The sequence below is a fragment of the Oncorhynchus gorbuscha genome, linkage group LG25 (genome assembly GCF_021184085.1).
Source record: "Oncorhynchus gorbuscha isolate QuinsamMale2020 ecotype Even-year linkage group LG25, OgorEven_v1.0, whole genome shotgun sequence".
In the NCBI taxonomy this organism is placed as follows: domain Eukaryota; kingdom Metazoa; phylum Chordata; class Actinopteri; order Salmoniformes; family Salmonidae; genus Oncorhynchus; species Oncorhynchus gorbuscha.
This window is the reverse complement of record NC_060197.1, coordinates 24,448,290-24,516,109: the sequence shown is the minus strand read 5'-3', so window position 1 is coordinate 24,516,109 and position 67,820 is coordinate 24,448,290. Positions and strand designations below refer to the sequence as shown.

The 67,820-nt window shown below is 42.0% G+C and overlaps 3 protein-coding genes across 8 annotated transcripts in view; 1 reads left to right on the top strand and 2 right to left on the bottom strand.

Annotated features, from left to right (window-relative positions):
- The first annotated feature begins 7,086 nt into the window (after nt 1-7,086).
- LOC124014481 (NACHT, LRR and PYD domains-containing protein 1 homolog) lies at nt 7,087-15,661 on the top strand. 2 transcript variants are annotated; one of them, XM_046329544.1, is made up of 9 exons: nt 7,087-7,139; nt 7,334-7,416; nt 13,064-13,101; nt 13,244-13,308; nt 13,444-13,664; nt 13,782-14,041; nt 14,417-14,542; nt 14,683-14,815; nt 15,101-15,661. In XM_046329544.1, the coding sequence occupies exons 2-9, from the start codon at nt 7,395-7,397 to the stop codon at nt 15,277-15,279; spliced, it is 1,044 nt and encodes a 347-aa protein (XP_046185500.1). In that variant the 5' UTR covers nt 7,087-7,139; nt 7,334-7,394; the 3' UTR covers nt 15,280-15,661. The 2 variants fall into 2 exon arrangements, with proteins under 2 accessions (XP_046185500.1, XP_046185499.1); XM_046329543.1 differs by lacking the exon at nt 7,087-7,139 and having other exon boundaries at nt 7,149-7,416.
- A 4,103-nt stretch (nt 15,662-19,764) lies between these two features.
- LOC124014009 (E3 ubiquitin/ISG15 ligase TRIM25-like) lies at nt 19,765-53,791 on the bottom strand. 4 transcript variants are annotated; one of them, XM_046328641.1, is made up of 10 exons: nt 53,609-53,762; nt 48,922-49,197; nt 42,870-43,067; nt 41,564-41,782; nt 38,522-38,617; nt 37,983-38,216; nt 35,812-35,834; nt 32,839-32,984; nt 23,701-23,850; nt 19,765-20,003 (listed from the first exon to the last, which is right to left on the bottom strand). In XM_046328641.1, the coding sequence occupies exons 2-10, from the start codon at nt 49,177-49,179 to the stop codon at nt 19,990-19,992; spliced, it is 1,338 nt and encodes a 445-aa protein (XP_046184597.1). In that variant the 5' UTR covers nt 49,180-49,197; nt 53,609-53,762; the 3' UTR covers nt 19,765-19,989. The 4 variants fall into 4 exon arrangements, with proteins under 4 accessions (XP_046184597.1, XP_046184596.1, XP_046184595.1 ...); XM_046328640.1 differs by lacking the exon at nt 19,765-20,003 and having other exon boundaries at nt 22,912-23,850; nt 53,735-53,791; XM_046328639.1 differs by lacking the exon at nt 19,765-20,003 and having other exon boundaries at nt 22,912-23,850; nt 53,712-53,764.
- A 9,882-nt stretch (nt 53,792-63,673) lies between these two features.
- Nucleotides 63,674-67,820, bottom strand: part of LOC124014242 (FACT complex subunit SPT16) — a 26,177-nt gene continuing 22,030 nt past the window's right edge. Inside the window, exons 20-24 of one of the 2 annotated variants that reach the window (XM_046329048.1) lie at nt 67,132-67,301; nt 66,660-66,789; nt 65,156-65,279; nt 64,944-65,018; nt 63,674-64,623 (exon numbers count right to left, since the gene is read on the bottom strand). In XM_046329048.1, coding sequence (XP_046185004.1) covers nt 64,511-64,623; nt 64,944-65,018; nt 65,156-65,279; nt 66,660-66,789; nt 67,132-67,301 — 612 coding nt within the window. In that variant the 3' untranslated portion in view covers nt 63,674-64,510. Of the gene's footprint in view, nt 64,624-64,943; nt 65,019-65,149; nt 65,280-66,659; nt 66,790-67,131; nt 67,302-67,820 lie in introns of both variants that reach the window. The other variant, XM_046329047.1, reaches the window with a different exon arrangement.

Below are 67,820 nucleotides of genomic sequence, written 5' to 3'. Positions count from 1 at the left end.
TCTTTGATGTTTCATAATGTTCAATTGTTTCAACTGATTGTCGTATATTATCTCCAATATATCATCCATGTAGAAAACCTGTATGATCAGGATGAACAATATCTCAAATCAAATCAAAGTTTATTTGTCACGTGCGCCAAATACATCAGGTTACAGTGAAATGCTTACTTACAGGATCAAACCAATGGTGCGGAAAAAAAGCTGTGTGCGTGTGTAGGTAAGTAAAGAAATAAAACAACCGTAAAAAGGCATTTGAAAAAAAGAGTAGCAAGGCTACATACAGACACCTGTTAGTCAGGCTTATTGAGGTAGTATGTACATGCAGGTATCGTTAAAGTGACTATGCATATATGATGAAGAGAGAGTAGCAGAAATGTAAAAAGAGGGGTTGGCGGGTGGTGGGACACAATGCAGATAGCCCGGTTAGCCAATGTGCGGGAGCACTGGTTGATCTGGCCAATTTAGGTAGTATGTACATGAATTTATAGTTAAAGTGACTATGCATATAAGATAAGCAGAGAGTAGCAGCAGCGTAAAAGAAGGGTTGGGGGGCACACAATGCAAATAGTCCAGGTAACCATTTGGTTACCTGTTCAGGAGTCTTATGGCTTGGGGGTAAAAACTGTGAGAAGCCTTTTTATCCTAGACTTGGCACTCTGGTACCGCTTGCCATGCGGTAGTGGAGAGAACAGTCTATGACTGGGGTGGCTGGGGTCTTTTTTAATTTATTTTTATTTTTAGGGCCTTCCTATGACACCGCCTGGTGTAGAGGTCCTGGATGGTAGGCAGCTTTGCCCCAGTGATGTACTGGGCCGTATGTACTACACTGAAGTGCCTTGTGGTCGGAGGCCGAGCAATTGCTGTACCAGGCAGTGATGCAACCGGTCAGAACGCTCTCAATGTTGTAGCTGTAGAACCTTTTGAGGATCTCAGGACCCATGCCAAATATATTTTGTTTCCTGAGGGGGAATAGGCTTTGTTGTGCCCTCTTCACGACTGTCTTGGTGTGTTTGGACCAATCTAGTTTGTTGTTGATGTGGACACAAAGGAATTTGAAGCTCTCAACCTGCTCCACGACAGCCCCGTCAATGAGAATAGGGACGTGCTCAGTGCTCCTTTTTCTGTTGTCCACAATCATCTCCTTAGTCTTGGTTACGTTGAGGGATGGGTTGTTATTCTGGCACCACCCGGCCAGGTCTCTGACCTCCTCCCTATAGGCTGTCTCGTCGTTGTTGGTGATCAGGCCTACCATTGTTGTGTCGTCAGCAAACTTAATGATGGTGTTGGAGTCGTGCCTGGCCATGCAGTCGTGGGTGAACAGGGAATACAGGAGGGGACTGAGCACGCACCCCTGGGGAGCTCTAGTGTTGAGGATCAGCGTGGCAGATGTGTTGCTACCTACCCTCACCACCTGGGGGCGGCCTGTCAGGAAGTCTAGGATCCAGTTGCAGAGTGAGGTGTTTAGTCCCAGGATCGTTAGCTTGGTGATGAGCTTTGAGGGTACTATGGTGTTGAACGCTGAGCTGTAGTCAATGAACAGCATTCTCACATAGGTGTTCCTTTTGTCCAGGTGGTAAAGGGCAGTGTGAAGTGCAATAGAGATTGCATCATCTGTGGATCTGTTTGGGTGGTATGCAAATTGGAGTGGGTCTAGGGTTTCTGGGACAATGGTGTTGATGTGAGCCATTATCAGCCTTTCAAAGCACTTCATGGCTGCGGACGTGAGTGCTACGGGTCTGTAGTCATTTTGGCAGGTTGCCTTTGTGTTCTTGGGCACAGGGACTATGGTCGTCTGCTTGAAGCATGTTGGTATTACAGACTCAAATCAGGAGCATGTTGAAAATGTCAGTGAAGACACCTGCCAGTTGGTCAGCACATGCCTGGAGCACACGTTCTGGTAATCCTTCTGGCCCCGCAGCCTTGTGTATGTTGACCTGTTTAAAGGTCTTACTCACGTCGGCTACAGAGAGCGTGATCACACAGTCGTCCGGAACAGCTGATGCTCTCATGCATGCCTCAGTGTTGCTTGCCTCGAAGCGAGCATAGAAGTGATTTAGCTCATCTGGTAGACTCGTGTCACTGGGCAGCTCACGGCTGTGCTTCCCTTTGTAGTCTGTAATAGTTTGCAAGCCCTGCCACATCCGACGAGCGCCGGAGCCAGTGTAGTATGATTCTGTATTGACGCTTTGCCTGTTTGATGGTTCGTCGCAGGGCATAGCGGGATTTCTTTGTAAGCTTCCGGGTTAGAGTCCCACACCTTGAAAGCGGCAGCTCTACCCTTTAGCTCAGTGCGAATGTTGCCTGTAATCCATGGCTTCTGGTTGGGGTATGTACGTAGAGTCACTGTGGGGACGACGTCCTCAATGCACTTATTGATAAAGCCAGTGACTGATGTGGTGTATTCCTTCAACGTCATCGGAAGAATCCCGGAACATGTTCCTGGCTGTGATAGCAAAGCAGTCCTGTAGTTTAGCATCTGCTTCATCTGACCATTTTTTTATAGACCGATCTGGTAAAACCTTTTTGATTCTATGTGCTATGCATTTCGCCAGGATTTTTGCATGACAACATTGAAGTGTAAGAGGCCTCCTGTTTTTTAAATGGAAAGGAAATATGGGCAGTCCCATGATGACACAATTCAATACTGCCATCTGCCACATTCAAAGCCCTGTATGTCTATTGCATATCTTTGAGGGTGCTTTTTAAATGAACTAACCAAATAGCATGGAAAACCGAAGAGAAAAACAAACAATAATAGATCATATTAATAGAAATAATAACAGCACAATCTTTTAAATGCATGCTAATATTTAGAAAGTCCTAGCAAGGCTATAAGCATATCAACCCAGCCTGCTCAGTTCATTGGATCCAATTGTTTGAAAAATGAAGAGAAAACTACCTATATATTTCGCAAGGCTAGATCTTTATGTCCATTACATTTAAGACATAATTCATTATTCCAATTATAACAATATTATCAGTCATACTTCTGCACTTTAGATCAAGTAATTCGGCTTTCATTGTTTTATCATACAGTAGCCTCTCTGTAGTGTATTTTAGGGAGTCCACGGTAGTTTTCAATATCTTATTTCCGCTCATATTTCTTCCATAATTTTATTACTGTAATATATTCCTGTTTTTAGGGCCTCAACCTCCCCCAGTAGCACAAGCAATAGATCCCTTTTTTAAAAAACTCCTCAGTCATGCTTGTAAGCAATGCTTATCTTCTTGAGACCTGGTTACAAATAAATGTACCCCTCCGATGTTACATTTGGAATTTTAGATGGCATCCTCCCTTCAGTTTCACTCAAGGAAAGATCTTGTTCTCTAAGATGTATCTGATTCTTTTTCAAGCAGATCAAAATGATGATCAATAAATAGTTCCAAGGTTCTCTATATTATCTGGAATGTTTGTTTCTCAGTTATCAGCTAATCCTCCATTTTTATGATTAATGGGACAAGCTGTGCCTACCACGCTGCCACCTGCCACGTCATCAACTACCTCAACCATTTGTGTGCCATAATTATTTGATCAAACAGTTCGCTCAGTGTATACAGTTGATTTGATTAAAACACATAAGATTGTCTACATGTGGAAAAATACACGTTTTTCAATTCCAACCTACTGATTGGTCGAAGGGAACATGCAATTCTCGATCTACCAAAACATTTTTATTCAGGGACAGCCCTAGTTCCTACAACAATTGCAGAACTGATCATGTCAAAAGAGGTACTCAACCTTCAAAAGAGGTACTCATAACAATGAAACCACTTAAACTTGAATAACATTTCCATTGACAAATATGACATATTTTAGATCATGCCACCAAATATGCTAATGAGCCCCTGCCAGCACATTGCCCCACCTACATTTCAAAGTGCAGTAAAGATTGTACCCAACGCTGCATTCATAAGTGGGAAGTGGGAATTTACCACATATTACTGGGAAAAATCCACTTGAACGGCCCTCTATCGGGTAATTGACTTTGATGTCACCTACTAAGGAAATTACCTTGATAACAGTATTTCCAACAGTTAAATGAAACAAAACATTATTTATAAAAAATCTATTCATATGGTTTAAAAAAACAACAACTATCCATTGTTATCAAGCATGATAGCTGTACTTTTAGTTTATGGTTGATGCAGCTTATTGTCCATTAGCCAATTGGCATTTCCCAACGATTTCAAAGCACGTGAATGCATCCAACTGGTAGTTACGACAACACAATTGGTAAATTCCCACCTCCCACATTGCTTCAAACTCAGCTTTACATGTAATATTGGGTAGAAAATTGTACCATTATACTAGATTATCCATCCAATGTACTCTAAAAGGTACTGACTAGTACCATGTGAGTTCCAATGTGTACATCGCATGATACCTTGTGTACCTTTGACCTTTTTGTAAACCAGGGAACAACACTGTACCGTAACCATACCCTTAGTTTTGAGTGTGTGGAAGATATGTTCCTGGTAACAAATAACCGTCTGATGGCACAACTGAGACATTGATGCACTCCAGAACAAAAGTTTGCTAGTTCAAATTCTGAGAGCCTTTATGCACACTTATGGGCTAGATTCTATTAGATCCACTCTAGCGGACAGCCGTAATTAAATGCAATTGCAAGTGACGCATGCCAAGTAAATTTGTAGAATGTGCCTAAAAGTATCCAAGTTTATTGCGATTGACAGTAAATATATAGCAAAACACTAATATAGCATCCAATTACTGTAGAAATGTACTGTGTGATGACTGTAAAATAGACCACATAATTAACGTCAATGGCTTACAGTGTGGTTTCGTGTTATCACATGTTGAAAATCCCATGATTTCCCAACTGTTTTTGGAACACTTCATATGCGACATTTCACATGTGATGACATGTTTTCAGATACGTAATTCCATGTGTTATTTCTGTTCAGCTAGAATATGAACCCCACCTGGGATTTGAACTGCACAACCTCTAGATTTGAGGTACGCTGATCTTTCTGCTGCGCCACGAAATTTGAAGCATTCATCTAAACATTAATTACCGATAATACATCTCTGCACTTAGGACAATAGGGCCTTCAGCACCTTATCATCACATGTGAAGTGTTCTAAAAACACATGGTTTTACATGACTTCACTTGTGAAAATCACTTGTGAAACTTCATGTGAAATATCATCACATGAAGAGTTCCAAAAACACATGATTTCACATTTGAAAGTCCACATCACATGGTAAGTGTTCCATAAACACATGATTTCACATATGCAAAACGTGGAAATGTTACTTGTGAAATCATGTGGTTTTTCCGTGAGGGAATGTTGAGTTTAGAATATCATAAACTAAATTAGCCTAGTTCATATTGTTGTTATAGTTATCCTGCATCCAAACTTTAGCAGCACAATTTAAACATGCATTCCGTGGCCAGTTTATTAGGTGCAACCATCTAGTACCGGGTTGGACCCCCTGTTTAGCTCCAGAACCGTCTGAATTCTTCAGGGCTTTCTACAAGGTGTCGGAAACGTTCCACAGGGGTGTTGGTCCATGCTGATGCTATGGCATCACGCAGTTGCTGCAGATTGGAATGGCGGTATATTCATGCTGTGAACAGCTCGTTCAATCTCATCCCAAAGATTATCTATTGGATTGAGGTCTGGGGACTGCAGAGGCCACTCAAGTAAACTGAACTTGCTGTCATGTTCCAGGCAATATTTTTTCCACTTCTCAGTTGTCCAGTGTTGGTGATCGCGTGTCCACTGGAGCAGCTTCTTCTTGTTTTTAGCTGATAGGAGTGGAACCCGGTGGGGTCGTCTGCTGCAATAGCCCATCTGTGACAAGGATCGGCGAGTAGTGCGTTCCGAGATGCCGTTCTGCACATCACTCTTGTACTGCGCCATTATTTGTCTGTTTGTGGCTCGCCTGTTAGCTTGCATGATTCTTGCCATTCTCCTTCGACCTCTCTCATCAATGAGTTGTTTTCACCCACAGGACTGCCACTGACTGGTTGTTTTTTGTGTGTCACACCATTCACAGTAAACCATATACACTGTCGTGTGGGTAAAGCTCAGGAGGGCAGCCGTTTCATATTGGATCTGGCGCGTCTGGCACCGACGATCACACCACGCTCAGAGTTGCTTAGGTCACTCGTTTTGCCGACTAACGTTCAATCGAACAGTAACTGAATGCATCGCTGCTTGTCGCCCTGCTTTATATAGCAAGTCATGGCCACGTGACTCGCCGTCTTGTAGGAGCGATCCATTTTTGAGAATGGGGTGTACCAAATAAACTGTCCGTGTGTGTAATATATGTTTAGTTAATACAATTATTGAATTTGTGACTTAAGATTTCATCACATGAAAAAGTAGTTAGGCTTGTGCACTGTCCCATTTTTACTTCAGACTGGCACTTTGTGGCCCTGATCCAGAGAGTGTGCCAAGCCCATCTTGGAGAAACTTCTGGCGAAGAGAGCTGTCACTGTCGAGGGCTTACAGTGCTGGCCGAAAGCACCAGACAGGACCAGATGAGGGAGCTCTACATGGGACCTCTGAATGCAAGCTGCACCAGAGGCATGCACCCTATGGGCAGGATGCCTCTGTGTGGGTGTCACTGAGTAGGATGATACACCATTTCATGGGTGCACAATCCATAGGTACGGTTGTAGGGCTACAGTGCAATAAGAATGTCAATACGGATAAAAGGCTGACTGGGGAGGTGATTTCCCACAGTCAAGTCTCGCAATAAGAGCTTTGATGCTAATATTTGTATAAACTCTTCAGAATTGTGTTCTGTGGGTGTCACTGCGTAGGCTGATACCCCATATCATGTGTGCACAATTCATAGGTAAGGCTGTTGGGTGCATATAAGTATGCCCCCAATGCAATTCTGAAGTCTTAATATATCCACAGTGCGGTGTAGCTTTCTTGGGGGTCAAATTAGATCATTATTGTCTTTTGTTGAATTGATATAACATTCCAACCATATGTAGCATTATCTAGTCCAAATGACACGATTCCACTATTTGTATTGATTTGCATTAGTTTCATTTCGGAACTTTTATCTTGAAGGCCAACCGTTGATTCCACTACTGTGGCTAATCGCTATTGTGGCTCAATTCACATCGGTAGGACGTTCCAGCCTTCTCACTAGGTACGTACTTTCTCACATCCGGGAAAGAATCTTCTATTTTTCATTCTCTTCATTTTCTGAGAGAGGGTTATTTGTTATTGTATATGCATTTAGTGGATGTTACAGGGAGAAAATAACACCGGTTGAGATATGTCAAAATAAGGCTGCATTTGGAGAAAGTAAACTAGCACTCGACGTCCTGTTGTGAATTACAGTTGAACCAGACAGAAGCAGGCAGCCGACGTCATTATCCATTTGAACTGTATCGGACCGAAAATGGCCACGTTAAAACAACAAGGTGAGTGTTATGCCGAAACCCTTCTGTGAGGTAGGCCTACTCTTGTTATTTCATTGTAGGGCGACTGTATGTGCATTAAAAAAGTGTGCGCATAAATAAATACACCAGGCACAGACAGAAGAGCCTTGCTTTCTTCCTATGTTCCTGCCTTGAAGGGAGTTTTTGTAGCCAAGTAACTTGCTTCCGCACTAGCATTGCTTGCTCTTTGGAGTTTTAGATGTGTAGCCTATCTGTAAAGCACTTTATGCCAACTGCTGATGTAAAAAGGGCTTTTATAAAGTACATTTGATGTACTATGTAAAGAACTGAGTACAAACATGAATTTCCACAAAGGTGGTTGACTTCCCAGAAGTGTGTCTAAAGCTATGTGAAGATAAATCAAATCACAGTTTATTGGTCACATATACATGTTTAAATTAAGAAATAAATGTTTAGATGAGCAATGTCAGGAGTCCGGAGTGTGTGTGTGTGTGTGTGTGTGTGTGTGTGTGTGTGTGTGTGTGTGTGTGTGTGTGTGTGTGTGTGTGTGTGTGTGTGTGTGTGTGTGTGTGTGTGTAATGATATATATATATGCGTATATAAGTGCGTTCTTATAATATATATATGTATATATGTGTGTTGAACACCCCTTCAAATTAGTGGATTCAGCTATTTCAGCCACACCCATTGCTGACAGATGTATAAAATCAAGCACACAGCAATACAATCTCCATAGACAAACATTGGCAGTAGAATGGCTTTTCTGAAGAGCTCGGTGACTTTCAACTTTGCACTGTCATTAGGATGCCACCTTTCCAACAAGTCAGTTTGTCAAATGTCTGCCTTGCTAGAGCTGCCCCGTTCAACTGTAAGTGATGTTACTGTGAAGTGGAAACTGTTATGTGTAAGGCTTGGATGCCACCTGCTGGTATGGTGCTTAACCGTTCGGTTATAGACCGGATACCATTGTTCTATGTGCGGGATATGGAAGTTGATACACTCTGGCGAATGCACTGTTGGCTTCTTCAATAAAACTACATGAAACATGGTGTCGGAAGTGGTCTAAACTAAATAACATATTTCAACCAGGCAGGTGCGACACGAAAGTCAGAAGTAGCGATATACAAAATGCCTTACCTTTGATCTTCTTCTGTTGGCACGCCAAAAGGTCCCAGTTACATCACAAATGGTCCTTTTGTTCGATAATGTCCTTTATATCCATAGAAATGCAGTTTAGCTGGTGCGCTTCAGTCAATAATCCACCCAGTTTCCCTCCATCAAAATGCATACACAATGAATCCCAAACGTTACTAAATAAACTTTTCCAAACAAGTAAAACAGCATTTATAATCCAACCTTAGGTACCCTAATACGTAAATAAACGATACAATTTAAGACGGAGAATCGTTGTCGTCTTTACCGGAGAAAAATACCAAAGAACGCACTCTGATTCACACGCTTGGAAACACTACAGCAAAAATGGGAGCCACCTAGAAAAACTACAATTTCTGGTCATTTTTCCAAAAACCAGCCTGAAACTCTTTCTAAAGACTGTTGACATTAGTGGAAGCCATAGGAACTGCAATCTGGGAAGATTTAGCATTATAATAAAAGTGATAGCAATTGAAAATAGTGATAGGCTGACATTTCTTTTGTTGTTTGGGGGGGGGGGGGGGGTCCTCGGGGTTTTGCCTGCCATATCAGTTCTGTTATACTCACATTATTTTAACAGTTTTAGAAACTTTTGTGTTTTCTATCCAAATATACCAATTATATGCATATCCTAGCTTCTGGGCCTCAGTTTACTTTGGCCACGTTTTTCATCCGGATGTGAAAATACTCCCCCCCTACCCAAGAGAGGTTAACCAAAGAACAGCTGCTGAGCGCATATTATGACGTTTTCAACGTTCTAGTGGAGTCTGTGCCAGGAGATGTCACAATTTGCACCCCACTCTGGTACTGCTTGCCGTGTGGTAGCAGAGAAAAGTCTGATTAGGGTGGCTGGAGTCTTTGACAATTTTTAGGGCCTTTGACACCACCTGGTATAGAGGCCCTGGATGGCAGGAAGCTTGACTCCAGTGATGTACTGGGTCGTACGCACTACCCTTTGTAGTGCCTTGTAGTTGGAGGCCGAGCAGTTGTCATACCAGGCAGTGATGCAACCCGTCAGGATGCTCTCAATGGTGCAGCTGTAGAACCTTTTGAGGATCTGAGGATACAGATTATTGGAGGACCAAAAAAAAGCAGATACCGATTAAAAATCGGCCAATTTTCTTTTTCTTTCTAATAATGACAATTACAACAATACTGAATGAACACTTATTTTAACTTAATATAATACATCAATAAAATCAATTTAGCCTAAAATAAATAATGAAACATGTTCAATTTGGTTTAAATAATGCAAAAACAAAGTGTTGGAGAAGAAAGTAAAAGTGCAATATGTGCCATGTAAAAAAAGTTCATTGCTCAGAACATGAGAACATATGAAAGCTGGTGGTTCCTTTTAACATGCGTCTTCAATATTCCCAGGTAAGCCGTTTTAGGTTGACATCGCAGTGCTAGCTGTGCCACCAGAGATTCTGGGTTTGAGCCCAGGCTCTGTCGCAGCCGGCCGCGATTGGGAGACGCACAATTGGCACAACGTCGTCCAGGTTAGGGAGGGTTTGGCCAGCAGGGATATCCTTGTCTCATCGGGCACTAGTGACTCCTGTGGCGGGCCAGGAGCAGTGCACGCTGACCAGGTCACCAGGTGTACGGTGATTCCTCCAACACATTGGTGCGGCTGGCTTCCGGGTTGGATGTGCATTGTGTTAAGAAGCAGTGCAGCTAGGTTGGGTTGTGTTTCAGAGGACACATGGCTCTCGACCTTCACCTCTACCGAGTCCGTACGGGAGTTACAGTGATGAGACAAGACTGTAATTACTACCAATTGGATACCACGAAATTGGGGAGAAAAAAGGGGGTAAAATAATAATTTAAATAAGTTTTAGGTTGTAGTTATTATAGGACTCTCTCTCTATACCATTTGTATTTCATATACCTTTGACTATTGGATGTTCCTATAGGCACTTTAGTATTGCCAGTGTAACAGTATAGCTTCCATCCCTTTCCTCGCCCCTACCTGGGCTCAAACGAGGAACACATCGACAACAGTCACCCTCGAAGCATCGTTACCCATCCCTCCACAAAAACCACGTCCCTTGCAAGGGGAACAACTACTTCAAGGTCTCAGAGCGAGTGGCGTCACCGCACCCCGGTAACTAGCTAGCCATTTCTCATCGGTTACACCAGCCTAATCTTGGGAGTTGATAGGCTTGAAGTCATAAACAGCTCAATGCTTGAAGCACAGCGCAGAGCTGCTGGCAAACGCACAAAAGTGCTGTTTGAATGAATGCTTACGAGCCTGTTGCTGCCTACCACCACTCAGACTGCTCTATCAAATCATAGACTTAATTATAACATAATAACACACAAATACGAGTCTTACGTCATTAATATGGTCAAATCCGGAAACTATAATTTCGAAAACAAAACGTGGGTAACCGGCTGAAAAGTCCCACCGGCACACTTTACTACATGATTCCATATGTGTTATTTCATAGTTTTGATGTCTTCACTATTATTCTACGATGTAGAAAATAGTAAAAATAAACAAAAACCCTGGAATAACTAGGTGTCCAAACTTTTGACTAGTACTGTATTTAGTGCAATACATAGGATAGAATGGTATATGTACAGCAATAGTTAAATAGGATAGGCCTTGACTAGAATACATTATATACATATAAAGTGGGTTAAAAGGTATGTAAACATTATTAAAATGACCAGTGTTACATGACTGTGTACAGTGCTTTCGGAAAGTATTCAGACCACATGATATTTTCCACAATTTGTTACATTACATGCTTATACTAAAATGGATAAACTTGTTTTTTCCCACCTCAATCTACACACAAACTGATATCACATTTACATAAGTATTCAGACCCTTTACTCAGTACTTTGTTGAAGCACCTTTTGCAGCGATTACAGCCTCAAACCTTCTTGGGTATAACACTACTAGCTTGGCACACCTGTATTTGGTGAGTTTCTCCCATTCTTGTCTGCAGATCCTCTCAAGCTCTGTCAGGCTGGATGGGGAGCGTCGCTGCACAGCTATTTTCAGGTCTCTACAGAGATGATCGGGTTCAAGTCCAGGCTCCGGCTGGGCCACTCAAGGACTTTCAGAGTCCTCATGCAATTGTCTTGGCTGTGTGCTTAGGGTCGTTGTCCTGTTGAAAGGTAAACCTTTGCCCCAGTCTGAGGTCCTGAGCGCTCTGGAGCAGGTTTTCCATCAAGGATTTCTCTGTACTTTTCTCTGTTAATCTTTCCCTCGATTCTGACTAGTCTACCAGTCCCTGCCACTGAAAAACATCCCCACAGCATGATGCTGCCACCACCATGCTTCACTGTAGGGATGGTGCCAGGTTTTCTCCAGATGTGACGTTTTGCGTTCACACCAAAGAGTTCAATCTTGGGTTCATCAAGACCAGAGAATCTTGTTTCTCATGGTCAGAGTCCTTTAGGTGCCTTTTGGCAGACTCCAGGCGGGCTGTCATGTGCCTTTTACTGAGGAGTGGCTTCCGTCTGGCCATTCTACCATAAAGGCCTGATTGATGGAGTGCTGCAAAGATGGTTGTCCTTCTGGAAGGTACTTGGTCACCTCCCTGACCAAGGCCCTTCTCCCCTGATTTCTCAGTTTGGCTGTGTGGCCAGTTCTAAGAAGTGTCTTGGTGTTTCCAAACTTCTTCTATTTAAGGATAATGGAGGCCACTGTATTCTTGGGGACCTTCAATGCTGCAGAAACGTTTAGGTACACTTCCCCCCCAGATCTGTGTCTCGATACAATCCTATCACAGATGTGGGACCTTTTATATAGACTGGTGTGTGCCTTTCCAAATAATGTCAAATCATTTGAATTTACTACAGGTGGACTCCCAAGTTGTAGAAACTGGATGTACCTGAGCTCAATTTCGAGTCTCACAGCAAAGGGTCTGAATACATATGTAAATAAGGTATTTGTTGATTTTGTATACATTTACTAACATTTTAAAGACCTGTTTTTGCTTTGTCATTACGGGGTATCGTGTGGAGATTGATTAGAATAAGGCTGTAACGTAACAAAATGTGGAAAAAGTCAAGGGGTCTGAATACTTTCCAAACGCACTGTATATAGGGCAACAGCCTCTAAGGTGCAAGGTTGAGTAACCGGGTGGTAGCTGGCTAGTGACAGTAACTAAAGTTCAGGGCAGGGCGCTGTACTGGGTGAAGGCCGGCTAGTGTTGACTATGTGCAAGTCTAATGGCTTTGAGATAGTTGTTTTATCAGCTTAAGATGGCAGTCCCCCCCCCATTTCAGCTTTGATGCACCTGTACTGACCACCCCGCTACCATCCAGAAAGCGAGAACAGGCCATGGCTCGGGTGGCTGAGGTCCTTGATGAAAATAAAGCTAATCAAATGATAATGTACTTAAAGTATCTGGATGGTCGATTTTTTTGTTTGTTGGTTTATTCATTAATTATGGATGGGTTCATTACTAAAATCGCTCTCTTACTTGATAGATACATGCATATTCTGGTTATTTAATTAATTGACTTATTTATTTATTATGTGACTTGTCTTCAGATACTCTGATGGAATGCTTGAGTTGCAGCCATCTTAAGGTGAGAGGACAAAATGTTGATATTATTAAGAATCTTACTTATTCTACACAAGGCTCATAACTGCTGTTACAATCATTTTCAAATATTTTTGAAATATTAATCTGAAGGTTTTACCATATTTGGTTGACTCAATCCTAAACAGACCGCAGAAATTTGGATTGCGCTTGAGCCGTTAGTGTCTACAGAAAATGAGATTTCAATCTACAGGTAAACACCTTGGACTTAATTTTGCCTCTACCTCAATAATTAGCACCTGTCACAAACAAATCCTGATCAACAGAGGATTTAGTAATTCAGTTTATTTAATATTTTGGTTACCTAATTTGCATTCCCTTCTTCCAGACTTGAATCTATCGCAGGATGCTATGAGTGCACAATATCAGGGCTGCGCTGGGTATGTGAGAGCAAAGTCACACTTCTGTACCACTTCAGCTCTTGGGATCCTCACAGGGCATTGCTACAAAGCATGGGGTACAGGCAAGCAGGCCCCCTACTGGACATCAAAATCATTGAAGGAAAACTGAAAGAAGTGCATCTGCCACATTTTGCCTGTTTTGGTGCACGTATGGATATCAGCTTTACTGAACAAGACATTTTTCTATTTACCTGGGAATTCTCAATACATATTAAAATAAATGTTTTAATCAAACTGATAATCTTCTGGTTTCTGTCCATTTTAGGGGTTGGAGATTGTTATGATCCCTCTATAAAGCAGAAAGTGAGAGTTCTTCATGTAGAAGGCAGTGGTGTGTCCATAGAACAAGTGGATAAGGTCACCCGCTTCCATGTCAAGATTCTCCATCCATCTTTCTCTCTGAGAGGTGTTATCCTGCAGGCATTAGGGTGTTCCGTGCACTGTGACTTGCAGATCTACCGAGCCAGGACAGCACACCTCACGCTACATGCTTATCTGATGCCATGTGATCCTGCACTAACACAGGTTATAAAGGCTAACTCTGTTCCTCTTCCTCATTGTTACTTCCATATACAGTATTTATTCAACCAGGATGGTCCCCAGCAACAATTTCCATTGACTTAAAAAAAAAAATCAAAATACTCCAGATCAGACAAACGTAAAACAATCAGACACCCTGATCAAAGCGTTAGCCAAGACGTGTTGGTGTATTTTAATGACAGCCCACACATTTTAAAGGTTTATCAACTTTCAAACCCACACATGTGCCTGGACTTCGATTTTTTTTTGACACTTAGCACGCATGTTAGTTTTTTTCTTGTGAAACAATGTTGAGAACAAATGGTAATTGGAAGTATACACTGCAATAGACAGTGATGGATATGTTTGCTTGTTCTACAGGCAGTGGAGAAACAGGAGAAGTGTCATGGATCCACAAGGATCCTAAAACCAAGACCAGAGAAGTCCCAATGGTTGACTAGTGATTTCTACCTCACAACATCCTGTCCTTCTGATGTTAACCCTCGTGTACGGTTTGGACTTGTATAGAACATTAAATGAAATCCAAAACATTGCACATTCCCAGAAAACCCCCCCCACGAATGACTAATTTCAAGAAACTAATGTTCCATGTCTGTTAGTCTAACACTATCTATCTATTGTCTCAGAGATTGGAGCTCGCATATGTTGACCCACCAAACTTCTTTGAGGTGTTTATAAGAGACGCAGTTTTAGACTTCAGTCTGAACCTAAGCTGTAAAAGTCGTAAACAAACCATATGGAACCACGAAATACGAGCAGGTCAGAAAAGATCCATTGGCTTAGTAACCATAAATGTCAAATATAGTTTAAAGCCGGGATTCCTCAGGCGAGTTGCATGCTGCACGACAGACAATTCGCCTTTTAAAAAGGCATATTCCTTTACATTCACGTTAAACACTGCTGATATCAGCTCAATCGTAAACTATATTAAAAAGTCAACTGTAATGCACTTGCCAATACTGCGCCTTTGATTGAATCCCGTCCTAGAAATGTGTTTAAGGGTCATAAGTAAAGGCAAACTAATTGTATCAGTTTCCTTTATAGCTGAATACAGGGATTCCATCTTGACCTCAGACCAGCACTTTGTGGACCTCCACCAGACAGCCCTGATTGACAGAGTGAGCAAAGTCGGTCCCATCTTGGACAGACTCCTGAAGAGTGGAGTCATCACTGCTGATGGCTACAGTGACGTGATAGCTGAAAGAAATAACCAAAGAAGATGAGGGCGCTCTTTGATGGGCCCTTAAAAGGGTGTGGCCCCGAATGCAAAGATCGGTTCTTAGAGATCCTGACAGAGCTGGAGCCATACCTAATCAATCACCTGAAGCTGGAATGATGAGCTAGGTTGGTGAAAGGGGGGCATTTGAAGTTTATTTTTTGAGCATGAATGATGTCAGTTACACTTTGTTTTATTTCTTTATAAAAGGTGCATAGTATAATTATTTTATATCACTCCTTTTATTTCTACATGTACAGTTGGAAGTCGGAAGTTTACATAAACAAGTTTTAATGACTCCAACATAAGTCTTTCAACCACTCTACAAATTTCTTGCCAAAACTATAGGACATCTACTTTGTGCATGGCACGGGTAATTTGTCCAACAATTGTTTACAGACAGATTATTTCACTTATAATTCACTGTATCACAATTCCAGTGGGTCAGAAGTTGGCATACACTAAATTGACTGTGCATTTAAACAGCTTGGAAAGTTCCCGAAAATGATGTCATGGCTTTAGAAGCTCCTGATAGGCTAATTGATATCATTAGAGTCAATTGGAGGTGTACCCATGAATGTATTTCAAGGCCTACCTTCAAACTCAGTGCCTCTTTGCTTGACATCATTGGAAAATCAAAAGAAATCAGCCTTGGGATAAATTGGTTCATCCTTGGGATAAATTTCCAAGCACCTGAAGGTACCACGTTCATCTGTACAAAAAATAGTAGGCAAGTATAAACACCATGGGACCACGCAGCCGTCATACTGCTAAGGAAGGAGATGCGTTCTGTCTCCTAGAGATGAACGTACTTTGGTGCGAAAAGTACAAATCAATCCCAGAACAACAGCAAAGGACCTTGTGAAGATGCTGGAGGAAACAGGTCCAAAAGTATCTATATCCACAGTAAAACGAGTCCTATATCGACATAACCTGAAAGGCCACTCAGCAAGGAAGAGGCCACTGCTCCAAAACCGCCATAAAAAAGTCAGACTACGGTTTGCAACTGCACATGGGGACAAAGATCGTACTTTTTGGAGAAATGTCCTCTGGTCTGATGAAACAAAAATAGAACTGTTTTGCCATAATGACTATCCTTATGTTTGGAGGAAAAAGGGGGAGACTTGCAAGCCGAAGAACACCATCCCAACCGTGAAGCACGGGGGTGGCAGCATCATGTTGTGGGGCTGCTTTTCTGCAGGAGGGACTGGTGCACTTCACAAAATAGATTGCATCATGAGGAACGAAAATTAGGTGGAAATTGAAGCAACATCTCAAAACATCAGTCAGGAAGTTAAAGCTTGGTCTCAAATGGATCTTCCAAATGGACAATGACCCATACTTCCAAAGTTGTGGCAAAATGTCTTAAGGACAACAAAGTCAAGCTATTGGAGTGGCCTTCACAACACCATGACTTCAATCCTATTGAAGATTTGTGGGCAGAACTGAAAAGGTGTGTGCAAGCAAGGAGGCCTACAAACCTGACTCAGTTACACCAGCTCTGTCAGGGGGAATGGACCAAAATTCACCCAACCAATTGTGGGAAGCTACCCGAAACATTTGACCCAAGTTAAACAATTAAAAAGGCTATGCTACCAAATACTAATTGAGTGTATGTAAACTTTTGACCCACTGGGAATGTGATAAAATAAATAAAAGCTGAAATAAATCTACTATTATTCTGACATTTCACATTCTTAAAAAAAGTGGTGATCCTAACTGACCTAAGACAGGGAATCTTTACTCAGATTAAATGTCAGGAATTGTATTTGGCTAAAGTGTATGTAAACTTCTGACTTCAACTGTAATGGGGGGGGGGTCCTCCATCAAATGTTTTGGGCATCTAAAGCACATTTCCTGCATTTCTGTTATTGTAGATACATTCCAGTTATATTTAAACACTTCTAATAATAATCATGAATAATGATGTATGAGAAAGTCAAAATGCACAAATATCATACCCTTGCAAAAATGCGAACCTCCCCTGTTGTTGTAATGGTGAGGTTAGCCTGGTCTTGGGGGTGATATGTGTGTGTCGTAACTTTCTCACTCATTATTATCCGTAATCATAGTATCATCCACATTAATCTAGAAGTGTTTAGAAACATTCTATTCTTATTTACAATAAAGGTGACTTAAATGACACAATACATTATTTACCATTAATTTGTACTGGGCACAAAATAATCTGAGAAACAACTAAAACAGACAGCAATTGCATCCAACAAATGTGTAGATTCACCAGCTTGATGTACTCATTGTGTGCTATGAATGTGGGACCAAATACTTAACTTGTGAATTTGTCCCAATACCTTTGCTCCACTAAAATGGGGGACTATGTACAAAAAAATGCTGTAATTTCTAAACAATTCACCCAATATGGATGAAAATATCCTAAAATTAAAGCTGACAGTCTGCACTTTAAGTTCATAGTAATTGTTTGATTTAAACTCGCATACAGAGAGTATTTATGTACTTTTCACAGACCGTCATGGGGCTGCAGAAAGGTTGCTAGATCAAATCCCAGAGCTGACAAGGAAAAAAATTGTCATTCTGCCCCTGAACAAGGCAGTTAACCCACTGTTCCTAGGCTGTCATTGTAAATAAGAATTTGTTATTATTAACTGACTTGCCTAGTTAAATAAAGGTTACATAAAAAAAAAACTAATAATTAATACTATGGAATTGTTTCTAGTCACCACCAGATGGCAGTATATCGCCACAATCTCATGAAAGAAATAGTATTAAAATCGATTTTATTGGTCAAAACATTTCGCAGATGTTATTGCGGGTGTAGTGAAATGCTTATTCATCACTACCTTAAAAGGTTCTACTCAGTACATTGTTTCACTAATTTACATGTGTTAAGTCAGTACTGACGATTTTGTAATTTGAGTAGTGATGAGCACAGGGGGGAATAGTGACATTTGCGCGATCGGTTTTCTATCACTCATTTACACATCACGTCAAAGATATGTCACCGTGTGGGACTGGATCAATTAACCTTGTCAGAGTGAGCGCCCTGATTCTATTTTATGAGCTGGGCAGGTCTCCCACTCAAAAGTACGAGATGGGGAGGGGGTAGGTTGACCTCAGGTCTCCCCACTGGAAGACCGATGGAGGAGAGGGGGAATCTATCAAACAGCGCACATCTAACTGTGTACAGTACTAATGCAATTAGTAAAATTAGTCACACTACCAAATAAACCACAATTCATTCATAAGTGTGAATATAGTTTCAGTATTATTGTTGCATTTTTTTCTGGTTTGTGCAAAATCATTAAAAATACTATTAAACCAATCTGCACACCACCAAGGTGAATTGGTTTAGTCTTGACTCTTGGTTGACATTGTTGGGGGATGGGTAATGTATCGATACTCGAGTGCCAAACCAACACACATGTTTTTGTATGTTTTAAATGTTATGATTATTTTTGTGTTTCTGAATAAAAATTACAGTTAGTGTAGAATGGTGCTTTTTTTTGTTGTTGGGGGGGGGCTGAAGGGGGGGGGGGGGTCGCCCAGGGAGCCATACAAGCTAGAACCGCCATTGGTTGAGCAGAGTTTTGGAACATGTCTTCTGGTGAATAGACATTTCCTATTTGCATTACAACACAATTTCTTAATGGCTTGTTTTTATTTGAGGCATTTGGGAATCTACTACTTAACAGCTATGAAAAAGCATCTTGCATTTGACTGGCAGCTATAGTGTGGCCGGTCGGGAGAGCTGTGAGAAACGGCCACCAGAAAGGCAGGAGCACGGCTACCGCTTGATAAAGCGGAATATAGCAGGCGTCCTGTGAATGAGTCGATTGGCAAAAAAAAAGCAAATGGTCGAGGGACAGCTATTGGGGAACTGTGGAGGGGATCTTGAAGGGTTCAGGTTTCACAAGATTGTGATCATGAAAAAGGAAACCGACATATTTACATCACTATCATGCACACGCACCCTCACACATAAGGATGGCTCTGTTGCGGAAAGACATATGTTTGACATGTTTGTCTTGATGCTGCTGTATTGTTTGTCCTTCATGTTCTAATACTTTACCCATTACTTGTTTTTTGTAATAAATAATTATAAAATAACATATCTTTTTTTAAAGCCCTGGAGGTTGTTACTGAGAAAAAGTCTCAATGTAGAACTGGCACCAGCGCAGGGTGCAGCATTGTATTACTAATGCCCTGGACAATAGAAAGTACTGCGCCGCCTTGTTCATAGATTTTTCTAAAGCTTTTGACACTGCAGACCATGCAATACTTTCAGGTAAGCTGTCGTTAATAGGACTGGGATCAGATGCTGTTAATAGGACTGGGATAAGGTTTCCCTGTTAGTAAGCATTTATCCTTTGCCAAGATAACCCATCCACCTGACAGCTGTGGCATACCAAGAAGCTGATTAAACAGCATGATCATTACACAGGTGCACCTTGTGCTGGGGACAACAAAAGGAAACTAAAATGTGCAGTTTTGTCATACAACACAATGCAACAGATGTCTCAAGTTGAGGGAGCGTGCAATTGGCATGCTGACTGCAGGAATGTCCACCAGAGCTGTTGGCAAATAATGAATTGAATGTTAATTTCTCTACCATAAGCCTTCTCCAACATCATTTTAGGGAATTTGGAATTCCAATGTCCAAATGGCCCCATATCCACAGACCATGTGTAACCTCGCCAGCCCAGGACCTCCACATCTGGCTTTTTCACCTGCGGGATTGTCACCATTGGTGGTCTGAAAAAGCCAATGAAATGTAATAACAGCACATTGCATTTATTTATCTTTATAACATTCATGCAGAATTGATTGGCTGGATAGAACGACAAACTAATTTGCTCAAAATCACCCGTATGAAAATCCCTGAAAAATATACTATTTTGTCAAATGATATTTACAAACATTCACTGTCAACTTTTGTAACAATGTGAAGAAAAAACAGATCCCATGCAAGACACAAAAAACATGATGTACCACCATGTTATTTGCAGAACTTATTTGCAAATAGATAGCCATACAAAATATGTCTGAAATAGCACACATTATCGATTGCTACAGTCATTAGAAGTAGACCTGCAAATGTTTCTCCGAACTGCAAGTCATGAAACATGGGTCGTATTCATTAGTATGCACCATTTCAAAACTTTTTGCAACGGGAAAGGAGAACAAGGGCTTCTTATTGGACAAGTCCTGGTCCATCCTTCCCAGTTATCTTGTTTGGTGCCTAATGAATAGGACTGTGGGTGTGCAAATGATTACAAACATATACTGCATTATATTGTGCATTATTAAACAGATTGATAAACATTATCTCAACTTATTTGACAAATTGCGAACAGCTTTTGAAGAACACACCCACGCTTTACACATCTACCCGTCTGTCAAGTCTCCTTTGTTTTCTTTCTACAATCCATCTTCTGTATAAATTCACATATGTCAGAATTCAGTCAAGACATGCACTCACGTGTCTAGTTACACAAACACCTAAATGCTAGCCTGGTCCCAGATCTGTTTTTGCCATCTTGCTAACCCCTATGGTTATAAATATTGGATTCAAGGATACCTACATGTACTAAATTAGTTGTGAACTATTGTGGCTTGAAATTCATATCTGCAGGTAAGTGCAATACCTTTTAATTATTTATATAATATTAATTATCCAGTGCACTCAAATAATAAACACAGTATAACAATGCACCATGCGTTCAACCAGAGAATACAAAATAAAATGTAGCTTTCACTGTTTTCGGAAAGTATTCAGACCCCTTGACTTTTTCCACATTTTGTTACATTACAGCCATATTATAAAATGTATTAAATTATATATTTTTAATACAATTGTATTAAACTAAAAATAGGACTACTTTATTTACATAAGTATTCAGACCCTTTGCTATTAGACTCGCAATGGAGCTCAGGTCCATCCTGTTTCCATTGATCATCCTTGAGATGTTTCTACGACTTGATTGGAGTCCACCTAAATTCAATTGATTGGACATGATTTGGAAAGCCACACACCTGTCAATATAAGGTGCCACAGTTGACAGTGCAGTGCATGTCAGCAAAAACCAAACCATGAGGTCGAAGGAATTGGAACACAGTGGCCTTCATCATTCTTAAATGGAAGACGTTTGTAACCACCAAGACTCTTCCAAGAGCTGGCCGCCTGGCCAAACTGAGCAATCGGGGGAGAAGGGCCTTGGTCAGGGAGATGACCAAGAACCCGATGGTCACTGACAGAGTTCGAGCGTTCCTCTGTGGAGATCGGAGAACCTTCCAGAAGGACAACCATCTCTGCACCACTCCACCAATCAGGCCTTTATGGGAGAGTGGCCAGACGGAAGCCACTCCTCAGTAAAACGCACATGACAGCCCGCTTGGAGTTTGCCAAAAGACAAAAGACTCTCAGACCCTGAGGGTCATGGTGGTGGCGGCATCATGCTGTGGGGATGTTTTTCCATCGGCAGGGACTGGAAGATTAGTCAGGATCGAAGGAAAGATGAACGGAGCAGAGTAGAGAGAGATCCCTGATGAAAATCTGCTCCAGAGCGCTCAGGACCTCAGACTGGGGCGAAGGTTAACCTTCCAACAGGACAACGACCCTAAGCACACAGCCAAGACAACGCAGGAGTGGCTTCGGGACAAGTCTCAATGTGCTTGAGTGGCCCAGCAAGAGCTCGGACTTGAACCCGATCAAACATCTATAGAGACACGCTCCCCATCCAACATGACAGAAGAGCTTGAAAGGCCTTGCAGAGACAATTGGGAAAAACTCCCCAAATACAGGTGTGCCAAGCTTGTAACGTAATACCCAAGCAGACTCGAGGCTGTAATCGCTGCCATAGGTGCTTCAACAAAGTACCGAGTTATGGGTCTGAATACGTAGTATAGTAAATGTGATTTCAGTTTTTTTTTATACATTTGCTAAAATGTCTAAACTTTTTTTTGCTTTATAATTATGGGGTAGTTTGTGTAAATTGATTTTTGGGGAGAAAAAAAAAATTTCATACATTACAGCCTTATTCTAAAATGTAACAAAAATATGGAAAAAGTTGAGGGGTCTCTGAATCCTTACCCGAATGCACTATATACTAGACCAGGTCCTGTATTCATAAAGCGTCTCGAGTAGGATTTCAGATCTAGGAACAGGTTCCCCCTGTCAATATTAACTTATTCATTATGATCTAAAAAGGCAAAACTCCTACACTGAGGTGTTTTATGACTATGGCCCCAGATCTGGGTCTAAAAACCATTTTAAATTATTTCAAATACTGTACTTGATTGAGTTTGCCTAGTTTAATGAAAGCAATGGAGTATATCTAAAACTGCAAACCCCACCCATCTGGCATCTGCCCATTAGGAACAAGTGCTTTGGTCAAAAAATAAAACAGTTTGAGGTTAGAATTAGAAACCCAGTGTTTAGCTATAACAGTATAATCTTGAACTACGAAAATATAGTCTTCATCCCAAATGGCACCCTACTGCCTAAATCAGGGCTATTCAACTGGTGGCCTGTGGGCCTGCAGGCCAAAATGACAAGCACTATGGTTTCTAGCACCTATGTGACATTTGGATTCTTCTTTCTTTATATGAGTTTGGCTCTAGCATTTGAACGGTTTAAGGGAACAAATACTTTTTGACCCCATTTCTGAAAGCTAAGCACAAGTACATGCCTTCCGTTTCCCTCTCTGATGCCCATGAGGACTTGCTAGAGGAAGTGTGACAAAAGAAACACACCAAATGACTGAGGGAAATAAATTCAAAGCATACTTCCTTCAGACTGGAATTTGGCATTACCGGACTTGACATGTGTGTTATTTTTTGAGATACTTCATTTTCAGAATTTAAAATGACCTAATTACTTTTAAGAAGCTTTAAATGGTGAGCGAACATTGCGCCTTTTCCTTTTCAATTATTGCATTTTTGGGTTGCACCTCTAACCACATTGGTTGAGCGACATCCACTTCTTTCCTAATTCATTTTAGCAACAATTTAAGAAAAGTACTTTACTGGTGTGTGCTTTTATTTTTTAAACAGTTCTTCCTTAAACTAAACGCATGTGGATAATGTCTGCCCCCCCTGCAATTAACCTTTTTTACATCTGTAAGAATATAGTTGAATAGCCCTGGCCTAAATAGTGTACAACATTTGACCAAAGCCAGGTCAAAAGTAGTGCACTATATATGAAATATGGTTCCATGCACCCATAAACATCTCCCCTTTGAAACATTGATGTAGAATGTATAATATTTGAAAGGTTTCCCAAAATGGTTGGGAAAATCCTAAATTCAAAGCAAAATTTTTACATGGTCAAATATTGATGTCAATGGGAGGCTATGAGAGACAGTTTGACTTAAATGGAAGAATTGGATTTGACAATTCACCCCATAGTCATTTAATCAGTTCGAATAAATCTCCTCTTCATCTTCCTCACCGTAGAGTTCGTCTGCTGACTCGTGGTCGTGTATACCCTCCTCTTCCTCGCTCATCTCCTCCTCTTGTTCATCTCCATCACTGCCATCCTCCTCGTCGTCATCTTCATCCTCCTCTCCTCCGGTGTCCGGCTCTTCCCTGACTGAAGGACCTGGTAGAAGACAAAACCTTTAAAACTAGAATCTGCATTTGGTGAAGCAGAGCCACTGTTCACCCTCAATGCCTTTTGTGTATATTTTGTTGATGAAATGGAAGAGCAGCGTCCGGCAGCGTTGTTAATTACATTTCGCAATACATATTCTGCTGTTCAATCGCAACATTTGTTGTTGTTTCAAGTAACTTCTTTGTTGTAATATCCCAAACGGATTTGGCAGTTTCACCAAATACAGATTCTAGTTTAAGAGAACAATACTTTGTCGATTTGTCGTCACTGGGAAACAAATGTATGAGTATGTGTGTGAGTGTGTTGCACAGTATACTGGTATCACAGTACGAAAATGTCATGATACCAACATTTTCAAATAGCTTAGTAGTTTCATATGATAACACCAACTTTTTCAGCCCTACTAATCTAAAGAACCCGCTGGCGCCCGTTATAAAATGTTTATAAAGTCCGCTGTTTAGTTACATTTTTGACGGGCGGGGATGGAGACCATGATCAGTCTTCTGTTGTTACATTTGTACATTGGAGCAGCATGCAAAGCAATGCAAAATTGATACATTGTATATAATTTCATCCCTGGTATAACCAAGAGCAGTCAAGCAGCAGTGCCAGAGAGGAAACACAGCAAAGGAAAGTGCTTGCTCTAGCTCAAACAACAAAAAAAATAGCCTTTCTTCTTCCAGCACGATTTTTATATTATTTCACAAACCATGTCAAGGCCATTTTAAACTAATCCCAGAGGGCTAATTATTGATTCGATAACAAACAATGTTGTTCAGTCATGTTACCTAGCTAACTAAAAACATATTTGGGGAATCTATTTGATTTTTTAAATACAATGCAGTCTGGTATTAGAACGGTAGCCCCTACCTGCAAAAGCAGGGTGTCTGCGGAAAGCTGTGTATCTTGGCTATTGAGCGGTGCCTTCAAATCTTTTGTGTGACTTACTACCATATAGGGGGCAAATTAATTTTTAAGGGCAGGCTCAGCTGATGACCTCATTTCAAGATGGCTGATATCTACATTCCGGGTAGATTAGTGAAGCATAAACAAAATAAACACAGAATACGTTGATACACACCGAAAGCCGGGACTCCACAGATCATGGGGATATGTTATTTGTCTGCCTGTGACCTACCGTTTTTGATCACCAGCCCCGAGAGTCAAAATGTATATATTTTACACAACGTTTTCCCCAAACAGCTTACAAGTTAAGCTTACATTTTGTCTGTGTTTGAGCTATAACTACATAGGGGGTATCTAGCCTATTGCCAATGTTATCTGATGTATGACTTAATAGCAACATTGAATGTCACCGAGTGACTATATCAAAAATATGATGTTGCCTGCTTACGCGCTGTAGGCATCCATTACAAGGGATTGGCTACAATGGCACCATGACAGTCCATTAACCAATGATATGCAGTTTACCTGGGTGGGACAAAGCAAGACCTAGAACCTTTTATGCGTAATGCGAACTATTGCTACCTGGTTTAGAGACGCGACGCACTGAGCACATTACATTACATTGTAAACAGATCTCATCGCTTCAGCATAAAAGATGGCTTTTCAAGGAGAAAAAAAAGGGGAAACTAAGAATAACGAACAGGAACCTAAAAAGGCAGCATCTATGAATAAGTATACCGAAATAGAAGCTATTGAATAGAACGGGAGCGATTTGGACATCGAGGATTTCGACTCGGCCGACGAAGATTGCTTTCTAGAAGGATTGGATCCACTTTTAGATCTGTAAGTAAATGATTTATGACTTTATATAAACTCAGTAGAAAAAGAAACGTCCTCTCAACTGCATTAATTTAATGCAAACTTAACATGTGTAAATATTTGCATGAACATAACAAGATTCAACAACTGAGACAAACTGAACAAGTTCAACAGACATGTGACTAACAGAAATGGAATAATGTGTCGCTGAACAAGGGGGGGGTCAAAATCAAAAGTAACAGTCAGTATCTGATGTGGCCACCAGCTGCATTAACTACTGAAAGACATCTCCTCCTCATGGACTGCACCAGATTTGCCTGTTCTTGCCGTGAGATGTTACACCACTCTTCCACCAAGGTACCTGCAAGTTCCCAAACATTTCTGGTGGGAATGGCCCTAGCCCTCACCCTCCGAGCCAACCGGTCCCAGACGTGCTCAATGGGATTGAGATCCGGGCTCTTCGCTGGCCATGGCAGAACACTGACATTCCTGTCTTGCAGGAAATCACACATAGAATGAGCAGTATGGCTGGTGGCATTGTCATGCTGAAGGGTCATGTCAGGATGAGCCTGCAGGAAGTGTACCACATGAGGGAGGAGGACGTCTTCCCTGTAATGCACAACGTTGAGATTGCATGCAATGACAACAAGCTCGGTCCAATGACGTTGTGATACACCGCCCCAGACCATGACGGACCAAAATTGATCTCGCTCCAGAGTACAGGTCTCGGTGTAACGCTCATTCCTTCGACGATAAACGCGAATCCACGATAAACGTGAATCCGACCATCACCCCATGTGATACAAAACCGCGACTCATCAGTGAAGAGCACTTTTTGCCAGTCCTGTCTGGTCCAGCGATGGTGGGTTTGTGCCCATAGGCGACGTTGTTGCCGGGGATGTCTGGTGAGGACCTGCCTTACAACAGGCCTACAAGCCCTCAGTCCAGCCTCTCTCAGCCTATTGTGGACAGTCTGAGCACTGATGGAGGGATTGTGCGTTCCTGGTGTAACTCAGGCAGTTGTTGTTGCCATCCTGTACTTGTCCCACAGGTGTGATGTTTGGATGTACCGATTCTGTGCAGGTGTTGTTACACGTGGTCTGCCACTGGGAGGACGATCAGCTGTCCGTCCTGTCTCGCTGTCTTAGGCGTCTCACAGTACGGACATTGCAATTTATTGCCCTGGCCACATCTGCAGTCCTTATGCCTCCTTGCAGCATGCCTAAGGCACGTTCACACAAATGAGCAGGGACCCTGGGCATCTTTCTTTTGGTGTTTTTCAAGAGTCAGTAGAAAGGCCTCTTTAGTGTCCTAAGTTATCATAACTGTGACCTTAATTGCCTACCGTCTGTAAGCTGTTAGTCTTAACAAACATTCCACAGGTGCATGTTCATTAATTGTTCATGGCTCATTGAACAAGAATGGGGAAACTGTGTTTAAACCCTTTACAATGAACATCTGTGAAGTTATTTGGATTTTACGAATTATCTTCGAAAGACAGGGTCCTGAAAAGGGGACATTTCTTTTTTTGCTGAGTTTAGTTTATGTACTATATGTATTTCGTTTTTTACAAGTTGCTTTTTGTACTTTAGTTTATATAGGCCTATGTAACAAGTAAAGTTATATAATTCCAAAATAGTTATTGTCTGTGTTTAATATTTGCTGTTTTAAGTTACATCCTTGTAACTTTGGAGAGTCCACTAAACGCTCAAATCAAACTTTGTCACATGTGCCGAATACAACATGTGTAGACCTTACCGTGAAATGCTTACAAACAAGCCCTTAACTCTTTCCTGAACTGCACTGTTGGTTAAAAAAAATATTTACCAATAAAACTACAGTAAAAAAATGTATCAATACAATAACAATAATGAGGCAATATACAGGGGGTACTGTATATTAGGTTAGTCGGGGTTAAGCCTATACTATTAGGTTAGTCGAGGTACTTTTTACATTTGTAGGTAGGGGTGAAGTGACTATGCACTGATAATAAGCAACGAATAGCAGCAGTGTAAAAAACAAATGGGGGGGGGGTCAATGTAAATAATCCGGTGACCATTTGATTAATTGTTCAGCAGTGTTATGGCTTGGGGGTAGAAGCTGTTAAGGAGTTCTTTGGTCCTAGACTTGGCGCTCCGGTACTGCAAGCCATGCGGGAGTAGAGAAAACAGTCTGTAACTTGGGTGACTGGAGACTGACAATTTTAAGTGGCTTTCCTCTGACACTGCCTAGTATAAAGGTCCTGGATGGCAGGAAGCTTGGCCCGAGTGATGTACTAGGCCGTAGAGCCTTACGGTCAGATGCTGAGCTGTTTCATTTACATTACATTACATTTAAGTCATTTAGCAGACGCTCTTATCCAGAGCGACTTACAAATTGGTGCATTCACCTTATGACATGTTTCAATACCAGGCAGTGATGCAACTGGTCAGGATGCTCTTGACGGTGCAGCTGTAGAAACTTTTGAGGATCTGGGGACCCATGCCAAATGATGGGAAAAAGGTTTTGTCGTACCCTCTTCACGACTGTCTTGGTATGTTTGGACCGTGATAGTTTGTTGGTGATGTGGACACCAAGGAAGTTGAAACTCTCAAGCCGCTCCACTACCGCCATGCCGATGTTAATGAGGGCCTGTTCGGCCCGCCTTTTCCTGTAGTCCACGATCAGCTCCTTTGTCTTGCTCACATTGAGGGAGAAGTTGTTGTCTCTGATCTCTTCCCTAAATGCTGTCTCATCGTTGTTTGTAATCAGGCCTACCGCTGTTGTGTCGTCAGCAAACTTAATGATGGTGTTGGAGTTGTGTTTGTCCACGCAGTCGTGGGTGAACAGGGAGTACAGGAGGGACTAGGCACAAACCCGAGGGGCCCCAATGTTGAGGATCAGTGTAGCAGACGTGTTGTTGCCTACCCTTACCACCTGGGGCGGCCCATCAGGAAGTCCAAGATCTAGTTGCAGAGGGAGGTGTTTAGTCCCAGGGTCCTTAGTGATGAGCTTTGTGGGCACTATGGTGTTGAACGCAGAGCTGTAGTCAATGAACAGAAATCTCACGTAGGAGTTCCTTTGGTCTAGGTGGGAAAGGGCAGTATGGAGTGAGATTGTGTCATCTGTGGATCTGTTGGGGGTGGTATGCAAATTGGAGTGGTTCTAGGGTATGTGGGAGAATGCTGTTGATGTGAGCCATGACCAGCCTTTCAAAGCACTTCATAGCTACCGACGGGAGTGCTACAGGGCGGTAATCATTTAGGCAGGTTACCTTAGCTTCCGTGGGCACAGGGACTATGGTGGTCTGCTTGAAACATGTAGGTTTTACAGACTCGGTCAGTGAGAGGTTGAAAATGTCAATGAAGACACTTGCCAGTTGGTCCGGGCATACTTTGAGTACACGTCCTGGTAATCCGTCTGGCCCCGCAGCTTTGTGAATGTTGACCTGTTTAAGGACTTGCTCACATCGGCTACCGAGAGTGTTATCACAAAGTCATCCAGAACAACCGGTGCACTCATGCATGCTTCAGTGTTGCTTGCCTCGAAGCGAGCATAAAAGGCATGTTGCTTGTCTGATAGGCCCGCGTCATTGGGAAGCTCGTGGCTGGGGTTTCCCTTTGTAGTCTGTAATAGTTTTCAAGCCCTGCGACTTCCGACGAGTGTCAGAGCCAATGTAGTAGGATTCAATCTTAATCCTGTATTGATGCTTTGCTTGTTTGATGGTTTGTCTGAGGGCACAGCGGGATTGCTTCTAAGCAAGGAAGCTTGGCCCGAGTGATGTTCGCCTACCTCCTCATGCCTTTTGCACACATTGTATATAGACTCCCCTTTTTTTCTCTGTGTTATTGACTTGTTAATTGTTTACTCCATGTGTAACTCTGTGTTGTCTGTTCACACTGCTATGCTTTATCTTGGCCAGGTCGCAATTGCAAATGAGAACCTGTTCTCAACTAGCCTACCTGGTTAAATAAAGGTGAAATAAAAAAAATAAAAAAATAAAAAAGCATCCGGATTAGTGTCCCGCTCCTTGAAAACTGCAGCTCTAGCCTTTAGCTCGATGCGGATGTTTGCCTGTAATCCATGGCTTCTGGTTGGGATATGTACGTACGGTCACTGTGGGGATGTTGTCGAATCACTTATTGATGAAGCCAATGACTGAGGTGGTATACTCCTCAATGCCATTTGATGAATCCCGGAACATATTCCAGTCTGAACAGTCCAGTAGCGTAGCATCCGCGTCATCTGACCACTTCCGTATTGAGCGAGTCACTGATACTTCCTGCTTTAGTTTTTGCTTGTAAGCAGGAATCAGGAGGATAAAATTATGGTCAGATTTGCCAAATGGAGGGCAGAGGAAAGCTTTGCATGCATCTCTGTGTGTAGAGTAAAGGTGGGCTAGAGTTTTTTTAATATCCTCTGTTTGCATGTGAAACGCAGGTAGAAATGAGGTAAAACGGATTTAAGTTTCTCTGCATTAAAGTCCCCCGCCACTAGGAGCACTGCTTTTGGATGAGCATTTTCTTATTTGCTTCTGACCTTATACAGATGGTCGAGTGCACTCTTCGTGCCAGCATCGGTTTCTGCTGGTAAATAGACAGCTACAAATAATATAGATAAACTCTCGTGGTAGATAGTGTGGTCTACAGCTTATCATAAATACCTTGAGACTTCAATATTAGACATCACGCACCAGCTGTTATTGACAAATAGACACACATCCCGCCCCTCGTCTTACCAGAGGTAGCTTCTCTGTCCTGCTGGTGCATGGAAAATCCTGCCAGCTCTATATTATACATGTCAGCGTTCAGCCATGACTCGGTGAAACATAAGATATTACAGTTAATGTCCCATTGGTAGTATAATCTTGATCGTTGGTCATCCATTTTATTTTCCTATGACTGCACGTTGGCCAATAAAACAGATGGTAGTGGGAGTTTACTCATTCGCCTACGAATTCTCAGAAGGCAGCCCATCCTCTGCCCCCTTTTTCTCAGTCTTTTCTTCATGCAAATGACGGGGATTTGTGCCCATTCCCGAAGAAGCACTATATCCTTCCCGTTGGACTCGTTAAAGAAAAAGGGGGTGTATGTTTGTGGTTCTCACCTCTGCCTACAAAGTGTTACTGTTTGCATTGTGTGTGTGCTTCACACCTATGCAAGTCACTGTACAGATACAGTTTAGGCTTGGTGTTTTTACTTGATAGTAATGTCGTTTTGTAAATTTAGTCAACTGTAATTCTGTGTGTCTTACAACAATATATCCCTAGATTTTATTCATCAGGATATGGATGCAGAGGATTTGGATGATGACGTTTGAGAGCCACCCCTCCCCAGCAAGCTCTTTGTGCTAGCCGATTCAGTCCTCTGCCTACACGTGGAACTTTTTCATCTATGAAGGCAAGGCGATCACACCCACTAGAAAGGGCCTTAGTTATGACTGTTAGGCAGCTGATGGACTTCTTATTTGGCAGTGGGTAACAAGCTCTTTGTGCACAATTTTATACTAGACATCTTGAAAAAGCAAGTAGGGGCTTGTAGCATCCGTGGGGAAACCGATTCTAAGGTAAACGACATGACAAACGAAGCGGAGAGGGGGTCCATACATTGGATCAGGACTAACAAGCTGCTTCTTGTGAAATGGAGGAACACTAGAGAAGTAACTATGCTCACCACACAGCATAAGGCATTAAAAAAACAACCATGTCTCGAAGAGGGTGAAAAATGCCAAAGAGCATGGGTGAGAAAGAATGTCCCCATTGCTGTTTCTGTGAAGGACTATAGTCCACCATGGGGGGTGGCAAACTAGCTGATGCTCTGATAGGCTACTACCAGGCTACTACCAGGTCCTCCACAAGACTGGAAAGTGGTACACTACTTTTTTTAAACCACTTTGTGGACATGGCGACAGTAAATGCCTTCATTCTCCACAAGCAGATTGCCAAAGTAAATGGTCAAAGCCCTCTCTCCCTGTTCGCCTTCCAAGAGAAGCTGGTGTTGGAAATGGCTGAATTTGGGGCCCAAAGCAACCTCACAACCATCACAAAGACACGCAAGGTGGGTGACATGATTCAACACACATGCCAAAAGACAAAAGGAAGAACTGCAAACATTGCAAAAAACATTGCTCAGGAAGGAAAGGGGTCTTCAAAGGTAGGATTCATATAGGCCTAACTATATATAAAAAAATCTATCACTTTCTGGTGTTCCTTACATTCTGTTTGGTGCCTAACATTTTTAAAGTTGGGAGTAGTGTGTGTGTGTTTTGTGGAAGAGAGAGTGGTGTGTGTGTTAATGAGAGAGGGAGACAGTGTGTGAGTGAGGGAAGGTGCGTCTGTGTCCATTCCTCCAGCCAAATCACAGGTAGGGCTTTGCAAATATGAGCAAATTAGCCATTCAAATGCAGTATTCTATTATATACAGTGAACAGTGTGAATGAATATGTGTAGGCCTCCCGAGTGGTGCAGCAGTCTTAGGCATTGCATCACAGTGCTGGCGGCGTCACTACAGAGCCGGGTTTGATACCTGGCTGTGTCGCAGCCGGCCGCGATCGGGAGACCAATGAGGCGGCGCACAACTGGCTCAGCGTTGTCCGAGTTAGGGGAGGGTTTGGCCAGCGGGACATCATTGTCCCAGTGCGCTCTAGAGACTCCTGTGGCAGGCCGGGTGCATGTACACTGACACAATCACCAGGTGTACGGAGTTCCCTCCAACAGATTGGTGCAGCGAGCAGTGTGTCAAGATGCAGTGCGGTTTGGCAGGTCACGTTTCTGAGGACGCATGGCTCTCGACCTTCGACGGACTACCAAATGGATATAACAAAATTGGGGAAAAGGTACAATAAAAAATCCATATATGTTGCATTGAGTGAAAGTGTGAAAATCAGTGACAGGTTTTGTGTGTAGCACATGTGCATAACGTTCAGAAGACAGTAACAAGTGTCCGGGGGACGGGGCGACCAGTACCCTAGGACACTGAATTGTTCCCCCGTGGTATTGAGATAATACTTGGCCTGGTATCATGACAACACTAGTGCATGAATCACAAATTCAGAATCGATTCAAATGATTCTAAACTTCCAACACCCTGGTTCCTTTATCGCACACACACACGCACGCACGCACGCACGCACACACACACACACATTTCTTTCCACTCACTCACTCACTCACTCACTCACTCACTCACTCACTCACTCACTCACTCACTCACTCACTCACTCACTCACTCACTCACTCACTCACTCACTCACTCACTCACATCTGTTACTCACAGATATCGTCGATGAATTGAGAGATGCAGGAGCGTACATTAGTGAGGAAGTCATCCTGCTTAACCTCCAGGGCCTCGGCCAGGCCTTCAGTGTCCACACCAACATACTCTGGGTAGAAGAGGGGCTTCTTCAACTGCCTGCAGAAACTGGAACACAAGCATTACAAATTGCACGTCACTCATAGACAGGATGAGAGACGCACTGCAAATGGCATTTCACCCATAGACAAGAGACACACAATACATATAATATTACACCCCACACAGACAGACATTTCAGGTATACAGTGCCTTCAGAGAGTATTTATACTACTCGACCTAGTCCATCTTTAGTTGTGTTACAGCCTGAATATAAAGTTGATTAAATACATTTCTCACCCATCTACACACAAAACCCAATAATGACGAAGTGAAAACCTGTTTCTAGAAAATGTATTGAAAATGAAATACAGAAATATGTCATTTACATAAGTATTAACACCCCTGAGTCAATACTTTGTAAAGCACCTTTGGCAGCGATTACAGATGAGAGTCTTTAAGGGTAAGCCTAAGAGCTTTCCACATCTGGATTGTGTAACATTTGCCCATTATTATTTTCAAAATTATTCAAGCTCTGTCAAATTGGTTGTTGATCATTGCTAGACAACCATTTTCAGGTCTTGCTATAGATTTTCAATTAGATTTAAGTCATGGTCTTTGTGGTTGAATCTGTGTTTGAAATTCAGTGATCGACCTTACAGATACAGTGCCCTCCGTAATTATTGGGACAGAAACAACATTTTTGTTGTTTTGGCTCTGTACTGCAGCACATCACTTTCAGGTTAAAGTGCAGAATCTCAGCTTTAATTTCAGGGTATTTTCATCCATCTCGGGTGAACCGTTTAGAAATTACAGCACTTTGTGTACATCGGGACTATTTTTTGGGACCAAAACTACAGGTACAAATTCACTTGTGTATTGAAGTAGTCAAAACTTCAGTATTTGGTCCCATATTCCTAGCACCCAATGATATCAAGCTTGTGACTCTACTTGCTTGTGACTCTACTCTACATCAAACTTGTTGGCTGTATTCAAATACAAAGTGCTGGAGTACAGAGCCAAAACAACTTAAAATGTGTCAGTCACTGTTAAAAAAATTAAGGAGGACACTAATTGTATGTGTGGGGTACAGAGATGAAGTAGACATTCAAAAATCATGTTAAACAATAGTATTGCACACAGAGTAGTCCATACAACTTACAGTGAGTTCGGAAAGTATTCAGACCCCTTGACTTTTTCCACTTTGTTACAGCCTTATTCTAAAATTGATTCAATTGTTTTTTCCCCCTCAATTGACACACAATACCCCATAATGACTAAGCAAACACAGGTTATTAGTATTTTTGCAAATGCATAAAACTAAACTGAAATTTCACATAAGTATTCAGACCCTTTACTCAGTACTTTGTTGAAGCAGTTTTGGCAGCGATTACAGCCTCAAAGTTTTGCTACAAGCGTGGCACACCTGTATTTGGAGAGTTTCTCCCATTCTTCTCTGTAGATCCTCTCGAGCTCCATCAGGTTGGATGGGGAGTGTCACTGCACTGCTATTTTCAGGTCTCTCCAGAGATGTTTGATTGGGTTCAAGTCCGGGCTCTGGCTAGGCCACTCAATTAAATTCAGAGACTTGTCCCAAAGCCACTCCTGCGTTGTCTGGCTGTGTGTTTAGGGTTGTTGTCCTGTTAGAAGGTAAACCTTCGCCCCCAGTCGGAGGTCCTGAGTGCTCTGGAGCAGGTTTTCATCAAGGATATCTCTGTACTTTGCTCTGCTCATCTTTCCTTCGATAGTTTCCCAGTCCCTGCCGCTGAAAAATATCCCCACAGCATGATGCTGCCACCACCATGCTTCGCCGTAGGGATGGTGTCAGGTTTCCTCCAGACGTGATGCTTGGAATTCAGGCCAAAGAGTTCAATCTTGGTTTCATCAGACCAGAGAATCTTGTTTCCCATGGGTTGAGAGTCTTTAGGTGCATTTTGGCAAACTCCAAGTGGGCTGTCATGTGCCTTTTACTGAAGAGTGGCTTCTGCCTCAGACCAGAAAAGGCCTGATTGGTGGAGTGCTGCAGAGATGGTTGTCCTTCTGGAAGGTTCTCCCAACGCCACAGAGGAACTCTGGAGCTCTGTCAGAGTGACCATCGGGTTCTAGGTCACCTCCCTAACCAAGGGAGCAGCTGTAGGAAGTGTCTTGGTTGTTCTAAACTTCTTCCATTTAAGAATGATGGAGGCCACTGTGTTCTTGGGTACCTTCAATGCTGCAGAAATGTTTTGGTACCCTTCCCCAGATCTGTGCTTCGACACAATCCTGTCTCGGAGGTCTACGGACAAATGCATTGACATGGCACTGTCAACTGTGGGACCTTATATAGACAGGTATATCCCTTTCCATATCATGTCCAATCAATTGAATTAACCACAGGTGGACTCCAATCAAGTTGTATAAACATCTCAAGGATGATCCGTGGAAACAGGATGCACCTGAGCTCAATTTCGAGTCTCATAGCAAAGGGTCTAAATACTTATGTAAATGTAATATTTCAATTTTGTATTATGGGGTATTGTGTCAATTATTGAGGATTTTTAAAATTTATTTAATACATTTTAGAATAAGGTTGTAACGTAACAAAATGTGGAAAAAGTCAAGGGGTCTGAATACTTTCCGAATGCACTTTATTATGTGACTTGTTCAGCAGATGTTTACTCCTGAACTTATTTAGGCTTGCCATAACAGAGGTTGAATACCTATTGACACAAGACATTTAAGATTTTCATTCATTTGTAAAAATGTCTAAAAACATAATTCCACCTTAACATTATGGGGCACTGTGTGTAGGCCAGTGACAGAATACATTTGAGATTCAGGCTGTAACATCAAAATATGGAAAAAGTCAAGGGGTGGAATTACTTTGAAGGCACTGTAACATACAACAATAACTTACTTTTTGCTTGATGATTTGTATGCCTAAACAGCAAATCAGAGAAAAGGATGAACATTTATTAGTTCCAGAAAACAGAACGAAAAAATTAACTATTTAGGGACAGCAAGAGATTTTCCTGACCATGTGACTTTTTGTTGTGGTCAGTGAACAGCATCAACCACTTATGTACTATCCTTGATGATTTGAAATGCATATCCACCTGTTAATGTACAGTTGCATCCAAATATATTGGAACCCTTGAAATTTTCATGAATAATTTCCTTTTCTGAAATAAGTTGAAAAATAAAATTGATCTCCACACCCTCATCATTGGACAATTTTAATTTAGAAAATAAAGACTAATGGCATGGACAAAATTATTGCCACCCCTGAGTTAGTACTTGGTTGCACAGACTTTGGCCAAGATAACTGCCAACAAACGCTTAATGTAGCCATATGAGCTTTCTGCACCTTTTTACTGGTAATTTGGCCCACTCTCAGCAGCAAACTGCTCAAATTCTTCAATGTTTGAGGGGTACCCTCCACTAACTCCTGTTTTCAGCTCTCGCCATAGGTTTTGGATGCTATTCAGATCTGGACTCATTGCTGACCACTCCAGAACTGCTTCTTGAACCTTTGATGTGTGTTTGAGTTTGTCGTCCTACTGAAAAATCCACAGCCTGCAACAGACAGTTTTTGGAGTCTGGGTTGAACATTGCACTCCAAAGCCCCTTGATAATCTGTTGTTTTCATGTCTTGCACACATTCAAGGACTCCAGTGGCAGAAGCAGCAAAGCAATCCAACAGCATTATCGAACGTCCCCAATGTTTGATTGTGGGGAGGGTGTTCTTTTCTTTGAATAGATGTGGTAAAGAGGTCAATGGAACGCAGACCATGGGGGATAGTAGGATGCCGGATTGGCGCACATTCAACAAATCGGATCTATTCAATGAAAAGAACACTCGCACTACAATCAAAAATGAGGAGGCTTGATAATGCTGTGGAGGTTGCTTTGCTGCCTCTGGTACTGGGGGCCTTGAACATGCGCAAAGCATCTTGAAATCAGCAGAGGTCTTCTTTGAAGTATGTGGGTCTTTCAGTAGGACAACAACCCCTAACACACATCAAAAAGCTTCCTAAGTTGCTTCCTAAGTGGACAGTTTGATTTCACAGAAGTGTGATTGACTTAGAGTTACATTGTGTTGTTTAAGAGTTCTCTTTATTTTTTTGAGCAGTGTATAAAACATGCCTTACCTTTGACAAGCTTCTTTTGTTGGCGTTCCAATATGTCCCATAAACATCACAATTGGTCCTTTTATTCAATTAATCGGTCCATATATATCCAAAATGTCCATTTATTTGGCGCATTTGATCCAGAAAAAAAAACAGCTTCCAAATTGCGCAACGTCACTACAAAATATTTGCCTGTAAACTTTGCCAAAACATTTCAAACTACTTTTGTAATTCAACTTTAGGTATTAAACGTTAATAATCAATCAAATTGAAGACGGGTCTATCTGTGTTCAATACAGACAACAAACCAAGCTACTTTTCAAGTCTTGCGCAACTCTCAACAGTGTTACGAAGTTCCTAGATGGCCGTACTTCTTCATTACACAAAGGAATAACCTCAACTAAATTCCAAAGGCTGGTGACATCCAGTGGAAGCGGTAAGAACTGAAAACAAGTTCCTAAGAAATATTGTTTCCCAATGAGAACCTTACTGAACAGAGACTACAAAAAATAAAATTCTGAACGGTTAGTCCTCTGGGTTTTGCCTGCTACACAAGTTCTGTTATACTCACAGACATGATTCAAACAGTTTTTGAAACTTCAGAGTGTTTTCTATCCAAATCTACTAATAATATGCATATCTTATATTCTTGGCATGAGTAGCAGGAAGTTGAAATTGGGCACGCTATTTATCCAAAAGTGAAAAAGTAACCCCCTATACCTTAAGAAGTTAACAAAAATAAAATTGGTTCTGCATTGTTGAAAATCCAACAACGTGTGGTGACCAAAACTGTTTGAAATTTCAACTTATTTTAGAAGAAATAGGGAATTATTTAAGAAAAGTGTAAAGTTGCCAATATATTTGGCCGCAACTGTATATCCATTGTTTGGCTGAATATATTATAATTTAAAAACATTTTGTTAAATGAAAACAATCAAATGAAAAACCACACACTGACCTCTAGGAAGCGGAAGGGGTCGTTCTCCTGGGCGAGGTTCTGGATTCTGCTGTGGACATCCTGCAGACGAGCGTGATCCTGGGTCACCTTGGCTATGTTCCGCTGGATGTTGGGGCCACACTCGCTCTCTTGGGAGCGTGTACAGTCCCTTAAGGCTGTGAGCAAGCCCTCCAGGTGGACCTGTAACTCCTTCCCCACCGTCATGATCCGCTGGTCCGAGTCCTCCAGGAACTTCTGTACAGAGAGAGAAAGAGAGTTGAGAGATGGGGGCAGGGGTGTGCGTGCGTGTGTTTAACCAGAGAAAAACAACTAATCAGTGTCCAAAGTTTCTCTTCGTCTGCCACTAAAGTAAAATGCATGAAAATATACAACTCTGTGAACAAACAAATACATGACATCTTACATTACAATAAGAGTCCGGGTCGGTACTCAGAAAGTGTCTCAGAATAGGAGTGCCGATCTAGGATCAGGTCCCCTCCGTCCATATAATCATATTCATTCAGTCTACAAGACAAAACATATCCTGGATCAGCACTTACCTTGTTAATTTGTTCCTCCACTTTCTGCTCCTGGAGAGTTTTTTCTGCTTTGCTCAACTTCCTGTCCACCTTCTGTAGCTGGGTCTCCAAAATGCCCTGAGGGACCAGAGAGAGGGGGAGAAACCAGGGAGGAGTTTGTGGGGAGAAGAGAGAGGAGGAGAGTGTGTGTTAGGGGGAAGAGAGAGAGTTAGGGGGAAGAGAAATAGAGACAGGGGGAGAACCAGTGTTACCTACATTCACTATGACAAGACTTTAGTGAGGGTAAATGGTGAACTGAAAATGTCTCCCTTTCTCTCATTGGTTCAGACAAGTCACTTCTGGAAATGGGTTGAACAAGTCATTCAAACAGTGAGATCACAAGTTATGATGAGTCCTAAATGACACGCTACTTTATAGTTTACTACTTTTGAACAGAGCCCTATGGGATAGCTTTCTTCCCACTATAGGGAATAGGGTGCCATTTGGGACTCGCACATGGTCTCATTCGCTCAACCATGTCAGACTAGTGACAACAATAAAATGATATTCACCTGTATTCACCTGTGTTCTAGAGCACATACGTGTGGTCTTTGTATCTCTGTGTGTGTGTGTGTGTGTGTGTGTGTGTGTGTGTGTGTGTGTGTGTGTGTGTGTGTGTGTGTGTGTGTGTGTGTGTGTGTGTGTGTGTGTGTGTGTGTGTGTGTGTGTGTGTGTGTGTGTGTGGTTCACTGTTGAGTGTGTGTGTTTTACCTTTTGTTTGAAAGTAATTGGGGGTATATTCTTCTTGCTTGGGAGTGTGTTCTAGCAGAGCTTTAACAGACCTGCCAACCCTGTCCAACTTTTTAGAGTACCAGAAGCATGTAGCAAATTGGAAATTCAGCCGAATTGGGGTTCTCTTTCCCCCGCAAGCTCATGCTGTTTTGTGAGTATGATCGCAATTACAGAATTGTACCAAATCAAGTCTATAAAAAGGTTAAAATACGTTCTTGACATTATTCCATTTACACATATGGTAAAAGTCACTAACAAGATATAATTAGAAAGAACACAAATGGTCTTTATTCTTGGAGTTCTTATTTTATTAAACAAATAAGTCATTTGTTTAGGTACAAAATGTACCAAAGTCTTATCCACGATACCCTTTTTATTTAAAAACTCTGATATGATAAGAACAACAAATGTTTGAAGCAGAGCATCAGTATCAAATAACCATATTATTCATAATAAAAACAAAAACGCTATGATAGGAAACAGTGGGTGAGAACAAATCTTCTGGAGACCTTCAAATGTTCAGGAAATAATAGCTTTATGCAGCAGGGCATCAGGGTAGACTTCTCTGTGACAAACAGTTCCTCTGGCAATCATTGAAACCTTCTTGGTAACGAGGGCACTCGAGGGCACTCAGCATGTATGTACTGAGGGAGGCTTTGTACTGGGTTTTGTTCTTGGAAACGAGACTGAATATTCATTAGCAGTCTGCATTGCAGTGGAATATAACTAGCATCACATCTGAAAGGTAGACCAGGCTGCCCCCCCTCCCCTTTTTTTCATTGTGCCAATTTCTCTCCAGGTCTGATCCGTGCACATGTTGACCAGACTCAAAAGGTTGTTGCCTGATCAACAGAGGTTCCCTCAGGAATAATGCAAGGACAGCGGGCCATGAAAAAGTTGAGGGATGAGAATTTAGCAGTCTGCCTGTTGGCAATGTCAGCGACCACTGCATGCTGGAGAGGCACATCTCCAAATGGTAATTTCAGCAACATGTAGTCTACTGCAGAGGAAAATACGTTTCTGACATCTGCATAGAAGGTCTTCAGATCCAGCTTGCCTTGGCCCCCAAATTCAGTCTCTATAGTAGAGGAACGCTTGTCACCTCTCAAACAGAGCCAATCACTAGGGCCAGCTCACAAGTATTGGCTTTTTAGACATGGTTCCTAATTAACACCAAAAGGAAAATCATTTTGAAAACATATAAACAAAAATAAATGATTGCGTCGACAGACCGCAAACTGGCTACACAGAATAGAAGTAGGCTACCGCAAAGGGAATCTGAACGCTGTCGCTAGAAGAGTCCGGTGTTTCAGCCTTTGTAAAAGGTGCCTATTGGGTTTCTTTGCTGCGCAAACATCATTTAAGATTTTTGAAATTTATATAACCTCCAATCTAGTGCAAAGGCATTTTTAGAAGCATTGCCTCTATAGCTAATACCAGACACTCATTCATTCTTCATCGCGCAGTCTTCTAAACTCCCCAATCCATTTAATGCCATGATGTTTAGATTTACTTTTGATTATACTTTTGTAATGCTTTTTGTGACGTGGATCATAATTACAGTTACAGTCTATCAGGATGCATGATCCTCGTAATGTTACGTGGAAAATACAACTAATGGGACGCAGAATTAAATGTATATCACACTTTCTTTCACTAGCAAATGCGAGTGAACTGCTGGCACTTTAGAGCCCACTGAATGACCATATCATGTTCGCTAAAGTTAGCTTGAAACAATTAGTGTTGACCTTTCCACAACACACGGAGTCAAAAAGAGATTTGTACGCGAGTTTACGTACAGCTGACAGTCGACAAACTCAGCATCACAACAAACAGGAGGGGCAGACACGGGGTAGCTACGTCGAATAATGATGTATTAATCTCCATGTCCGTTGACACAAACTCCGTACATGTCTGTGTGTTGCAGCTCAAGAATCGGGATGTTAGATTTACTCAGTGGATTTAGTTTTTATAAAAAATATTTTTAAAACATGTAAAAACAAAAATCAGGCCTTATTCATTTCTGCGTACTTTTAACTCGGATCTCGTACCTGAGTACATGCGTACAGAGAATTGTGTACAGAGAATTGCATAGTTGGTATGCAAAATTAGTGCATTTTGGCAGGTCTGCTTTTACCTTCAGATCTGTCATGGTGTTCTTTGGTTTTTGGAGTGCTACATTTAGGCATGTACATCACCCTCCTGACTAGTAGACCAACCAACAGAGACCTCTTAACGCTACCGCTCTTCCTACAATCATTGTCATTTAGGTTCCAACTCTAGAGCCTTTACCTTCAGACCCTTCATGGTGTTCTTCAGGGTCTTGATGGTGTGTCCGGCGTGGCCCCCCTCTATGGTACAGGCATTACAGACACACATGCTGTCGTCCATGCAGTAGTAGCGGTACATCTCATCATGTTCGGGACACTTCCTCTTCCTAAGGTCTCCCAGGGGCTCGGTCAGGGGGTGCTCCCTAAATGCAGGTAGCTCCAGGTGGGCCTTCACATGCTCCTGACACGGACAAAATTAAGAAAAAAAAGTAATGTTCGAAAATAAATACATATTTGGGAGGCACTATTTGTCAATCAATCATCAGGGGAGTTTTGTAAGACCAACGCAAACGTGGCCAAAGACATGACTGAAACAGGAACCAACTTTTCCGTAATTCTAAAGCAAGAGGTCACAAATGAAAGTGATACATGAGACCTCTCTAACCAATTCAATTGTACACAGTCTCTATGTTTTAAATTTGTGTGCGTGATATGGGGGTATAGAAAAGTTTGACATTTATAAAGAAAAACTTTTATTAACAATCGCAGCAGTGTAAAATACTTTAAAGTACTGCTTAAGTAGTTTTTTGGGGTATCTGTACTTTACTATTTATATTTGACAACTTTTACTTCACTACATTCCTAAAGAAAATAATGTACTTTTTACTCCATACATTTCCCCTGAGACCTAAAAGTGCTCGTTACATTTTGAATGCTTAGCAGGACAGGAAAATTGTCAAATTCACACACCTATCAAGAGAGCATCCCTGGTCATCCCTACTGCCTCTGATCTGGGGGAATTCACTAAACACAAACGCATCTTTTGTAAATTATGTCAGAGTTTTAGAGTGTGCCCCTGGCTATTGGTAAATAAAATAAAAACAAGACAACGGTGCTCTCTGTTTTGCTTTATATAAGTATTTTACTGGGTGACTCACTTTTACTTGAGTAACTTTCTATTAAGGTATCTATTCTTTTACTCAAGTATGACAATTTGGTACTTTTTTCACCATGAATCACAGCTCTGTTGACACTGCCATGTTGATATGAGCCTTGCTGTTGAAAAACCACTAGCGTCCGACTTTCAGTTGTCACAGATGCACCTCCACAGACTTCACTCGCCAACTTTCGTCTATATTCAGCTTAGTTAGCCTTAGTGCTCGAAAACACCCAATGTGTTGAGAATACTGGTGCTGCGCAAAAACGTAGACAGAATAATGTTGGAATATTTCTGCTCCACAGTGCTTAACAAGGGTGCCACACTAACATATTTGGAATTATGGGTGCTGAATAGCAATATTCCATGTATGGGCCTCCCATATCTTTACCTGACACATGGACACCTCGCATTTCAGACACGTCTTCACCGCAAACACCACCTCTCCTTCAGCCCCGGGAGCTCCAGGTTCCCCTTTCCCCGCCTCGCTAATGTCCCCTGGGCGGCAGTAGTCACAGGGCACGGACACAGGGATCTTGGCTGTTGCCGGGGGGCCACCATCTGGTTGTTGTGGTCTTGACAACGCTGCCTGGACATCATAGTGACAGCACAGAGAAAGGACAAGGAATAAAGTATGCTGTGTTTTGTGGTAGACCTATAGGCTATGAATCAGTAGAGTAAGCTATTGTATAGATTAATTATCCTAAAACTAAGGTCATCATCACAGTGACAGTCCTATAAAATAGCAAAAATAAATCAAATTAATGGCATTCGGTAATCACGATTAATCAACATTTTTGAATTTGCTCAAATTTGGCCATAAATAAATATTCTTCCATTTCAAACAGTGCATTGAAATTACAGGCATATTATGCTTGATTGTAAGGGACGTAAAACACAAAATGATGAGCATTTCTCACCACAGACAAAGTCACTGTAACATACAGCTTTTATTAATTAATGGTCCCAGTGTTTAAGTAGGCCTATTCCCTCTCATTAATGTTATTGAAGTGTAATTCGGGCACAGCACATACACACTCTCTCACACACCCACACCTTTAAGTACTGTTAAAGCTTCAGGCCTTCTAAATGAGTGTGACTATTAGAAAAAAGAACTGGCTCTATGGATACAAAGAGCTTTAAAACTTGTCCAACAATGTGATGAAAACACTAACTATATGCACTGTTCAGATAACCCACTCACACACATCCTCTCACATACACACACACAATCATACACACCCCACTGTTGCATATGCAGCCTACGTTTGAAGCATCTCTTTGAGTAACCTATTCCATTTCAGTCCTTCCTGTGCCATCCAAATGTGCACAGGAAGGTCAAGTTATCCGGTTGGCTAGCTAGCTAAGTAACATTACTAGCGAAACAATATTGCTTGTTTAGCGACTTCGGGGTCATTTAAAATGGCCCTCGACATAAGCATGAATCCACAGCAGAAAGAAAACATAGCTGCAGTAATATTAGCCATAACTTTTACGATTTTGCCTGGAGGCACACGGTACTTCAGCGATGTAGCTGAAGGCGCAAGCATTGACTGTAGCTGTGTTTTGTTCTGCGCTTAACCCCCTAAATTCAATGCAGTGAAAGGTGACAGAGCTAGAGCAGTGTTTGTCAAATCGTCTGTAGCATCTGAAACAGTTTATGACCCCTCTGTGGAAAGATGAGACTCTCACAAACATGTTTGTGTTCTCCATTTTGCTTTACGACCCTCACAAGCATCTTGGGACTTGTCTGAAGTAAGTACAGACGATCTGCCAACTTGTGTCTGTAGCGTCCGAACAGTTTGGGCTACACACTAACCGTCTGTGGAAAGGTGAGTCTCTCACAAACACGTATATGTCGGTTGTTTTGCTCTAGGACACCCACAGGCCTCACAAGACTAGTCTGAAGGTCCCCCGGTTCCAGTTGAAAGAAATACATGGAAGTATATACGGAGACTGACAAAAATAAGGGGTTAAATACATATGGGAAAAAAATGACAGACATTCGTCTGTTCCATGCAGGGGTGGAACTTTCACTGGAGACGGGGTGGCATGACCCCCCCACATTCTCAAATTGCATTTGTCCCCCCCCAGTTTTATCATTGCACTGTGATACAAAAAGTGGCACTGGTATCAGAGTGGTCGGGTAGACTCTTTGGCACATGCCGGCTGGATTTAGGACTGCGCGGACATCACAAAGTGTGCGAACAGAGGCAGCTGTTGCCTCTGTGTGTTGTGCTTTTTCTCAGAGTTGTAAAAGCAAGCAGAGCAGAAACTGGCTACTCTTTATTTGACTGAAATCACTGACAAGGATATGCTGTTTGACTTAACATAAATGTTTTTATTTATTAGCAGTGCTGAGTTGGTAGTGTAACTGACATGTAACGTTAGCTAATGCATTACATGTTTCATCCCCTCTCAAATGAAGTGAATTAACTAGCTAGCTAGCTTAGAAGTTACCACAGCCAGTTCAGCTCCAGCCTTTAGCTATCTGTATCTAACAGCTTGTGCGTATGGAAATGTTTTGTAGCCTTTGTTTTGTCGCATTTCAACAGAAGTAAATGAACTTGGCTAGTTTTCAATAACTTTAGTTATTATTTTTGCCTCAATCCCACTACATCGGAATCAAATGATGAAACCAGCGGCCAAACAATTGAAGACCGATATTCTGACAATTTTTGAGAGCACAATGTGAGATTTCTTAGTCAGTATAGCAATGTAACGTTAATAATCTGTCAGTTTCCCTAGCTAATTCCATACTTCTCACACCGACACGGTATAAACAGCACTATAGGCTTCACTGTCATGGTGCACAGTCAGTACACAACACTATGCTCATCATGTCTTAGCAGGATCAGATGGTGACAAGTGTCCCAGCAGGGTCAGACAGCCAGGGAAGACCAGTCTGCAGAGATCAGGTTAATTTTGCAGTATATTATTACAACCAGTTAATGGATACAAAGCTCCAATCTTGAGTTGAAGGGCAGGCTACTGTGTAGAAACGGGGAATAATGGTAATTTCAATTATTGAACCATTGATTCTATTTTTGGATAATATAATGTACACCAAGGTCAATCTTTGTCATGCCTCATCTGAGCAGGTTCAAACAGTGACAGGGGTCTTAGGAGGGTCAGGCAACCTGGGAAGACCAGTCTGACGGCGCTGAAGTGAACTTTGGCAGATGCAACACTTTATTCTGTCTGTGCAGCAAACACTGGACAAGTCAGAAGATTCAAGGATAAACTTTAGAGGTTTGTCAGACTATTTCCAAACCATATCAAGGGTTGATAGAGGATTTTACCGATGACACAAAACATGTCAAACAAAAAAGTGAGGAAGATCTGGGAGATACTATGAATGGAAACAGATACACTACTGTTCAAAAGTTTGGGGTCACGGGCCTCCCGGGTGGCGCAGTGGTCTAAGGTACTGCATCGCAGTGCTAGCTGTGCCACCGGAGATTCTGGGTTCGAGTTCAGGCTCTGTCGCAGCCGGCCGCGACCTGGAGGCCCATGGGGCGGCGCACAATTGGCCCAGCGTCGTCCGGGTTAGGGAGGGTTTGGCCGGCAGGGATATCCTTGTCTCATCGCACACTAGCGACTCCTGTGGCGCGCCGGGCGCAGTGCACGCTGACCAGGTCGCCAGGTGTACAGTGTTTCCTCCGACACATTGGTGCGGCTGGCTTCCGGGTTGGATGGGCATTGTGTCAAGAAGCAATGTGGCTCGGTTGGGTTGTGTTTCGGAAGAAGCATGGCTCTCGACCTTTGCCTCTCCCGAGTCCGTACGGAAGTTGCAGCGATGAGACAAGACTGTAACTACTACCAATCGGATACCATAGAATTGGAAAGAAAAACAGGGATACATTTTATTTTTTAATAAATTAAAAGGTTTGGGGTCACATAGAAATGTCCTTGTTTTTTAAAGAAAAGCACATTTTTGGTCTATTAAAATATCAAATTGATTAGAAATACAGTGTAGACATTGTCAATGTTGTAAATGACTATTGTAGCTGGAAACGGCAGATCTTTTATGGAATATCTACATAGGCATACAGAGGCCCATTATCAGCAACCATCCCTCCTGTGTTCCAATGGCACGTTGTGTTAGCTAATCCAAGTTTATCATTTTAAAAGGCTAATTGATCATTAGAAAACCCTTTTGCAATTATGTTAGCACAGCTGAAAACTGTTGTCCTGGTTAAAGAAGCAATAAAACTGTCCTTTAGACTAGTTGAGTATCTGGAGAATCAGCATTTTTGGGTTTGATTACAAGCTCAAAATGGACAAAATCAAAGAACTTTCTTCTGAAACTCATCAGTCTATTCTTGTTCTGAGAAATGAAGGCTATCCATGTGAGAAATTGCCAAGAAACTGTACAACGCTGTGTAGTACTCCCTTCACAGAACAGCGCTAACTGGCTCTAACCAGAGTAGAAAGAGGAGTGGGAGGCCCCGGTGAACCACTGAGCAAGAGGACAAGTGCATTAGAGTGTCTAGTTTAAGAAAGACGCCTCACAAGTCCTCAACTGGCAGCTTCATTAAATAGTACCCGCAAAACACCAGTCTCAACGTCAACAGTGAAGAGGCAACTCCGGGTTGCTGGCCTTCTAGGCAGAGATGCAAAGAAAAAGCCATATCTCAGACTTTAAAAAAAATAAAAGATTAAGATGGGCAAAAGAACAGACACTGGACAGAGATATGGCTTTTTCTTTGCAACTCTGCCTAAAAGGCCAGCATTTCAGAATCGCCTCTACACTGTTGACGTTGAGACTAAACTATTTTTATATTTTTGAGAATGTGGGAATGGTCCGTGGGTATTTAAATAACAATCCTGTCGAAGTTATTTTATTTTGTGACATCGGGAAAGGCAGTAGGACAGGATAATGGTATCTCTGGAAGTGTACATTCCTCAGTTATTAGTTTTCTACCTTAATGTTGTATAAAATGAATGAGTAAATATTAAACTATTTGTGAAAGACGTAATGTGATGTTTGCCTTCTAAATGGGAAAATTAACTGTAGTCGATAAGACATGAAAATATCGGAAGAGTTAATTTGGGAAATAAAGACCAAACATTTTCCCATGGTGCCCCGACTTCCCAGTTAAATAAAAAGTTACATGATTAGTTTAAATCACACAGAGAATTGATTTGATAATATACAGTCTTCACATTTAATGATAGTCAACGACACAACACTAGCATTTATAGTGACTAATTGCATTGGCATTCATTTTAAGGTTGGTTATCCTCGCGCAATGTCACAATAGATGGAAGAAATGTGATGCCTCACTAGATTTTATTTATTACACGATTAAGGGTATACTGTGAAACTTTCGTAAATTCTGGATGCCTTATATGGAATATGGTACGACAAAAGGAGTCTATTGAAAACATGCCCATGTCAGGGGAGATACCTATTTATGCAATCCCTAGCTGCTGGGCGGCTCAGTCCTGGCCCTGGGGGTCTGCCATACTGTTGGTTGTCACTCTGGCCTTGGAGTAACACATCTGAAACCAATAATAAATGTTTCACTAAGATCCTAAAGCTGAGTGGGGTGTGTTGGGGCGCTGCAGGGCGGTGGACCCCTAGGGGCAGGATGGGGTGATCCAGCTATATTGTATGCAAGTAAAAAGAGCACTACAGTACTATTAGGCCTGTGATCTGAATTACAGTGCCCTCCATAATTATTGGGAAGTCATTTATTTTTCGGCTCAATACACCAAGTTTGGATTTGAAAACAAACAATGACTATGAAGTGAAAGTAAGTACTGTCAGGTTTAATTTGAGGGTATTTCCATCCATATCAGGTGAACCGTTTAAAAATTACAGCACTTTTTATATATCATCCCCCCCATTTTAGGGGAGCAAAAGTAATTCAGACCCCCTGCCAGGTTATGTCCTCCCCTCTTCTAAAACAAAAGTTACGCCCCTGGTTCCATGCGGTGAAGCTGTTATTCAATAGGTATCTATGAGCTAATAGCAGTAAGGCCCCCCCAAAAAAATCATCAAATAATTAGATGTATTTTTTTTCCCAAGGGGTCGTAAAATTCAAAAAGCAAAATGATCCTTGGTAAGACGAGCTTAAAACAATTCCATATAGCTTAGTAGAACCCCCCCCCCCGGCTTAGACTCGCCGGGGTTAAAAAGGGTCAACGCGGAAACAGGTGCACTTAAAAGGTTTCGTGCGGTGAACAAATGGAGACGCAATTTACGACGTCAAAAAGAATTATGCCGATAAACATCACGCATTAACTTTGACAATCCTACTATAAACTGATCAACTTTACTTTTCTGCTTTTACCACAACTTCTATGACCAAGCGCCATATGTATCAAGCGTCTCAGAGTAGGTGTGCTGATCCAAGATTGAAAAGGTAAAACTGACCATAGATCAGCAGTACTACTCAGACGCTTTGTAAAAAATGGCCCCAGGACACACATACCTGTCCCCGGAGGCGGTAGTCGTCGGCGATGTTGGCCAGCTTGAAGTTCTTCTGCGAGGCTGCGGAGCAGCGGTGGCTCTCGCGACACTCTGGGCAACGGAAGCGACCTCGCTCTGCCTGGCGTTTGAGGCGGCGGACGCAGAGGAGGCAGAAGTTGTGGCCGCAAGGCAGCAGGTGGGGGTCACGGAACAGGTCCAAGCACACGGGACAGGTGAGCTCATCTTCAAGAACAGTAGACTGATCCATGGAGGTAGCCATGATGGGAAGGGGAGGAAGCTGATAGATGGGAAGATAAAGGGGGAAAGGAAGGGAGCTGAGCTGATGTGAGAGGGGGAAGAGCCACGGTATGTGTGGTTTGTAGAGAAAAATTAAATGTTGATAGGAGTTTATGTCCCTCTAATATAAAACATGGTTATTGGAGTATTTCGAGATGATCAGATAAGTAGTAACACATTTGGCAATTTAAAACATAACTAGATTTAAACTTTTATCTTCTCATTTCAATAAACACTGTAGATGTTGGATGAAAAGTGTAAGAGATGAGTCACCCAGCTCTGAACTTGCTGACAAAACCTAAAATTCAAAGGTAATTTGTGGTCGTAGTTGAATATCTGCTGGGGTGTATTCATTAGGTTGATGTTGCAAAAGGTTTTGCAACTGAAACTATTTACTCCAAAACGGAAAAGATTTTACCTTGGAAAACCAGTTACTATTGGACAAATTAATGTTGGTCCCTCCAGGTTTCGTTCGGTTTGTTTCTGTTTGCCATGAACAGTAAACTGTTTCATTGAAAGAAGTAACGAACAGGGATGGAAATTAAGCTAGCCCCCTAACCCATGGCTACTTTTCAGACAGGACTAGAACAGTAGAAAATGCGCACAACTAGCCCACCGGCTAGTGAATATTTGTATTTTCAAATATTGCATGACAAAAGAAATTGGCCAATTTCAATTCCGATAGTAGCCTCATAACTCACCATTTCATACAGTGCATTTGTTAAGTATTCAGACCCTTGAATTTTACACAATGTTACGTTACAGCCTATTTCTAAAATGTATTAAATCGTTTTCCCTCACCCTTCTACACACAATAACCCATAATTACCAAGCCAAAAACAGGGTTTTAGAAATGTTTGCGGATTTATAAAAAATGTAAATACCTTAAGAGGTCGACCGATTAATCGGAATGGCCGATTAATTAGGGCCGATTTCAGGTTTTCATAACAATCGGAAATTGGTATTTTTGGACACCGATTTACACCTTTACTCAACTAGGCAAGTCATTAAGAACACATTTTTACTTTCAATGACGGCCTAGGAACGATGGGTTAACTGCCTTGTTCAGGTGCAGAACGACAGATTTTTACCTTGTCAGCTCGGGGAGTCAATCTTGCAACCTTACAGTTAACTAGTCCAATGCTCTAACCACCTGCTTCTCATTGCACTCCACGAGGAGCCTGCCTGTTACGCGAATGCAGTAAGAAGCCAAGGTAAGTTGCTAGCTAGCATTAAACGTATCTTATAAAAAAACAATCATAATCACTAGTTAACTACACATGGTTGATGATATTACTAGGTTATCTAGCGTGTCCTGCGTTGCATATAATCGATGCGGTGCGCATTCGCGAAAAAGGACTGTCGTTGCTCGAACGTGTACCTATGAAATAAACATCAATGCTTTTCATAAAATCAATACACAAGTATATATTTTTAAACCTGCATATTTAGTTAATATTGCCTGCTGACATGAATTTATTTATGTCACTTCTCTTGCAACAGAGTCAGGGTATATGCAGCAGTTTGGGCCACATGGCTCGTTGCGAACTGTGTGAAGACAATTTCTTCCTAACAAAGACAGCCAACATTGCCAAACGGGCGATGATTTATTTTTGTGAAAAAGCACAATCGTTGCACGACTGTCCCTAACCATAACTAGGCAAGTCAGTTAAGAACACATTCTTATTTTCAATGATGGCAAGTCATTAAGAACACATTTTTATTTTCAATGACGGCCTAGGAACGGTGGGTTAACTGCCTCGTTCAGGGGCAGAAAGAGATTTTCACCTTGTCAGCTCGGGGGACTCAATCTTGCAACCTTACAGTGAACTAGTCCAACGCAATAACCACCTGCCTCTCTCTCGTTGCACTCCACAAGGAGACTGCCTGTTACGCGAATGCAGTAAACCAAGGTAAGTTGCTAGCTAGCATTAAACTTATCTTATTAAAAACAATCAATCATAACAACTAGTTAACTACACATGGTTGATGATATTACTATATATTATCTAGCTTGTCCTGCGTTGCATATAATCTGACTGAGCATACAAGCATATAAGTATCTAAGTATCTGACTGAGCGGTGGTAGGCAGAAGCAGGCGTGTAAACATTCATTCAAACAGCACTTTCGTGCGTTTTTTGCCAGCAGCTCTTCGTTGTGCATCAAGCATTGCGCTGTTTATGACTTCAAGCCTATCAACTCCCGAGATGAGGCTGGTGTAACCGAAGTGAAATGGCTAGCTAGTTAGTGCACGCTAATAGTGTTTCAAATATCACTCGCTCTGAGCCTTCTAGTAGTTGTTCCACTTGCTCTGCACGGGTAACGCTGCTTCGATGGTGGCTGTTGTCGTTGTGTTGCTGGTTCGAGCCCAGGGAGGAGCGAGGAGAGGGACGGAAGCTATACTGTTACACTGGCAATACTAAAGTGCCTATAAGAACATCCAATAGTCAAAGGTTAATGAAATACAAATGGTATAGAGGGAAAGTCATTTAATCCCTATAATAACTACAACCTAAAACTTCCTACCTGGGAATATTGAAGACTCATGTTAAAAGGAACCACCAGCTTTCATATGTTCTCATGTTCTGAGCAAGGAACTGAAACGTTAGCTTTCTTACATGGCACATATTGCACTTTTACTTTCTTCTCCAACACTTTGTTTTTGCATTATTTAAACCAAATTGAACATGTTTCATTATTTACTTTTGGCTAAATTGATTTTATTGATGTATTAAGTTAAAATAAGTGTTCATTCAGTATTGTTGTAATTATCATTATTACAAATAAATAAAAATTGGCCAATTAATCGGTATCATCTTTATTTGGTCCTCCAATAATCGGTATTGGCGTTGAAAAATCATAATTGGTCGACCTCTATACCTTATTTACATAAGTATTTAGACCCTTTGTACGAGACTCAAAATTGAGCTCAGGTGCATCCTGTTTCCATTGATCATCCTTGAGATGTTTCTACAACTTGATTGGAGTCCACCTGTGGTAAACTGAATTGAAGGTCCCCAAAAACACAGTTGCCTCCATCATTCTTAAAATGGAAGAAGTTTGTAAACACCAAGACTCTTCCTAGAGCTGGCATCGTGGTCAAACTGAGCAATCGGGGAAGAAGGGCCTTGGTCAGGGAGATGACCAAGAACCTGATGGTCACTATGACAGAGCTCCAGAGTTCCTTTGTGGAGACGGGAGAACCTTTCAGAAGGTCAACCATCTCTGCATCAATCAGGCCTTTATGGTAGAGTGGCCAGACGGAAGCCACTCTTCAGTAAAAGACACATGACAGCCCACTTAAGAGTTTGACAAAAGGCAACTAAAGGACTTGCAGACCATGATAAACAAGATTATCTGGTCTGATGAAACCAAGATTGAACTCTTTGGCCTTAATGCAAAGCGTCACATCTGGAGAAAACCTGGCACCCTCCCAACAGTGAAGCATGTGGCACCATCATGCTGTGGGGAAGTTTATCCATCGGCATGGACTGGGAGACTAGTCAGGATCGAGGAAAAGATTAATGGAGCAAAGTACAGAGGGATCCTTGATTAAATTCTGCTCCAGAGCACTCAGGACCTCAGACAGGTTCACCTTCCAACAGGACAACGACCCTAAGCACACAACCAAGACATTTTTTGTGACAAGTCTCTGAATGTCCTTGAGTGGCCCAGCCAGATCCCACAGTTGAACCTTTATCTAACAACTCTGGAGACCTGAAAATAGCTGTGTAGAGAGAGACGCTCCCCATCCAACCTGACAGCTCTTAAGAGAATCTGAAAGGACTGGGAGAAACTCCAAATGTGCCAAGCTTGTAGCGTCACACCCAAGAAGACTCGAGGCTGTAATCACTGCCAAAGGTGCTTCGACAAAGTACTGAGTAGTAAAGGGCCTGAAAACTTATGTAAATAACAGTTCAGTGTTTTATTTTTAATAAATTAGCTAAAAAGTCTACCTTTTTTGGGTTTGTCATTGTTGAGTATTGTGTGTAGATTGAGAGAGGGGGGAGGGGGGGGCGATGTAATACATTTTAGAATAAGGCTGTAACGTAACAAAATGTGGAGTAGGTCAAGGCGTCTGAATACTTTCCGAAGAATGTACCGTACATGACATCTCCCTTTCTTTAGATGCACTGTAGCTAGCTAACTCTTTCATCGTCAACGATACTGGAGACATCTAACTACGTATTGTATGCAAGTGCAATGGCTCAAAACAAAAGCAGCCGAGTTCAAATATATTTATATGATAAATAGAATACGCTGACCTACATGGAATGCTGTAGTTTAGAGCGCTAACGTTAGCTATCTAGCTAAAGTTAATTAACTAGCTAGCTATCATAGGTGGCATAATAGCAGCGCAAGCGCACCTTGTGGCGCTAGGCGTTGACAATACAAACATTGCCGCACATACCTTACGTCTATTACAGACGACACCGTATTTCACAAATTCTTATTTAGCCTTTCCCATTCTTTGCCATACCGGTATCTCCAATGAACATGATTCAGGCACTTACAATTGTTCTTCGACCATTCTTACCAGGGAACCGAAAGTGAACTCTCTCGTGACCTCGTGACGCTGCGGGCAAGCTGATAGGATCACGTGACTAGAATGCGCACGTGGAACTTTTTTGTATTATTTTGTATTATTATTAAACAGTAACACACAATACGGAACAGACAGAGAGGGATTACATAGAGAAAAAACACATCAAATCCAGACGGGAAGTGACATTTTGTTTTGTATACATTTGAATGATTCTAAATTATTTTCCAAATCATTTAAATATTTTAAAAGGGACCATTTCTTCATACATTTTGATTTGTGTATGAAAAATGTTCCTAATAAAATAGAGATTAATGTCGAATCAGTTTCGTAAAACAATATGTATAATTTGCATATTTAAATGGTTGTATGCATTTTGTTGCCAAGATATAGGTTCAAATCAGTCCAGAACACATCATTACTACAAAATAAGTGTAAAATGGATTCCGTTTCTAGTTCACTGGTTAACATCAGGTATACATTTAGAAATTAACGGAGACCTTTACTTTTTGTCACCATAAATGTGTGTGGAGTGGGCCAAACAAGGCGTCAGTACACGTCAAACGATGGAGTCCAAAAAGCGCTCGTGGAATTGTTTTCTATATCGTTAACATTTTAGTCTTCATTTCAGGTTAGGGTTAGTCATAAGGTTAGCACTGTGGTTATGTTTAAAATCAGATTGTATGAAAATAAATTGCATCACTGCCTGGTACGGCAATTGCTCGGCCTCTGACCGCAAGCCACTACAGAGGGTAGTGCGTACGGCCCAGTACATCACTGGGGCTAAGCTGCCTGCCATCCAGGACCTCTACACCAGGCGGTGTCAGAGGAAGGCCCTAGAAATTGTCAAAGACCCCAGCCACCCCAGTCATAGACTGTTCTCTCTACTACCGCATGGCAAGCGGTACCGGAGTGCCAAGTCTAGGAGAAAAAGGCTTCTCAACAGTTTTTACCCCCAAGCCATAAGACTCCTGAACAGGTAAACAAATGGCTACCCGGACTATTTGCATTGTGTGCCCCCCAAACCCCTCTTTTTTTACGCTGCTGCTACTCTCTGCTTATCATATGCATAGTCACTTTAACTATATATTAATGTACATACTACCTCAATTGGGCCAACCAAACAGTGCTCCCGCACATTGGCCAACTGGGCTATCTGCATTGTGTTCCACCACCCCCTCTTTTACGCTACTGCTACTCTCTGTTCATCATATATGCATAGTCACTTTAACCATATCTACATGTACTTACTACCTCAATCAGCCAGACTAACCGGCGTCTGTATGTAGCCTCGCTACTGTATATAGCCTCGCTATTGTATATAGCCTGTCTTTTTACTGTTGTTTTATTTCCTTACTTACCTATTGTTCACCTAATACCTTTTTGCACTATTGGTTAGAGCCTGTAAGTAATCATTTCACTGTAAGGTCTACACCTGTTGTATTTGTGGCACGTGACAAATAAACTTTGATTTGATTTGAAATAGGTGAGGTTTGTGGCTGTGTTATTAACTACTGATGACCCCGCTGTAGAGGGACACCAGCAAACCACTTTTGTCAAGTCAGTGACCAACTTTCAAAGTGTGTTACATTATGGGTATGAACATTGTCCAATTTGCGCCAACATGTCAACTGCATGAATTTTACAAAAATCATGTCCTCCAAGGTCCTGAAGTTTTGACTGCAGTCAACTCAGAGATAGATAGAACGGGTGTGTTGACATGGCCGTATTCGTAATCGTATCCGTAAATTGACAGTTGGATGACACTCGTGATCAGAAAAAAAAATAGTTTTTTAATATGCATAAATATATTTTGGCAAAATACCTCCTTGCACGTTTGCACCTGAAAAAAAATGCAGATTAGGAGCAGCACGCAGAGGGGGCGTGTGTGGTGGCTACTGAGGGGAGGACGGCTCATAATAATGGCTGGAATGGAGCAAATTGAATGGCATCAAACACATGGAAACCATGTAGTTTGATGTTGATACCTTTCCAACTATTCTGCTCCAGCCATTACAACGTGCCAGTCCTCCCCAATTCAGGTGCCACCAACCTCCTGTGGTGTGTATTTATGCGTTTATCCTCAATTTATAGCAGGCATATGACATATGTTATATTATGCACATTGATAGCAAATGTCCTTGCCATGTGTTTTATCATAGTAGCAGGCAGCAGTAATCTAAATGATCAGACCAAAAACATGCAGGAAAAGTGATCATGTGAAATTATGAAGCGAGTGGACGGAAAAATACAGCTTCACTCCATCTAATCAGAGCAGCTAGATCAGCATGCAGCCCGCCCTTCTCTTTACAGACAGGTAAACTAGCCAGTTGAGTTATTTAGACCAGTAGAATCTTGCACATGGCTGACAAATGAGAAAGATGTGTGCTGGCACCTGAGAAATCTTTTTTTTTTAGATTAGGGATAATTACAAAAAATGAAAATCGAAATGTATTGGTCACATACACATGTTTAGCAGATGTTAATGCGAGCGTCGCTTAATGCTTGTGCTTCTAGTTCCGACAGTACAGTAATATGTAACAAGTAATCTATCAATTTCCCAACAACTACCTAATACACACAAATCTAAAAGGGGTGAATGAGAATATGTACATATAAATATATGGATGAGCGATGGCTGAGTGGCATAGGCAAGGTGCAACAGATGGTATAATATACATTATATACATATGATATGAGTAATGTAAGATATGTAGACATTATTAAAGTGGCATTGTTTAAAGTGACTATTGATCCATTTATTCAAGTGGCCAGTGATTGGGTCCCAATGTAGGCAGCAGCCTCTCTTGAGTTAGTGATAGCTGTTTAGCAGTCAGATGGCCTTGAGCTGTTTTTCAGTCTCTCGGTCCCAGCTTTGATGCACCTGTACTTACCTCGCCTTCTGGATGGTAGTGGTGTGAACAGGCAGTGGCTGGGGTGGTTGTTGTCCTTGATGATCTTTTTGGCCTTCCCATCGATGTGGATGGGGGAGATGCTGTTTCCTGAAGTCCACAATCATCTCCTTTGTTATGTTGACATTGAGTGAGGTTGTTTTCCTGACACCACTCTCCGAGTGCCCTCACTTCCTCCCTGTACGCTGTCTCGTCGTTGTTGGTAATCAAGCCCACTACTGTTGTGTCGTATGAAAACTTGATGATTGAGTTGGTAGGCATGCATTGTCACGCAGTCGTGGGTGAACAGGGAGTACAGGAGGGGGCTGAGCATGCACCCTCGTGGGGCCCCAGTGTTGAGGGTCAGCGAAGAGGTGTTATTACCTACCTTCACCACCAGGGGGCAGACCGTCAGAAAGTCCAGGACAGGACCCAATTGCACAGGGCGAGGTTGAGACCCAGGGCCTCCAGCTTGATGATGAGCTTGTAGGGTACTATGGTGTTGAATGCTGGGTTGTAGTCAATGAACAGCATTCTTACATAGGTATTCCTCTTGTCCAGATGGGATAGGGCAGTGTAATGGCGATTGCATCGTTTGTGGACCTGTTGGTATGCAAACTGAAGTGAGTCTAGGGTGGCCGGTAAGGTGGAGGTGATATGATCCTTGACTAGTCTCTCAAAGCACTTCATGATGACAGAAGTGAGTGCTGCGTGGCGGTAGTCATTTAGTTCAATTATCTTTGCCTTCTTGGGTACAGGAACAATGGTGGCCATCTTGAAGCATGTGGGGACAGCAGACTGGGATAGGCAGCGATTGAATATGTCCGTAAACACACCAGCCAACTGGTCTGAGCATGCTCTGAGGACACAGCTAGGGATGCCGTCTGGGCCAGCAGCCTTAAGAGGGTTAACACATTTAAAATGTTTTACACACGTCGGCCACGGAGAAGGAGAGGGGTGCAGTCCTTGTATGCGGGCCGCGACGGTGACACTATTATTCTCAAAGCGGGCAAAGGTGTTTAGTTTGTCTGGAAGCGTGACGTGTCCGTGACGTGGCTGGTTTTCTTTTTGTAGTCAGTTATTTCCTGTAGACCCTGCCACATACGTCTCGTATCTGAGCCGTTGAATTGCGACTCCACTTTGTCCCTATACCAGAATTTTACTTGTTTGATTGCCTTGCGGACGGAATACCTACACTATTTATATTCAGCCATATTCCCAGACCTCTTTCCATGGTTAAATGCGTTGGTTCGCGCTTTCAGTTTTGCGCGAATGCCACCATCCATCCACGGTTTCTGGTTAGGGTAGGTTTTAATAGTCACAGTGGGTACAACATCTCCAATGCACTTCCTTATAAACTCACTCAATGAGTCAGCGTATAGTTTGATGTTGTTCTCTGAGGCTGACCGGAACATATCCCAGTCCGTGTGATCAAAACAATCTTGAAGTGTAGATTCCGATTGATCAGACCAGTGTTGAATGGTTCTAGTTACTGGTACATCCTGTTTCAGTTTTTGCCTATAAGACGGTTGGAGCAAGATGGCGTCATGATCAGATTTGCCGGAGGGAGCACGGGGGAGGGCTTTGTATGTATCGCGGAAGTTAGAGTAGCAGTGTTCGAGTTTATTACCCCTGCGAGTACTACAATCAATATGCTGACAGCCTTGTTCTCAAATTTGCTTTGTTAAAATCCCCTACTACAATAAATGCAGCCTCAGGATATATGGTTTCCAGTTTACATAGAGTCCAGTGAAGTTCCTTGCGGGCCGTTGTGATGTCTGCTTGAGAGGGAATGTACATTAGCAGTGACAATAACTGATGAGAATTTTATTGGGAGGTAATATGGCCGGCATTTGATTGTAAGGAATTCTAGGTCGGGTGAGCAGAAGGACTTGAGTTCCTGGATGTTGTTATTTGCAACTGTGTGCAACTGGGTACTGGACTTCCTGATGGGCCGCCCCCAGGTGGTGAGGGTAGGCAACAACATCTCCACCCCGCTGATCCTTAACACTGGGGCCCCACAAGGGTGCGTTCTGAGCCCTCTCCTGTACTCCCTGTTCACCCACGACTGCGTGGCCATGCACGCCTCCAACTCAATCATCAAGTTTGCGGACGACACTACAGTGTTAGGCTTGATTACCAACAACGACGAGACGGCCTACAGGGAGGAGGTGAGGGCCCTCGGAGTGTGGTGTCAGGAAAATAACCTCACACTCAACGTCAACAAAACTAAGGAGATGATTGTGGACTTCAGGAAACAGCAGAGGGAACACCCCCCTATCCACATCGATGGAACAGTAGTGGAGAGGGTAGTAAGTTTTAAGTTCCTCGGCATACACATCACAGACAAGCTGAATTGGTCCACCCACACAGACAGCATCGTGAAGAAGGCGCAGCAGCGCCTCTTCAACCTCAGGAGGCTGAAGAAATTTGGCTTGTCACCAAAAGCACTCACAAACTTCTACAGATGCACAATCGAGAGCATCCTGGCGGGCTGTATCACCGCCTGGTACGGCAACTGCTCCGCCCACAACCGTAAGGCTCTCCAGAGGGTAGTGAGGTCTGCACAACGCATCACATAATGAATTACAGTGTGAGTCAAAAGTTTGGACACCTACTCATTCCACGGTTTTTCTTTATGTTTACTATTTTTTACATTGTATAATAATAGTGAAGACATCAAAACTATGAAATAACATTTGGAATCATGTAGTAATTTCTTTCCTTAATGCATTTTGAAGCAATCAATTGTGTTGTGACAAGGTTGGGATGGTATACAGAAGATAGCCCTATTTGGTCCATAGTATGGCAAGAACAGCTCAAACAAGCAAAGAGAAATGACAGTCAATCATTACTTTCAAAGTTCTTAATGTTTCCGCATTGACTGACCTTCATGCCTTGACGTTTCGCAAAAACCACAGACTTGCTTTGGCCAAGAAACACAAGCAATGGACATTAAACCGGTGGAAATCAGTCCTTTGGTCTGACGAGTCCAAATGAGATTTTTGGTTCCAACCACTTTGGGAGACACAGAGTAGGTGAACGAATGATCTCCACGTGTGTGGTTCCCACTGTGAAGCATGGAGGCGGTGTTGTGATGGTGCTTTGCTGGTGACACTGTCTGTGATTTATTTAGAATTCAAGGCACACTTAACAAGCATGGCTACCACAGCATTCTGCAGCGATACGTCATCCCATCCGGTTTGCGCTTAGTGGGACTATCATTTGTTTTTCAACAGGACAATGACCCTAAACACACCCCCTGGCTGTGTAAGGACTATATGACCAAAGAGGAGAGTGGTGGTGCTGCATCAGATGACCAGGCCTCCACAATCACATGACCTCAACCCAATTGAGATGGTTTGGAATGGGTTTGACCAGAGTGAAGGAAAAGCAGCCAACGAGTACTCAGCATGTGGCAACTAGGTGGTTCCATTGGTTACTACATGATTCCATATGTGTTATTTCATAGTTGTCTTCACTATTATTCTACAATGTAGAAAATAGGAAGAATAAAGGGAAACCCTGGAATGAGTAGGTGTGTACAAACTTTTGACTGGTACTGTAAGTTAAAACTAACTCGGCCTCTCAGGAACATTCACGGTCTTCTTGGTAAGTAACTCCAGTGTATATTTGGCTTTTTGTGTTTTAGGTTATTGTCCTGCTGAAAGGTGAATTAATCTCCCAGTGTCTGGTGGAAAGCAAACTGAACCAGGTTTTCCTGTAGGATTTTGCCTGTGCTTAGCTCCATTCTGTTTCTTTTTTATCCTGAAAAACTCCCCAGTCCTTAATGATTACAAGCATACCCATAACCACCACTACACTTGAACATATAAAGAGAGTGGTAATCAGTAATGTGTTGTATTGGATTTGCCTTAGGACAAAAAGTAATTGCTTTGCCACATTCTTTTGCAATATTACTTTTGTGCCTTGCTTGTTTTGGAATATTCTTACTCTGTACAGGCTTTCTTCTTACCACTCAGTAATCGTTAGTTCTGTGGAGTAACTACAATGTTGTTGATCCATCCTCAGTTCTCTCCTAATCACAGCCAGTAAACTAACTGTTTTAAAGTCACCATGGTAAAATCCCTGAGCGATTTCCTTCTTTGGCAACCGAGTTAGGAAGGACGCCTGTATCTTTGTAGTGACTGGGTGGATTGATACACATCATCCAAAGTCTAATTAACTTCACCATGCTCAAAGGGATATTCAATGTCTGCATTTTTTCATTTTTACCCATCTACCAATAGGTGCACTTATTTAGTGAGGCATTGGAAAACCTCCCTGGGCTTGTGGTTGAATCTGTGCTTTAAATTCCCTACTCGACTGAGGGACCTTACAGTGTGAGTCCATGCAACGTATGTTACTTGTTCAGCTCATTTTTACTCCTGAACTTTATGTGTAAAAAGTAAAAGGGGTGTGAATACTTTCTAAAGGCACTGTATACAGTATGTGGCCATACATTGCATTTTAAAATGGACATGTACAGTGTGTACTAATAGTATTTGAAGCCAGGTCTGAAATACAGGTCTGAAATACACCTCACCATCATAACACACAAAGGTTGTTGAACCGGAATGATGTAGTAGAATACAGAGACGCAGGGTATAATTGATCAAATAAATCTAGTAGTACTATACAGGGCAGTCGGAAAAGTATTCAAACCTTCTCCTTTTTTCCACATTGTTATGTTACAGCCTTATTCTAAAATGGATGACATTTTTCCCCTCAATCGACACACAATACCCCATAATGACAAAGCGAAAACAGGTTCAATTTTTTTTCACATTTATATTTAAAAACAGCAGATACCTTACTAAGTATTCAGACCCTATGCTATGAGAATCAAAATTGAGCTCAAATGCACCCTGTTTCCATTGACCATCCTTGAGATATTTCTAGAACTTAGGTGGACTCCAATCGTGGTAAATTCAATTGATTAGACATGATTTGGAAATGCACACACCTGTCTATATAAAAAGGTCCCAGAGCTGACAGAGAAAAAAAACAAGGAATTGTCCGTAGTGCTTCGAAACAGGATTGTGTCGAGGCACAGATCTGGGAAAGGGTACCAAATCCTTTCTGCAGCATTGAAGGTCGCCAAGAACACAGTAACCTCCATCATTCTTAAATGTAAGAAGTATGGAACCACGGAAACTCTTCCTAGAGCTGGCCTTTGGCCAAACTGAGCAATCGGGGGAGAAGGGCCTTGGTCAGGGAGGTGACCAAGAACCCGATGGTCACTTTGGCGAGCTCCAGAATTCCTCTCCTCCACCTCTGTGGAGATGGGAGAACCTTCCAGAAGGACAACCATCTCTGCAGCACTCCACCAATCAGGCCTTTGTGGTAGAGTGACCAGACAGAAGCCACATGACAGCCTGCTTGGAGTTTTCCAAAAGGCACTTAAACTTTCACACCATGGATAACAAGATTCTCTGGGTCTGATGAAACCAAGATTGAATTCTTTGGCCTGAATGCCAAGCGTCACCTCTGGAGGAAACCTGGTACGATCCTTACGGTGAAGCATGGTGGTGGTAGCATCATGCTGTGGGGATGTTTTTCAGCGGCAGGAACTGGGAAATTAGTCAGGATCGAGAGAAAGATGAGCGATCCCCAAACTCGTCTGGAATGTCATTGTATCCTGTAGCATTAAGATTTCCCTTTACTGGAATGAAGGGGCCTAGCCCGAACCATGAAAAACAGCCCCAGGACATTATTCCTCCTCCACCAAACTTTACAGTTGGCACTATTGGGGCAGGTAGTTTTCCTGGCATCTGCCAAATCCTGATTTGTCCATTGGACTGCCAGATGGTGAAGCATGATTCATCACTCCAGAGAATGCGTTTCCACTGCTCCAAAGTCCAACGGCGGTGAGCTTTACACCGTTGCTTGGCATTGTGAATGCTGATCTTAGGCTTGTGTGCGGCTGCTCAACCATGGAAACCCATTTCATGAAGCTCCCAACGAACAGTTCTTGTGCCGATGTTGCTTCCAGAGGTGGTTTGGAACTCTGTAGTGAATGTTGCAGAAGACAGGACATTGCTACGCGCTTCAGCAGTCCCGTTCTGTGAGCTTGTGTAGCCTACCACTTCGCGGCTGAGCAGTTGTTGCTCCTAGACGTTTACACTTCACAATAACAGCACTTAGTTTACCGGGGCAGCTCTAGCTGGGCAGAAATTTGGTGAACTGACTTGTTGGAAAGGTAGGCCTCCTATGACGGTGCCACATTGAAAGTCACTGAGCTGTTCAGTAAGGCCATTCTACTGCCAATGTTTGTCTATGGAGATTGCATGCCTGTGTTCTCGATTTTATACACCTTTCAGCAACGGGCGTGAGGGAAATAGCCGAATCCCATAATTTGAAGGGTGTCCACATACTTTTGTATATATATATATAAAAAATATATATATATATATTTATATATAGTGTTACAATGAGTGCTAAAAAAAAGAATCCCACCAACACTCACTTAACTTTTTCTACTAGCAGACCTTGCCGATAACTACCTTGAGGACAAATGTACTTACTAGGACAAAGAAATGTGGTCGTCTCCCCTAACCATCTTAAGATGAATGCACTAAGTCGCGCTGGATAAGAGCATCAGCTAAATGACGTAAATGTAAAATGTAAATACTCATCCCCAGTGTGGTCAAGGACAGGTGAAAAACCACAAATAAGTACCCCCAGTCACACCTAACTGGTTATCTACCCCTCCCCCTTGCCTCTGAAGCTTAGTGTGGCCTGATGTCCCAAAGGGGACGACGACGACGATTAACCAACTACGGGTTTACTAAGGACGGGTTAACTAAAGATTAAGGAAGTTGCCTTTCTTTAACACACTTTATATTACTTTTTTGGTCACATTATTATCACATGTCAATTGTAATTGTTCTAGTACTAATTTGTTCGGTTAGGTGGCGGAGAATGCAGCCAGCCAACTTGGAAGTGAACCATGTAGCACGATAAATGGTTTATCAATTTCATAGTAATTCATAGGTAGCATTGATAGTGACATTTTAATTAACAAAATGGACAAAAATAGTTCCTTTTCAATTTTATTACCCAAACAAAGAAAATCTGGATTTTTTTTATTAACAATACAACAGTCTACCTATCCAGGATGAACAAAAAAGAGAGGATAGGAAGGGAGAGAGGGTAGGAAAGGAGGGAAGGGAAAGCGACAGTGTGGGGTTTGTGAGTGTGTCTGTGTGTGTCGGTCTGTACAAACCCCCATTAAAAAAAGGAATTGGAAAACTGAATCAAAAACTGAATATTGATATCTGCCCTCCAAAAATGAACATAAATCTTTCAACAAATAAAATGCGTCCAAGAAGATAAAAGAGCAAGGGAATAGATGGATTGTGACAGAGCGATGGGGAAGGAGGAAAGGAAAGGGAGTATTCTTAGTTTTCACAAAGTCTTATAAAACGCTTGGCAGAAGATACTGTATATCATCGTCACTGCTTACTAGATCTATTAGTTCAGAAACAGTTTACCAGAAAACCAATGGTTTGCAATAAAAAAAACTTTCAACACACACATATGTACCTGGCCCCTGAAAACAGGAGAGTTAGAGTTGCCAAAGGAAAGGAAGGAGGAATGAAGGAAGGAAGAGAACAAAATAAAAAAGATGGATGGAGTTTGTCGGTTGCCAGGTACGATATGCCCATTTTAATCAAGACACTCAATGCCTAATACAAACGCATGGGGGTGCTACCTCTATATACACATTGTATAGTGTGTGTGTGTATGTATTTTTGTTTGAAAGAAAGATGAAGAGGAGTGACAGAGCGAAGAGGCATGGGAGGAGAGGGTGATCGAATTGACAATGTTTTGGCAGTGTGTGTGTGTGTGTGTACGTGTCTGGTGGTGTTATCGTTCAGTGGCGCCGTTTCTTCTTGCTGCTGGGGGGTGGGGCTGACGAGCGGCCCTTTCTCTTCCTATTGGCCGACGAGGTCTCCTCCGCGTCCTCATAGTGAGACTCTTTGTCCGCTGAGGGAGAGGAGGAAGAGGGAGACGTGTCAATACCAAGCAATTTGCAACAGATTTCACAGCCCCTTTTCATTATGTGAAGTGTGTCAACAACAAACATATACATTTTTTTTTTAAAGGTCAAAAGTGTCACGGGTCGTTGAATGAAGAATTTCCAATTCACATCGAATAGCTAAGTATTATTTTCCGGTATTTCTCAGGCTTTTCTATACCAGGGTCAAGCAAACAATAGTACCTCTTGCTTCAGGAATGGTAAGCTATGATTCTCTCCTTGGGGGACCGCTTACATTAAAATGGGCATTTAAGTAAAGTAGACTCACCTTTCCTGGCCTCCTCTTCCAACTCATCCCAGTCTTTACCACTCTCCTCTTCACTGCCCAGCGATGCACTGTAGTCTGAAATATACACACACACAGTACTAAGCCTCTGTATGTGTTTGTATGCGTGTCAGACAGCGAGTCCACGCAAGTGATGTGTGTGCATGTGTGTCAGTAAAATGTGTGCGTATCTCAACATGATTCGTTACCATTACCAGAGTCCTCGCTCTCTGAGTCATAGTCTTCGTCACTGTCTTCCTCCTCTGCCTCGCTCTCGTCTGCCGAGGGGTTGAATGTCTCATCTTCCCCCGACTCAGAGTCATCCTCCGCTCCCTCCCCCTGAAAGAGACAGATGGTCAAACATCTTCATTTTAACACAACACATGTTCTGTCTTGCAATAATAGCTCAAATCACACACACGCGCCAGTCACACCAGTGTTAATTTCGTCAACAATAACGAAAACACTTTGTCAACAACCTATTTTTCTTGATGAAAACTAATGACGATAACAAGATGAGATGCTCTGAATAAAAAAACGAATCACTTTTTATTTTAGTTGACAAAAATGTAACGAGAATTTAATATGAGACTAATGGACATTCAATTTGACATGAAGCTCCTTTTCATCTGTTTTGTCCAATGATAAGCATGCATCCCTTTGCAGAATATATAATGCAATCCACTCATTGGCCGAAAACGTCTTTCTGTTGAGCGGGCTGATTGAGAGTTAACCTGGCTCTCCCACACCCACAGCTCCCAGTCACTTCAAATCACTCTCAGACTCTTTTGAAGTGGTGTGCAATTGTAAGGAACTAAGCTCAATTAGAAAACAATGTCTTAAAAATAAATTGAGGCCATTTTTTGCTCCGATCACATTAAAAGCTCTATTTTGCCATGAGCGCTGTTGTTATTACTGTGTGTTGCGGTTGCTTTTTTCCGATTGGAAAAACTGTTGAATAAAGTACCGTATTACTTCTGGCATTGTTGGAAAGCTCATTCTCCCCTTTCAAGGAAATCACTGTTATTTACCCCCCTCCGACACGTATGAAGGGGAGAAAAATCAAGGCTAAATTGTTTAACCTGTAGGCTTTATATGCTATATGGTTAAATATGGCTGGCATTTGTTACAATTTTTCCAGCTAAGGTCAGCTAAGGTATACGAGGCAATGGTAGGCCAAGTTGGACACGGCTATTTGAAAGTACACATGATGCAAGTACAAGGTCAATATTCATTATTTAATGGAAAATATGCACTGACTAAAATGTGACCAAAACTAGACCACAATTGTCCAGAGTTTGTGTCACCTGATCACTAAAACGAACGATGGAAGAAATTACTCAAATGTGACTATTGAGAACAAAATATATATTATATATTTTTCTCAAATCAAATTTTATGTCACATGCGCCAAATACAACAAGTGTAGATCTTACCGTGAAATGCTTACTTTACAAGCCCTTAACCAAAAGCGCAGTTCAAGAAGAGCTAAGAAAATATTTACGAAATCAAATAAAGGAAAATAAAAAAAGTAACAAAAACGAGGTGATATACAGGGGGTACCGGTACAGAGTCAGTATGCGGAGGTACACGTTAATTGAGGTAATTTGTAAATGTAGGTAGGGGTGAAGTGACCATTTTGAAACTAAGACTAAATCGAAAATTGCTGGCAAAATGATCATTGGCTCGCTCGCTCACAAACACACACACTCCCCTCACCTCACTCTCCGGGTCTAAAAAGGACCAGCCTCCCTGTTCAAAAAAGCCCTCTGGATCGTCCACTATAGTCTTCATGATCTTAGTCCAGTTCAGAGACTGGACCCCCTCTGTGTACTTGATATCACAGGAACTGGAGGGAAGACAGCACGGGGGCAGAGAGAAAGGTTTTTAAAGTAGTTATTCTTTAGGCGAAACACTTGGTTAAACTTTGCTAAAACACAAATAGCAATTGAAAATTGAATTCCTTTCCCGAGAAACTCCAAAGAAATCCATTCACCGTTAAAAAGGGACAAGCCTAAACCATTCAAATACGGCCATAAAGAGATTTATTGATTTGTGATATTTAGCAGACACTTTAATCCAGAGCGTTTTACCGATGTGCTTACATTTTCTCATTGGTAACCCAAGTGTGAATCAAATCCACGGCTCTAGTGGCACACTACCAACAGCCACACGGAACCAATTGACTTACTTGAGCCACTCCTTGATGGGGTCCAGTGAGTTGACAGGCACAGCGTTGATCATGGTGACCTTCTTGCTGTAGTCCTTGTAGACGATGACCACGTCAAAGTTCTTCAGGTGGAACTGAACACGCTCAAAATGAACCAGCTCGACCTCATCCAGAGTCACCACGAACGGAGGCTGGGAAGGAAGAAAACAGGAGGAAAAGAGAAGAACATATGTACTGCTGAATGTCCCTTTTAGCCTCAACTTTAACCTACTGAGGATTTGCTGCAGTTGATTTGATCTTTAGTAAAATATCTGCCCTAAGGCCTAGCTTTGTTTAAAACACATGGTGGAGAATGCAAGCAGTAATGCAAGCAGTACTGCTGACGATATCAGTGAAGGTGAATTATTAATATGTGCTGTAGTAGTAGTATTCATATGTGATGTAGTATTCATATGTGCTGTAATAGTATTAGAAGTATTCATATGTCCTGTAATAGTAGTAGTATTCATATGTGCTGCAGTTGTAGTAGTATTCATATGTGCTGTAGTATTATTCATATGTGCTGCAGTAGTAGTATTCATATGTGCTGCAGTAGTAGTATTCATATGTGCTGCAGTAGTAGTATTCATATGTGCTGTAATAGTAGTAGTATTCATATGTGCTGTAATAGTAGTAGTATTCATATGTGCCGGTTCCGGTTGGAGCGAGTG

Coding starts and splice junctions, on each gene's coding strand:
- LOC124014009 (XM_046328640.1), bottom strand. CDS start 49,179: ATGGCTACCTCCATGGATCAGTCTACTGTTCTTGAAGATGAGCTCACC. Junction 43,068..48,921: donor ACTACCGCCTCCGGGGACAG/GTATGTGTGTCC, acceptor TATGATGTCCAG/GCAGCGTTGTCAAGACCACA. Junction 41,783..42,869: donor GCGAGGTGTCCATGTGTCAG/GTAAAGATATGG, acceptor TGTCCGTGTCAG/GAGCATGTGAAGGCCCACCT.
- LOC124014481 (XM_046329544.1), top strand. CDS start 7,395: ATGGCCACGTTAAAACAACAAG. Junction 7,417..13,063: donor GGCCACGTTAAAACAACAAG/GTGAGTGTTATG, acceptor ACTTGTCTTCAG/ATACTCTGATGGAATGCTTG. Junction 13,102..13,243: donor TGAGTTGCAGCCATCTTAAG/GTGAGAGGACAA, acceptor AATCCTAAACAG/ACCGCAGAAATTTGGATTGC.